Source organism: Nicotiana tomentosiformis, chromosome 11 (genome assembly GCF_000390325.3).
Source record: "Nicotiana tomentosiformis chromosome 11, ASM39032v3, whole genome shotgun sequence".
Lineage (NCBI taxonomy): Eukaryota > Viridiplantae > Streptophyta > Magnoliopsida > Solanales > Solanaceae > Nicotiana > Nicotiana tomentosiformis.
Window position 1 is genome coordinate 77,581,000 of NC_090822.1, and position 72,089 is coordinate 77,653,088.

The 72,089-nt window shown below is 39.0% G+C and overlaps 1 protein-coding gene, 1 long non-coding RNA gene and 1 other non-coding gene across 8 annotated transcripts; 2 read left to right on the forward strand and 1 right to left on the reverse strand.

Annotated features, from left to right (window-relative positions):
* Positions 1 to 12,632: 12,632 nt before the first annotated feature.
* Positions 12,633 to 14,342, reverse strand: LOC104096431 (uncharacterized). The gene is made up of 4 exons (XR_004507066.2): positions 14,174 to 14,342; positions 13,982 to 14,083; positions 12,903 to 12,959; positions 12,633 to 12,817 (listed from the first exon to the last, which is right to left on the reverse strand). It is a non-coding gene; the product is annotated as an uncharacterized lncRNA (long non-coding RNA).
* A 15,975-nt stretch (positions 14,343 to 30,317) lies between these two features.
* Positions 30,318 to 30,424, forward strand: LOC117276798 (small nucleolar RNA R71). Its single transcript, XR_004507068.1, has one exon. It is a non-coding gene; the product is annotated as a small nucleolar RNA R71 (small nucleolar RNA).
* A 4,404-nt stretch (positions 30,425 to 34,828) lies between these two features.
* LOC104096429 (uncharacterized) lies at positions 34,829 to 47,075 on the forward strand. 6 transcript variants are annotated; one of them, XM_070188687.1, is made up of 10 exons: positions 34,829 to 34,948; positions 38,214 to 40,805; positions 40,893 to 40,968; positions 42,916 to 43,231; positions 43,321 to 43,568; positions 44,795 to 45,001; positions 45,078 to 45,170; positions 45,251 to 45,349; positions 45,430 to 46,723; positions 46,775 to 47,075. In XM_070188687.1, exons 4-9 carry the CDS (start codon positions 43,204 to 43,206, stop codon positions 45,736 to 45,738), a joined length of 984 nt encoding a protein of 327 aa, XP_070044788.1. In that variant the 5' UTR covers positions 34,829 to 34,948; positions 38,214 to 40,805; positions 40,893 to 40,968; positions 42,916 to 43,203; the 3' UTR covers positions 45,739 to 46,723; positions 46,775 to 47,075. The 6 variants fall into 6 exon arrangements, with proteins under 6 accessions (XP_070044788.1, XP_070044790.1, XP_070044793.1 ...); XM_070188689.1 differs by having other exon boundaries at positions 38,214 to 40,788; positions 40,897 to 40,968; XM_070188692.1 differs by lacking the exon at positions 45,251 to 45,349.
* Positions 47,076 to 72,089: the final 25,014 nt, after the last annotated feature.

Genomic DNA, 72,089 nt, shown 5'->3' on the forward strand with positions numbered 1-72,089 from the left:
TGTATCGTGACTTTGGACAGCATTATTGGTGGAGGCGAATGAAAAAGGACACAATTGAGTATGTAGCTAGGTGTCTAAATTGACAGCAGGTTAAATATGAGCACCAAAGGCCAGGTGGCCTACTTCAGCAGATGACTATACCAAAGAGGAAATGGGAACGCATCACTATGGACTTTGTAGTTGGGTTGCCGCGTACCTTGCGGAAGTTTGATGCAGTTTGGGTCTTTGTCGACAGGTTGACCAAGTCGGCACACTTTATTCCTATTGTGACTACGTATACTTCAGAAAGGTTGGCCCAGATATATATTTAGGAGATAGTTCGGTTGCATGGTGTGCTAATTTCTATCATATCAGATAGAGACCCTCAGTTTACCTCATATTTTTGGAGAGCAGTACAGAGTGAATTGGGGACCCGTGTAGAGCTTAGCACAACCTTTCATCCGTAGACCGATGGGCAGTCAGAGCGGACAATTTAGATTTTAGAGGATATGCTAAGGGCATGTGTGATTGACTTTGGAGGTCAGTGGGATCGTTTTTTTGCCTTTGGCCGAGTTTGCTTATAATAACAGTTACTAATCCAGCATCGGGATGGCTCCATTTGAGGTTTTATATGGTCGGCGATGCCATTCGCCCATCGGATTGTTTGAGCTTGGTGAGTCCAGGTTATATGGTATTGATTTGGTGAAAGATGCCTTGGTGAACGTAAAGTTAATTTAAGAGCGACTTCGTACGGCGCAGTCCAAACAGAAACGTTACACAGATCAGAAAGCGCGTGATTTATCATTTATGATGGGTGAAAAAGTCCTCTTGAAGGATTCGCCGATGAAGGGAATCATGAGATTCGGGAAGAAGGGCAAGTTGAGCCCAAGGTTTATAGGCTCATTTGAGGTGTTGAGACGAGTTGGGGAGGTTGCTTATGAGCTTGCATTGCCTCCCACTCTATCGGGAATTCATCCGATTTTCCATGTATCTATGCTCCAAAAATATCATGCCGACTTATCACATATGTTAGATTTCAGCACAGTTCAGCTAGATTATAGCTTGGGTTATGAAGAGGATCCAGTTGCCATTGTTGATAAACAGGTTCGTCAGTTGAGGTCCAAGAGGATTTATGCAGTAAAAGTCAAGTTGAGGGGCCAACCAGTCTAGGAAGCGACTTGATAGGCCGAGGAGGACATGCGGAGAAAATATCCACACATATTTAGCACTCCAGGTATTAATCTAAACCCGTCCGAGGACGGATGTTTTTTTAAGAGGTGGAGAATGTAATCACCCAACCGGTCATTTTAACTTTTAGAACCCCATCCCCTAAAATAAAACTCCCCGAATGTGCTTTTATTGATTTATGACTTACGGGGATGGTTGGTTCGGGATTTGGAAGTGTTTGGGTTGAAATCGGAACACTTGATTCCTTAAGTTAGCCTTAAAAGGCCAAGTTTGACTTCGGTCAACATTTTGAGAAAACGACCTCGGAATCGGGATTTGACGGTTCTAATAGGTTCGTTTGAGATTTTTGGGCTTGGGCGTATGTTCGAATCAGGTTTTGGATAAACCGGGAGCGTTTTGGTGCTTAATAGTAAAATTCAACTATTTGAAGGTTTAAAGTTCTTTAAATTTGGTTTGGAATAGGTTTTGGAGTAATTGAGATCCATTTTGATTTTCGAGTTTGGGAATAGCTTCGTATAGTGATTTAATACTTGCACACAAAATTTGGTGTCATTCCGAGTAGTATAAGTATATTTCGGCGCATTCGTAGTAAGTTTGAAGAATTTAAAATTTCTAAGTTGAATCAGTTTGGTTTGAGGTGTGATTCTTAGTTTTGATGTTGTTTTACACATTCCGAGGGTTCGAGCGAGTCTGTTTCATGATTCCAAAGTTGTTGGTATGTGCAGGCGGGGTCTCGAGGGCCCCGAGTGTCAATCGAACGAGGCTCGGACCAAGTTGGAAATTGGGAGCCAAAACTGAAGCTCCCAGCTACTGTCAAAATCGCACCTGCTCTTGGCCAGCCATATGTGCGACACTCGCAGGTGCGACAGTAGCTCGCAGAAGCGGACAATTACCGCAGGTGTGAATGAGTGAGCACAGAAGCGGACGCGCAGGTGCGGTCCTTTGGACACAAGTGCAGAGCCAGTCTGAGAGGGGAATCTCGCACATGCGAGGATCTTTTCCGCAGATGCGGAACCACAGGTGCAGCTAAGCCTCCGCAGGTGCAGAAATAACTGTTGGGCAGAACTTTATAACGGACGAAGCTCAGTCCATTTTTACTCCATTTTTCTTCCATTGTTGGGCGATTTCAGAGCTTTTGAAAAGGGATTTTGTCACAACCCAAACTAACCTCTGTCGTGATGGCGCTTATCGTGGAACTAGGCAAGCCGAATCATTTCCAAAACAAACCAATATTTTCATTTTTAAGATAATTCCAAGGTTATTTAACATAAAACCTCCATTTAAAGAGTTCAAATCAAAGAAAAACAGAAGTGCGGAAAGGAAAAGCCCGACATCGGGGTGTCACTAGTCATGAGCATATACTACAATCTGTCTAACAATATCAAGGCTAACTTGGTCCGGAAAATAGCTAAATACAACTAGAGGAAGATAAGAGGGAGAAGAGTAGGAGTTGTGATCGCCAAACAACTACCTTGCTATCTCCAAGAAAATCTGCAACCAGAACACTCAATAACCGCTACTGTGTCCTGCTACACCTGAATCTGCACACAAGGTGCAGGGAGTAACGTGAGTACGCCAACTCAGTAAGTAACAACAATAAATAAAAACAGAGCAGTAGTGACGAGCAATAAAGCATATAACGTTCATATCAGGAAATCTCAGTAAAATACCACATGCTTTTAAAAATCAGGATTTGAATCAAATTATCTAGTTTAAACCCAGTTCCAGTAAAAATCATTTAAAGACATTTTTTTCCAACGGTTTTTCAAACAAAGGCTCAATGCAAAAGGTGAGAAAAAATGATGAAATCATAAACAACCCCTCGGGAAAAACATCACTCATATACAACCCCTCGGGAAAACCTCACAGTCACTCGTGCCACTCGGGCATACCTCACAATCACTCTTACCACTCGGGCATACCTCACAATCGCTCATGCCTCCCAGTCACTCAGCACTCGGCCCTCGCACTCAGTAGGTACCTGCGTTCATTGGGGGTGTGTACAGACTCCGGAGGGGCTCCTTCAGCCCAAGCGCTATAATCTGCACGGACAACTCACGTGCCAAAATAATAAAGTATGCTGCAGGCGGGCAGCCCCGATCCACACTCATCCTCACAAATCAGACCCTCGGCCTCACTCTGTCATAAATATGCTGCAAGCGGGCAGCCCCTATCCACATTCATCCTCACAAATCAGGCCCTCAGCCTCACGCAGTCATAAACCTCTCAAGCCACTCGGGCATTTCAGTAAAACAAGGCATTCGGCCCAAAACATTTATATGCATCAAAATAGAGTCATACAACTGAGTTATGCGCTAAACAAGTGTAAACATGACTGAGTATAGATTTTCAATCAAAAACAGTAAGAGGATGGTAAGAAACAGCCCTTAAGGGTCCAAACAGCTTTGGCGCAAGGCCCAAACATGGCATTCAACCCAATTTATAGAAATTCTTTCTAAAGCATATAAGTATCATATGGTTTCAACAAAGTATGCAACTTTACAGTTGTTACGGGACGGACCAAGTCACAAAACCCCAACAGTGCACGCCCACACGTCCGTCACCTAGCATGTGCGTCACTTCAAAATAGTAGAATGATACGAAATCCGGGGTTTCATACCCTCAGTACTAGATTTACAATCGTTACATACCTCAAACCGGTCAAATCTCTATCCCGCAATGATCTTGCCTCTGGACTCGGCCTCCAAATGCTCTGAATCTATTCACAATCAGTACAATATCATCAATACGCACTAATGGAATGAATTCCACAAGAAAAACTACAAAATTAGACCAAAACCCGAAATTGGTTCAAACATCGCCTATGGGGCCCACATCTCGGAACCCAACAAAAGTTACAAAATTTGAAAGCTCATTCAACCACGAGTCTACCCATACCAATTTTACCAAAATCCGACCTTAACTCAACCCTCAAATCTACAAATCTTATTTCCAAATTTCTAAGTTCCAATCTCCGATTTACATCTCAAAATAATGTAATCTAGTCCGATTATTCAATGATAATTAAATATTATGAAGTAGAAATGATCACAAGGGACTTACCTCAAGTTTTCCTTGAAAATATATCAAAAATCGCCTCTCCTCAAGCTCCAATTCAAGTCTAATTAACTTTGAAATTTCTAATTTCTACAAACAACTCCAGAATCTATCAAATCATATCCGATTGACCTTAAATTTTGCACACAAGTCATAAATGACATAACAGAGGTTTTCAAATTTTCAGAATCGGATTCCGACCCCGATATCAAAAAGTCAACCCCCAGTGAAATTTCTCAAAAATTAAACTTTCGGCATTTTAAGCGTAATTCCTCTACGGACCTCCAAATAATATTTCGGACACGCTCCTAAGCCCAAAATCACCATACAGAGCAATTGGAATTATCAGAATTCGAATCCAAGATCAAATGCTAAAGAGTCAAATTTTGGTTAACTCTTCCAATTTAAAGCTTCAACAATGAAATTCCTTCTTCCAATTCGATTCCGAAATACCTGCGACCCGAAACCAACGATTCACACAAGTCAAAGTACATCATACGGAGCTACTCATGCCCTCAAACAACCGAGCGAAGTACAAATGTTCAAAATGACCGGTCGAGTCTTTACATCCTCCCCCACTTAAACATACGTTCGTCTTTGAACGTGCCTAGAGTTTTTCCAAAAGCCATCAAATCGTTGTGTAGCTTTCATATGCACATACCCGAGGGTGATCCCACATCACCCTATCCCATATAGGTCCGATAGCATAGTATAACTGAAATTTCTCGATTCAACCTAGCCCACAAGCCTTCGAAACAAATTTCCAATATCCAAAATTTCCTATAAGATGAGAAGTTTACATCTACATACCGTATAAGTCTGAACAATCTGTACCAAAAGCTGTAACCATAACTCAAATACTCAAATTCAAATACCGCATAGCTCGAATGCTCGAAGCAATGATTTCAAATCACAGTATCGACTCAAATCAATCCAGTGCCAGTAATAAACCTCATATCAAACAAACCCTCATTCTAAAACCTTTATACAATGCCGATGATGAAAGAAACATACCGAATTCATAACAATTCATTAGACCATCAGGCCATGGAGCTCTCATTCCTTCTATAAGAACTGTAGCAAATTTCAAAGCAGACTTCCGATATTATCCTCCTAATTATACCACAATCAAATCTGATAGCATCCATTCTAGGCCTAATGACCTCGTCTCCTCCAACACGACCACTCTAGTGACATGACACATCAATACACTTTAAAGCCACAGCCCGTGCAATCCGTGCACCAGATAGCAACATTCCAAATGTACCCAATCGTAATAATGACCCAAAACAGGAGAACCATTCTGCAAGCTCGACGAGTACCACCCCGACGCAATGCTAAGAACCCATCACACACCGCAGAACCATAACATACGAATCTTACACAAGGGATCATATTTCCACATAACTCTGCTGTAATACGCGACCCTATCCAAATACTGGTCCATATGAAACACCTCAAGTCACCCTACTAAAATCAATAACCATGTGCAATTCGACATCCAGTACCCAAAGTGCATTACCATAACCACAGAGAAGCAAACGACACCATGCCACATAAAACCCGAAAGAACACGACCAAAACGTCATCAACCAAGCAATATCCAATACTATTCTAGCTCAAATTCCGCTATAAGGCCACAATAGAACCGCACCATATGTGCATATAACCACGAATCACAACTCCTCGTAGCATAGAAAAGTAACTCACCGATCATTTCAGAGCACGAATAAGCTTCACATCAACCGAATGGCACATCCTTCAACAATAGCAGTATGGAGCCAATCAATCCGGCTCGGTGTAGAATACACATCCTAATTGGGCCTACCAATGGCCCCCGAATCAACTATGGTCAGCCACCAATAGATAAACAAACTCCGAAAGTCCACAATGACGGAATCATAACACCTTCTATCATCTGGCTAGCTCCGGCCACAACTTCACATTCCACCACCATGAAACAATCTGCTCATGAGAACTCCCAATCTTCAATTCCATAGAACACATGAATCACCCTATTTGATTCCACCTCCACCGCCCGAATGCCTAACACCTCTCTCATACACAATCCTCCCACGAGAAATACTTTGAAACTTCTTCCGTTCCACCTGGAAAAAAATTGAATATCAACAGTCGATCAACCAGGAGAGTGTCGCAATACCAGCAAAGTACCCATAAATCAAAACACACTGCCCCTTCTGAAATGTACACTCTCATCAAGCTATACCAGTTAGTAATATGATTTACCTAGTCATCGAAAACCGTTCATGCTGCCTAAGAATTTATGTCCTTCCCTTCAAAACTGAACTGTGACTTGGTATATGTAAATCCTATTCCCGCACAACACACCACATCTATTATGCCATCATGTGACAAGCTTCGTACATACCTTATTAGTCAGAAACCTCTTTCTTGCTTCTTTCTAGGAGAAAATCATTACACACAACACGCTCCGTACATCGATAGAAATTATCGGGTTTAAACCATGGTAGAATCCATCATGAATACTTTGAAATCCATTTGCACATAATCAAGCTATCTGAACCGAATTTCTCTAACTTCACCAAGCCACACAGGTTGCCAAATCCGGAGGCATTGCCATGAAACACCTGTAGATACTAGCCACATCATAAGTACACAAATAACTGATCATACCCATTACTGTGCTACCCCAACCTACTTCCAAACTGTCCTATTTCCCCAACTCCTTTCCAAATTGCCTTCGAATTACTATTTTATTTCCTTATTAGAACACTACTATCCTTAACTAAAACTTGCCCCACGAACTCTAGCATAGAATCACACTGCCCTAAGCCTTATAAGCCGCTGAATACCCTTTTTATGTATTCCAAAGATTCCACAACCAAACATGCTTACTCCGAAGAGACTTTATAGGAACCTAAAACCGTTTCCTTCACCTTCTTGATATTGAAAAACATAATTCACAATGATATGAGATGCAACGAGTCTCAACACCATTCAATGCAACTCTCAGTTTTCTAGCCATATTTATAAATCTTGAATCCATTGTAACCATTCTCGAATTAACCGACCAAACGTACCGAAACGACATGTGCCCCATTAGAATCAACACCCAAGGGAATAAAGAGTAACCCTCACTCCTACGCAACCGAGAAAATTCCCGCTCCATGTTCACTACATTCTCTGTGAATAAACACTCAATTATTTTTATGGTCCTCCTATAACCATAGAGTGTAATACAACTTGTGTACAGAAATTCCTTTACCCGAGTCATCCTCGATCTCGACCTCTGCAAGTCATAACTGATTCACCGGCATACCCCAAGCCGAAACTAATACAACCCATAACTGTACAATCAACTCGTTGATAGCAGACTTCCCCACTTAGCCTTAAGCTGCAATTATATAAAATTAGAACCCGTAAGGATTTCTCCTTCTCAATTACCAAGGTCTCGCACCGTTAACTTGCCAGACTTCTCGAAGTCTGTTATTAAGCCTTTCATGAACATTCTGAATCTCCAGTCAAAATTACACACATGGCCTCCTACCAGGTAGCTAGTAATATTCCTCGCAAAACCTTCATCAACATCATGCCACCGCTAGCTGCACACACGAGATAACCTACGTGTGGAATTCCTTACCGACATCTCCTAATGACACTGCACTGAGTGAAACGACCACGAAATTAGTAAATTCTCCTGAGATCATGCTCGCCCACCATTTATATAAGTTTGCACTTTCCCTATTGACATCGATTGTACGTCAACAATACCTTCCGAACTCAAGTCATATTGCACCATTTGTTTTTGTTTTTTTTCAGATCTTCACAACTCAAGTCAAACACACTTTTTTTTGTACTCTAACCATCACTCCAAATAGAGTATGCATGCTAATTCACATATTAACACGATTCCAAACCATTCTACACTTTCTCAAGGCGTACGACTACCCTACTAGTGAATTCATATGCTAATCTGCCACTCTTACTTCGGTTAAATCATCTCCTATAAGATACATCTCAACCTCTACTTCTCCTACTTGACCTGCTAGTACTTCAACCACCGCGAAACACTTTCCGCCATGTATTCCCTCATACTTTGCTACCCAACTGCTGCATCAAATCGAAATATATTTCTGTCGCACCTGAACCAATTAAATGTTACCAACTCTAAGTCTCATCAAAGATTATCTTTCCCGAGCCATCAACATCAAAATACCCATTCGCAACCACCATTACTACACAACCACTTACTCTTCTTGAGTTTAAACTCATTGACAGACATGAGAATTTAATTTGCCCCAAAATTTAACAACGTGAAAGATCCTTCAAAACGTTCACACTCGAGACGGTACGTCGCATCAAAATGAAAATCAAGCACCCAATGGCCTTCCTATACATTTCAAGAAAACACTTCTCGTCACATTCACATAGTCTTAACACTTCCCGCAGTTACGCCATACTCACCACAAAGCCATTCCACTGCTCATCGAGCCATAATTCTACTCGTAGAGACATTATCGGGCATATGAGTACAAATGTATAGGTTACGACTGAAGCTACCGAGCCAAAACTATGGTTTAAACCTGGCCTCAAGTCCTCCAGACTAGCCCATTTCCAAAACACATAATACACATCTCGAACCTCGTTCATAGAATCATAAACCGGTGATGCACAATAAATACCGAGCGCTCATATGCGCATACGAGATGCGTGGAAGGAATTCAAAGAGTTATGTCTCAAGCTAAATCATTTTCGCATGATAGAATACAAGAAAGTAAAATTTTCCTAAGGGTTCTGCAGCCTCCTGAAGATAAGTACAGACGTCTCTGTACCGATCCACAAGACTCTACTAAACCTATGTAACCTAGGTTCTGATACCAATCTGCAGGGAGTAACGTGAGTACGCCAACTCAGTAAGTAACAACAATAAATAAAAACTGAGCAGTAGTGACGTGCCATAAAGCATATAATGTTCATATCAGGAAATCTCAATAAAATACCACATGCTTTTAAAAGTCAGGATTTGAATCAAATTATCTAGTTTAAAGCCAATTCCAGTAAAAATAATTTAAAGACATTTTTTCCAACAGTTTTTCAAACAAAGGCTCAATGCAAAGGTGAGAAAAAATGATGAAATCATAAACAGCCCCTCGGGCAAACCTCACAGTCACTCGTTCCACTCGGGCATACCTCACAATCACTCTTGCCACTCGGGCATACCTCACAATAGCTCATGCATCCCAGTCACTCAGCACTCGGCACTCGCACTTAGTAGGTACCTGCGCTCACTGGGGGTGTACAGACTCCGGAGGGGCTCCTTCAGCCCAAGCGCTATAAGCTGCACGGACAACTCACGTGCCAAAATAATAAAGTATGTTGCAGGCGGGCAGCCGCGATCCACACTCATCCTCACAAATCAGGCCCTCGGCCTCACTCAGTCATAAACCTCTCAAGCCACTTGGGCATTTAAGTAAAATAAGGCATTCGGCCCAAAATATTTATATGCATCAAAATAGAGTCATACAACTGAGTTATGCGGTAAACAAGTATAAACATGACTGAGTATAGATTTTCAATCAAAAACAGTAAGAGGATGGTAAGAAACAGCCCTTAAGGGTCCAAACAGCTTTGGCGCAAAGCCCAAACATGGCATTCAACCCAATTTACAGAAATTCTTTCTAAAGCATATAAGTATCATATGGTTTCAACAAAGTATTCAACTTTACAGTTGCTACGGGACGGACCAAGTCACAAAACCCCAACAGTGCACGCCCACACGCCCGTCACCTAGCATGTGCGTCACTTCAAAATAGTAGAATGATACGAAATCCGGGGTTTCATACCCTCAGTACTAGATTTACAATCGTTACATACCTCAAACCGGTCAAATCTCTATCCCGCAATGATCTTGCCTCTGGACTCGGCCTTCAAATGCTCTGAATCTATTCACAATCAGTACAATACCATCAATACGCACTAATGGAATGAATTCCACAAGAAAAACTACAAAATTAGACCAAAACCCGAAATTGGTTCAAAAATCGCATGTGGGGCCCACGTCTCGGAACCCAACAAAAATTACAAAATCTGAAAGCCCATTCAACCACGAGTCTACCCATACCAATTTTACCAAAATCCAACCTCAACTCAACCCTCAAATCTACAAATTTTATTTCCAAATTTCTAAGTTCCAATCTCCGATTTACACCTCAAAATCATGTAATCTAGTCGGATTATTCGATGATAATTCAATATTATGGAGTAGAAATGATCACAAGGGACTTACCTCAAGTTTTCCTAGAAAATATATCAAAAATCGCCTCTCTTCAAGCTCCAATTCAAGCCTAATAAACTTTGGAATTTCTAATCTCTACAAACAACTCCGGAACCTATCAAATCACGTCCGATTGACCTCAAATTTTTCACACAAGTCATAAATGACATAATAGAGGTATTCAAATTTTCAGAATCGGATTCCGACCCCGATATTAAAATGTCAACCCCCCGGTCAAACTTCTCAAAAATTAAACTTTCGGTATTTCAAGCCTAATTCGTCTACGGACCTCCAAATAATATTCCGGACACGCTCCTAAGCGCAAAGTCACCATACGAAGCTATTGGAATTATCAGAATTTGAATCCGAGATCTAATTCTAAAGAGTCAAATTTTGGTCAACTATCCCAATTTAAAGCTTCAACAATAAAATTTCTTCTTCCAATTCGATTCCGAAATACCTGCGACCCGAAACCAACGATTCACACAAGTCAAAGTACATCATACGGAGCTACTCATTCCGTCAAACAATCGAGCGAAGTACAAATGTTCAAAACGACCGGTCGAGTCCTTACAGATTTCAACTAGCAATTTGGAGGTAAGTTAATTCTACACACCTTGAGTTAAATACATAGATTATGGGTAGATTATAACTAGTAAATCTTAGAAATTAAAGGTTTAGATGAAAAACCTAGTTTTTATTTTATTTTATAAAAATGAGTTTTTAACCACAAAAATGGTTATGGAATTTGATAGAAATTATATATTTGAGTTCTAGAGATTATGGGTAACGTTTTCATCCGAATATTTCCAGAATCCGGGCACGTGGACATGGGGTGAATTTTAAGAATTTTACTATTTTGGTTAAGGTAAATTATTTAATAGCCAAAATTCGGATTTTTCGGCATCAAATTGAGGTTTTTACGCGATTTTTTGATCGGAAAGTGGACTTCGAGACAAAGTAAGTCTCTTGTCTAATCTTGTGAGGGAAAAATTACCCCATAGGTAATTAAAGTAATAATTATTGCTAATTGTGGGGGCTACGTACGCAGGAGGTGACGAGAGTCCGTGCGTAGATATATATATATATATGGTGAATTATTAGGAAATAATATTAAAGATGAAAATCTCATATGCTTAATTTTCTGTTTAAATTAATTAATTTTTAAAAGAAATTATTCATCCTCTCGAATTGATCTTATAATAAATATACTCTCCTTCCGGAGGTACATAAGAAAATGTCCTCCTTTCTTGTGGAGCGGGCCGAATGCCTCGGCAGGATAGATGCATCTATGGATCACGCCGCACGTCCCTCGGCATTGTACATAACACTCTGGATCGTGTCGTACGATCTCAACAGAAATCGTACTTAATAATAATAATTCTACGATACTTTGATAGTTTATTGCCGCTTGCGAAGCTAATTGATAAATTAGAAATCTTTGAAATTTAAAGAATTATTATTCCTGCTTGTTAAGGAACTATTGTTATTCTTGTAAATGAGACTAATTGATAAATTAAAAATTTATTGGAATTGAAAGAATTTAATTAATATATTGAGAATTGTTGCATTTGAAGGAATTTAATTATTTCTGCTGGTTATATAAATTATTGTAAATTCTGTGAATCATGTTGATTTAGATATTCTAGTTTTATTTGAATTATTATTATTGACCCATAGTGAGTGTCAAAGTCGGCAATCTCGCCTCTACCACTTCGAGATTAGTCTTGATACTTACTGATTACTCGTTGTTTACGTACTCATACTACACTTGCTGCAATTTTTGTGCAGGACCTGAGGCAGGTACTAATGGGGGACCTATCGTCTTACACCCACATTATCCAGGGGTATAGTGGTGAATTGTCATTCTAAGCCGTTCTGCAGCTACTAGTGTCTCCCTTGTATTTTTTATTCTGTCTATTTTTATTTCAGACAATATTTCAGGTTTTGCATAATCTACTAGATGTTCATACACTTGTGACACCAGGTCTTGGCACACATACATTGGTAGAATTGGGAGTTGATTATTTATCTTGGATTTAAATTAATCGGTATATTTTATATATTCTTTAATATTGCTAATAAAATAATAAAAATTACCTAGAAAATTATTCTGAAAATAATTAATGTTTGTTTAAATTACTAAGTTGGCTTGCCTAGCTGTAGTATTGGGCGCCATCACGACCTATAGGTGAAATTGGGTCGTGACAAACTAAATCATAAAAGATAAAGTAATTTTAACTTCTAGAATAAATTCTGCAACAAGGCTTTATGGATCCATCTTTTCACTAGTCAAGCATTCCTTTCCAATAATTGATCTTATATTCTTTAGAAGCTCTGCAAAACAATCACATAAAATAGAATCACAACTATGTAAAAAAGCTGAAAATATTGAAGTATCTTGCATGTTTTTCAAACTTACCCAGTTCTTTTTTTTGGTCCCAAATTCATTAGTTTGGGTCGTCTTAATTTTGTTAACCTGAGAAAAAATATTAGAAAGGTTACTTTGATAGTTTCTAGAATTCAAAACTGAGTGTAGAGTACAAGATACAATCAACAAGACAAAGCTTATGTATCCCCAAAATGCAGCAACTTCTACAAAGAACTTGGGTAATATTTCACCTTCAGGAAACACAACTTTTAGCAACTCTAGCAACATGGAAAATGAATTTTTACTCTACCCATTGAGACACTTTAGATGCAATAGACGAACAAGAAAAGAAAGCATTGAATATTTGCTTCTAGGGTATAATTCACACTCAGCTTCTTTTAGTAAGTTAAAAAATGTTTCAGTCTTCTTATCAAACCCCTTCCTATGTTAATTTGACCCACCAATTCCATCACCACTAGAGTCCATATCAACAAAGTCACTAGTAGGAGGAACTCCAAAAGCATCATGTACCAAGGCTTGTATTTCATCACCTTTATCTGTCTGATTAGCAGACATTGACGAATATGATATCTCACCATGAAAAATTCAAGTAGTGTAACTAGTTAGAAACCCATCAACCACTATGTGTTCGACAATCAAATCGTTTGACACAAATTTCATATTACGACACTTTCGACATGGACACAAGATTTCAGATGCATTAGGCCTATCCAATGACGCAAACTGAATAAACTCTTTGGCTCCGATCTCATATAAAGGATCGTTCCTATTCAATATGTTTATCCAACTCTTATCCATTAAGAATATAATCTATACATATAGCAACAAAGAATCAACTTCAGTAATTCTCCTTTAACTTAATCTAGTGTGAATATGTTTTACACCATCAGTAGATACACTTAGAACTTCAGATAAGATTTACGACAGTGTAAAGAGTTTTTACAGAAAGTTCAAATACACTCTGCAAATAAACTTAAAAGAGTCTAAATAACTAGAAAAGTAGAAAATCTAGTACCCACTTCAAAACACAAAAATACTTTCTTTTAACTATCACAGTACAAAGAATATGATTTACATAGTATTAAATTAAACAGAAGATAGATAAGAACCTGCAAAAGCCTCACCAAGAGTCTGAACCCTATATCAATATTCTTCCAATAGCTTGCCTTTCTTTCCCCGTTTTCTTAAATCTCCAATTAAATTGCCAAAGCCTAATGCAAAATAAGGTTGTCTGAAGAATTCTAACTAATAAAGGAAACTGTAATTTTAGAATTAGGAGGAGGGAAGCCAAAAATTCTTACCGCCAAAATCTTTTCCTTCTAAATCTCCCATACTCTCCGTACATAGCTTTTTTCGGAGCCACAATTTGTAGAGGAGGAATATATTACCGAGATAGAAATCAAATTTGATTAAAATTAGAATGGGTTTGCTAAAATATTGAGCCAATTTGAGAATCCCCAACATCTTAGGTCTTTGACCGTTTGGGGGTCTTACCAATTTGCTGACTTTTGGTCTCCGTTTATAGATTGTTTTAATTTTGTTTACTTTATTTTTAAATTCAACTTTTAACAAGTACTTGTAATATTATTGACTAAATGTAATATTTTAATTTTTTAATTTACAAAATAGTATAATAATAAGAACAATAGAAAGGACATTAAAAGCTTAAAAGTTTAAAAAGATAAAAAAAAAACTCATAGAAAATAAAATATCTAACATGTTTTTGCAAGTATAAATAATGCAATGGTGTTAAAATTATTGTGAGATACAAATAAAATATAATATCTTAACTTTTAAATAAATAATAAATATTTTAAGAATATTATCAACTATACACAATTACCTTTCTAAAAGTAAATAATAATCAATAAATTATATTATAGTAATTTAAAATTTTACTCCTTCATAAATAAATACATAATTAGTTTCAAATTATAAAATAATAAAAGTTTAATATTTTTAGAGATACAAAACTAAGAAATTGAGACAAATTGTAAGTGAAGATATATATTTCCTATATATGTATATTTTCAGAAGAAATGTTAAAATAATATTCACTATGATGTTCTCACTTAGAAAATATGGAATACTCATGACTTTGTTATTTGAGTTAATCTCAATCTTCATCTTGTTAAAAAATATCAATAGAACTTTATCATTCATTTGTTAAAGTATTCTTGAGGGTCAATAATACTAATAATTAAGAAATTTAATGCATAATTTGCATAGGAACTATTTGGTCATCCAAGCATTGAACAATAGGGTACAATTAGTCACTTGGAGCGTAAGTCTCACAAAATTAAATTATACACATGAATCTCATGCCATTTTACAAGTGTCGCGCCCAAAGGCCGGCAAGTACCGAAAAGCCTTTTAAAATATTGATTAACAATAAGAGAACTCATCTATTCCGTGGGTACTTATCACAATACTAAAAAACATATAGTATTAAATAAAAATAATAATTATTTTTGCTTCTAGACAAAGAATGATTTACAACTAGAAAATATAGGGAAATTTCCAACATTAATGTAAATGTTGGCAATTAACGACTAATAAAATGACATTTAAAATAAAAGTCACAATCTTTTTGATATTTTGTATCAAATGTTATTGTTTTTATGACATTTGATACAAAATGTCATTGTTTTTACGACATTTTGTATCAAATGTCACTATGTTTACAACACTTTGATTTAAATGTCGTACTTTTACTACATTTTGTTACAAATGTCATTATTTTTACTATATTTTGTCAAAAATGTCGTTATTTTTACTACATTTTATCATAAATGCCGGAAAATTCAATTTTTTCGACATTTATTTTAAAGTCACTAAATAAATATCGTCGTATCATTACTTTCTTGTAGTGGGTAGACTAGCAAAAATGAAGAAAGTTTTGCCAATTGAAATTTTTGGCTAAATATTTTTACGACATTATAAATAGTCATGAAACTTTAATTTTTGTGACTACTGTTAGGTACTAGCCATAACTTTTATGTTGGTAGCTAATAATCCATAGTTGTATATACATAATATTGTAGTGACTCATTGGTGCTCACAAAGTCTTATATATGAGAGATAAAATTCCTTCCTAATAACTAGAACTGTTGCGGAAGCCGAATATATAAATATTTATTAAATCACAACTACTATATTTAAAGGTAGCTAATAAATAGTAAGTAAGACAATAATAAAAAGAACACCAGAAGTTTACGAGGTTCGGCAAATTTTAATTTTTGCCTAGTCCTCGGACACAATCAACTCAAACTTTATTTCACTCCAAAACTACAAGTGAAATAATGCAAGAGAGAAAGAAGATTCAAAATGCCTTAGGAGATAAGAAGGCAAGTGAGTGATGTTTACAATGAACAAAACTCTTGTTATTTATATTAGAGAAATGACCTTAATAATGTCATGGATGACATCACATTAAGTGTAATCATGCAATGTAAAGGCATGAAAAAATGCATCTACCAATTTCCTCCTAAAAGGAGGCTTCCAAATGTTCACACTAGATTCGCATTAATCTTGTCAAATTCAACAAATCTCCACCTTGGCAAGATTCCACTCTTTCAATTTTCTCTCTCTGATAAATTTTGATTGTCTTCAACTTCAATCTTCAAAGTTCAACAATGTTGATCAAGTTCAAACAATATTAAAATATGATCGCAGTCACTACTTTTGTTAGCATATCGGCAGGGTAGTCTGTAGTCCGAATTTTCTGTACCGTGACTCCACCTTCTTCTATAATATCTCGTATAAAGTAATATCGAACATCAATGTGCTTCGTCCTTGCATGATAAAATTGGTTCTTTGCTAATTGAACAGAACCTTGACTATCACAAAATAGTGTGATGGTTTCTTGACCAATACCAAGTTCTCTAAGCAACCCTTGAAGCCAAATTGCCTCCTTTATAGACTCCGTAATTTTTATGTACTCTGCCTCAGTAGTAGACAAAGCAACCGTTGACTGCAAAGTAGACTTCTAACTAATCGGTGCATTTGCAAAAGTGAAAACATAACCAGTAGTTGATCTACGCTTGTCCAAATCATCCGTATAATCTGAGTCACAATATCCAACTAGATACTGAGTATCTTCCTACTCAAAAATCAATCCAACATCTACAGTATTATGAATATACCGTAGAATCCATTTCCCAGCTTACCAATGCTCATTTCCTGGATCATGCATATACCTGCTTACAACTCCGATAGCATGTGAAATATCAGGTCTTGTGCAAACCATTGCATACATCAAGCTACCAACGGCATTCACATATGGTACTCTTGACATATACTCTCGTTCAGCTTCATTTTTCGGTGATATAGCAGCACTAAGCTTAAAGTGAAGAGCAAGCGGAGTGCTAACCGACTTTGTGTTCTCATTCATGCCAAATCGATCTATTACTCTTTTCAAGTATTCTTTCTGAGATAGATAGAGTTTGTTTGAATGCCTATCTCTTTTTATCACCATGCCAAGAATTTTCTTCGCATCACTCAAATCCTTCATCTTAAACTCCTTTCTTAGTTAAATCTTCAACTTCTCAATTTCCTCTTGATTTTTGGAAGCTATCAACATATCATCAACCTATAGGAGAAGATATATGAAGGACCCGTTTTCAATCTTGTGCAAATACACACAATTATCGTATTTGTTTCTTTTGTACTTTTGCCGCAACATAAACTTGTCAAATCGTTTGTGCCATTGTCTAGAAGGTTGTTTCAATCTGTACAACTATTGTTCAAGTTTGCACACCATATTTTATTTTCCATCAGCTTTGAATCCTTCTAGCTGAGTCATATAGATTTCTTCTTCAAAGTCTCCATGTAAAAATACAGTTTTTACATCTAACTGAACTATTTCCAAATTCAACTGTGCTACCAAAGCCAACAAAACGCTAATAGAGGACTGTTTCTCGACTGGAGAAAATACTTCATTGTAATCAATTCCCTCCTTTTGAGCATACCCTTTGGCCACCAATCTTGCTTTGTAGCGAACATCTTCTTGGTTAAGAAATCCTTCATTCTTTGTAAATACCCATTTGCACCCAATTGCTTTCTTGACTGATCAAGCCCAACTATGCCTTGTAAAAAGGACTTAGCGGTCGTTGCAAATATATTTCGATTAATAAGTCCGGAGTTGAATCCCATAGGGAATTAACCTATTAAACACAGCTACTAGACTCGCACAAATTCACGTAATCAATCTTCAAAAATATTTAAATAACAAATTTGATGTTTACTAACTAAATATCACGTAATGAAAATGCAATAATTAATAACTAACAACAAACAGGTTGTAGACAAGAATTGGAATGATCTATGGTTATGATTTCCCTTATTGTCGGAATCCTTTCGGCTATGTTTTCTATAAATTTGCCTAAGTCTTCTCTACCGATCATGAACGCTCTGAGTGTTCTAATTCTCTCCCGAGTAACTACCATAATTTACTAGACATATTCTCCCGAACTATGCTAGCTGGCATTAAGTACGGCTCTCTCGGATCGCACCAAGGTTTTGTTATCCCTAATCCCACCTTCAAACCCTCTCTATTGATCCCTCATGTACATTAGGATTGATGTTGTTCAACAATTACTTAAATATGCACTCTCTCCGGAGTAATACACACTAAATAGGTACAGTCGATTGAGGACCCTTCAATCAACAACAATAATAATATAGTTGAACAAATAGAGAAAATACTACAACAAATCTATATTAACGTAACAGAAAAATCATCCTCCAATAGGTTCCATAAAACCCCTAGATTAGGAGTTTAGCTACTCATACTCAAAGTAACAATATCCCAGATGTTTTGCATAATTAAATTACAAAGTAAAGATGAAAGGATGTAGAAATCAATGATTCTAACTCAAAACGGTTGTTTCACGAGCTATCCTTGTCTCCCGTTGCAAAACTCCTTCAAAAGTGGCATTTTATGGCTATTTATATTTGTAGGAAAAGACCTAAACTACATAGGCCAAGTCCTAGTCAAACTAGTAGACGAAATAAGCCTTCAAAGTTCGAAGTGTGCGCGCCTCAAACCTCGCCTCGTGAGGCTTCACGCGAGCAGGACCTCGCCCCAGACCTGGTGTCGCCAGCCTTAACGCGAGGTGGAACTCGCCTAGCCTGCTCCCACGCGAGCTAAAAGGCTCGACCAACCAGCTTTCTCATTTATCCGCTGCTCACTTCTTTCTTTCTTCTTTTCAACTGTTTTCGAGCACGCTTTAGACTGTAATTATTCCTTTTGCTCTACTTTCATCTTCAATTAACCTACACATAAAATAGATTCCATTACGCGTAAATAAAGTGTAGTTTATCATTAAAGCATACAAAATGCAAGGCAAATAATGTACTAAAATATGGAATTATAGCCACACATCAATACCACACACTAAAACATTGCTCGTCCTCGAGCAATCAAACTACACTTATAGACACAACCTTTTTACGCAATTCCCTTAACCCATCACACCAAGAATCTTTACAATAGTCTAAGCACAATGGTGTAACATCCTCACCTCATGATTTGACTCATAAATACCATGCCTTATTCACAATTCACTTACATACTCTAACATGGAGGTCAATGGCATTTCCTTTTCTTTATGAATCATGTGCCCTCACCCAACAAAGTTCTTAGTTCCACACACAATGAATTTTAAGAACGTAGGAACTCAATATAGGAAAAATTCACTCACTCTCAAAAATAACATTCATATGCCACAAATAATGCATCATAGGCTTTCCCGTAGTATAATACTCTACTAATCGAAATCATTCAGTCTAGGATCAAGTAGGACTTCAATTGGTTGTATTGAAGGCTGCGGGTCGGGTAGGATACATTTGGATATGAGTGACTACACCTCCCTTAAGCACTTTAATACATATACTTTAATACTACAACCCATACTTATATTAAACCATAATTTCGCCTTCACTTCAATTTATATTACCCCATACTTCTTTAAGCACAAATATATCACTAGCCACCACCATCAAGAAATATTTTTCATACAATATAACTAATTTTGTTTTCTTCCTCTTCTTCTTCTTCTTTTTTTTCTTTCAATCCAAGTGACTTTTATTGACATATTTTCTCTTTATTTCAAATGGTGCACATTTCTCCTTATTTCATTTGTTCCACTTATAAGCTAAACCATCACCCCACACTTTAACTTTTACATAATTTATCACAATTCAAGTGCTCATGAGAGGTGACAAGGTTCAAATATATGGTCGATTCAAACAAAGGGGTACAACTTATAATGTGGTTACCAAAGAAACAGTATTATAGGCTCAAAGGGGTTAAATATGTTATATGACATTCAGGCAGGTAAACTCTATATATCTGGCTCAACAAAGAAACGCCTATATCACTTTCCAGACGGAAAAAGACTACTATTTTGCTTTGCACACACACGGGGTAAGTTCTAGACATCAAATGCAATGCACTAAATACATATAAACCTCACACAGACATGGCACATAACTCACTCAGGATTGGTTTTATCACGACACTTCAGTCAAAGCGGTCAAGCAAATGTAAGAATCTACGATTTAAAGTACTTATACTAGAGTTAAAAACTGAGTATAAGCGTCACAACCAGAGTACTAACTATTCTCAAGACATAACAAAGTTAAGAGATATCACTGCAATTCAATTCATAGCCCAGTGATTTCTACTCCTAAAAATTAAAACTAACTACACCCGGTTCAAATAAAACCCTTGGAAAAGAACCGCAGACCAAAAAAAATTAAGGGGGAATTACTACACTACCTACAAGAAAATCTTTTTGGTTTTTTTTCTTTAGACTTAATTCCCTCAAGAAAACAAGAAGAAAAAAAATGAGTAGGTGTAGGAAAAACTCCCCGATCAAGCTGCGCCCTCGCCCTCATCCTCTAAGTCTACCCACTCCTCGTCTTGTGCTTCCTCCTCATCATCATTATCATCCTCATCATCTGACTGTTCTGGCTCGGCCTCAGACTGCTCAAGTGTGTTAACATCCTCATCCTCAGCGAATCTGTATCCATCACCTATCCCAACCAGTTTTCGGGCATGAGCATTGAGCGGGTACCGCTGATCTAATATGGCCCTCTACTCTGTAGTGTCCGGTAGTCCCCCTATCTGAAGCTGCAAGTCGATTATCCCATATAAATGGGCCATGAAGCTGTCATCGCGTGCATTGCGCTCAGCCCCTATCAGTGAAGTTGTGGTGTTCTCCTCCTTAACCCGGACATTTGTGAGGTCCGTTGGTCTTATGGGTGGAGCAATGATGTGATCTAACTCCTTCTCCTCCTCCACTTCTTCTTGCCGCAAGTACTAAGTTAGCATGTTTGCAAAGGGCATTCGGTCAATTTTCTTGTAGTTCACACTTGGGTCATCTGATAACGGATCAAGTGGCCCATATTCACCTTCGGCCCGTCATTAAGAAATACAACACACAAGTCCTCTCACAGCAAATGAGAGTGTCATGGCTGCACAGTAGGAGCCGTGAATTGATCAACTTCAACCATACTTGCGCTTCTGCCTTCATATTCTTCTTTGGGAACTTCCTATGGCGGTTGGTTTTCTTATCCCGCACCCAAGACGCCACAGAGTTGACACCACAAAGAGTGTGTATTAGCTCTCAATAAGTAGGACAGACTATGAAGTGGTCCAAGGGTTCCCCAGGAACATCCGGAGCACCTAAGAACTTGCATATTGCCGAGGCTGAAAAATCTATCAACCTTCCAAGAATCGGAACCAGCTGTTCAGGATACTCTGGATCAAACCCAGCATAAAATTCCATCACAAGATTGACGTTGATCTCTCCAGAGTTTCGGAACACATAGCTCAACACCAACTCATTGATGCCTCTCCAAATAGCGTGGTACTTGGCTTTCAAGTGACGCTCATGAGTAGCAGCTTCCGGATGTATATGTTTTGGCCTACAATGCTTGTACCAATCCTTAACATATGGGGTATGCTTTTGATTCCAAATTCCCGTTGGACCTGAGGTTGTGGACGGGTGGCTGCAATAGCTGCAATTGCTCTCATTCCTTAACCTTGACTGGAAGTAGCTTCCCCCCCCCTTTCTATTCTTCTGGGGAGGTGCGAAAGTAGCTTTAGCCTTAGATGGAGCAGTGGATGTGGCTTTGCCTTTACCGTTGTCTTTTCTTGGAGGCATATTTGTACCTACAAAAGTGAGCATAAATCAGTTTAAGAGGTATTGCAACCTCTCAAAACATGGTCTTTCCATCCACACTTAGAGTTTAACACATGATTAACAACAGTTTCCTAGGTTACTCAGACTCCACCTCACCGTTTCTTAGCATGAGAATCAAGCAATGACACATGGGTGCTTCTTCCACATTCGAAGCATCGGGCTACCAGTGAGCCACCCCACAATTAAGATTTTAAAGTGGTGCACAACTACATAGCACTAGTCTTATAATCCCAAAGACTCGGGCTCTAATGGGGACAAAGAATTCCTTTCAGGCATTATAACAAACACTTAGCATACACCAGTGCCATAGGAGTGCTTGTAGGGGTGAGGGATTGCCTCATCCTCCCAAATCGGCTTGGGAGTTCCATACCACCACTTGTTCACACAATAGCAACACAATTCTTATGGGGTTCATGGGGTTGGGATACACAAACACATGGTTACAATGAAGAACAACCGCAAAAATTTGTGTCCGATGTCATGCATTCACCCAACTCAAAATTGCCAAAGAATGGAGATAGAAACCATACCTTAGATGTTTAAGAGAAGGGATTTGCCTTTGAATTGTTGTTGCAAGTAAAGGAAATAGCAAAAGATTTCTTGTCTTCAATGGAGTTATGAGGGGAAGGGTTTGGCAGTGTTTTGCGTGAGTGTGTGAGGGTGTGTTTTGTGAGCAGTGGGGTTTGTGTGGGAGGAGAAGAGGAAAATTGGGGTGTGCAGTGTGTTTTCTTTTAGGCGTGGGTGTTTTAAGTTGGGGTTTTTTAAGAGTGGGAATTAAAGGAAAAAAAAAAAGACAATAAAAGCAAAAAAACTAACTTGGCGACGTGAGCTCTCAGGCGAGCGACATACCTGGCGAGGCAAGCTCAGAGGCGAGCTCATAGGCAGGCAATGCAAGGGATTCCGCGAGATATGTCTCGCTATAACCCATGCGAGGCGAGCTCCTTAGCGAGCTCAATACCTTGCGCCGCATGGCTTAACGCCTAGACCAGCTCGCTGGAGACCAAGCAGCATGAGATACTACGTACAACTTGCCGAAATCACTTGCAAATATGTTAGTTCCAAAAAACGAAAAGAAAAATTCTAACTACACAAAAAATCAACTACGAATTGGGTTGCCTCCCAACGAGCACCTTAGTTAACGTCATGGCATGACGAATACAATATTACAATGGGTTGCCTCCCATGAAGTGCCTGATTTAATGTCGCAACATGACGCAGGTAATCGCACTTAAGGCTCGCTCAACATTAGTGGCTCGAGCAAATGAGTCACCTATACTACTTTCGCGCAATCCATGCCCAACTAGTGTTTTAACTTGTGCCCATTGACTCTGAACATGCGAGAGTCATTTTCTGCAGCAATCTCTACGGCTCCGGTGAGGTGAATCTCTACCACACAAAATGGTCCTGACCATCTTGACTTCAATTTGCTCGGAAACAACCTCAATCTCGAATTGAATAATAATATCCTGTCTCCCGGTTAAAATATTTCTCAAGAATATTTTTGTCGTGCACCAGTTTCATTCTTTCCTTGTATAACCTTGTACTCTCAAAAGCATGGTACCGAAACTCGTCAAGTTCATGCAGCTCTGTGACTCTACTAGTTCCAGCGGCCTCCACATCTAGATTTAATTGTTGTAACGCCCAGAAGGCTTTATGCTCTAACTCCACCGGCAAGTGACATGCATTTCCACACACCAATTTATACGGCGACATTCCAATCGAAGTTTTGAATACAGTGCGGTAAGCCCATAGCACATCATCCAATTTTCTTGCCCAATCAACCCGAGTAGCATTTACAGTTTTGGTCAAAACACTCTTGATTTCTTTGTTTGACACCTCGACTTGCCCACTCATTTGTGGGTGACATAGGGTGGAAACTTTGTGGAAACATAGTCCACCGCTACAAATATGTACTTGTTATTGTATGAGCTAACAAATGGTCCCATAAAGTCAATTTCCCACACATCAAACACCTCTACCTCTTGGATCGGGATCATGGGCATCTCATGTCGACGGGAAATATTCCCCGTCCGTTGGCACTCATCACAATTTTTCACCCAAAAGTGTGCATCTTTAAACATCGCCGGCCAATAAAAACCTAACTCCAACACTTTAGCCGTTGTCCTTACACCCCCAAAATGTCCTCCATACGGTAAAGCATAATATGCTTGCAAAACAAAAGATTGATCTATCTCGGGAATGCATCTTCGGATCATGTTATCAAGACAAATCCTAAACAAATATGGTTCATCCCATAAATACATGCGACAATCACGAAAAAACTTTTTCTTTTGCACAGAAGATAAGTCATAAGGAACAATACCGCTTGCCAGGTAATTTGCAATATCTGCATACCATGGTGTAGCATCGAGGCTCGTTGCTAAGAGTTTTTCATCTGGGAAAGTCTCCACAATCTCTTCCACCTCAACCTTCTTCTCGGCTCCTTCCAGCCTAGACAAGTGATCAGCCACTTGGTTTTTCTTTCCCTTTCGGTCACGGATTTCCATGTCAAATTCTTGCAACAGTAGCACCCATCAAATTAGGCGCGACTTTGACTTCTTCTTCTCAATTAGGTACTTGAGAGCAGCATGGTCAGTATAAACAATTACCTTCAAGTTTATCTGGTATGACCTGAATTTGTCAAATGCGAACACTACTGCTAGCATCTCCTTCTCGGTCACTGTGTAATTTAGTTGGGCACCACTCAAAGTTCTACTTGCGTAGTATATTGGATGCATGACTTTATCTTTTCGCTGCCCAAGAACTTCTCCCACAACATAGTCGCTCACATCACACATCAGCTCAAATAGTTTCCCCCAATCGGGTGCAACTATGATAGGTGCTATCACCAGCCTCTTCTTCAATTCCTCAAAAGCTACCCTGCAGTCATCAGAAAATACAAAAGGGTGATTGTTTCAAGCAATTTACATAAGGGGTTAGCAATTTTGGAGAAGTTTTTTATAAACCGTTTATAGAAACAGGTGTGGCCAAGGAAACTTCTAATTGCTTTGACAGAAGTGGGTGGTGGAAGCTTTTCTATCACATCAAACTTTGCACGATCTACCTCAATGCCCTTACTCGACACTAGGTGCCCCAAGACTATACCTTCCTGTACCATGAAATGACTCTTTTCCCAATTGAGCACAAGATTAGTCTCCACACATCTTTTCAGTACTCTTTTCAAATTCTTTAGGCAATCATCGAATGAGTCTCCCACCACTAAGAAGTAATCCATAAAGACCTCTATTATGTCCTATACCATATCTGTGATGATGACCATTATGAACTGTTACATCTCGCGTTTCGTGCATTAAAGTTTCGTCTTCAGTTAATCGACGTAGACTCAGGTATAAGATTATCTTAAGGTTAACGTATTTATGCTATTTATAACAAGCGATAAGTAAGTGCATGAAGGATATAGGATACACGAATTAAAGAAAATGAGTTTCGTTGAAGGTTGTCGATTTGGGATAAAATACGGTCCGAGCTATAATACCCGATATTTATGGACTAGTACCATACAAGGTACCATATGACCACGATAGTATGATGTGTAAATTATATTAAAAATGAGTAGTATTTTTAAGTAGTTTGAGATCATTCTTAATTATGTGGGTAATTAGTTAATTATCGGTTAACGGGACAATTACCTAGTTAATTAATAAAAATCATAAGATAAGATTAACCCCTCCAAAAAAAAATGTGGCAGCAAGCCACATATTAAAAGAATGACTCTTAGTCATTTTTGGATTAGGTGGCACCTAATTAATAACTAGAAGACACTTCATTCTCACTTTTTGAATAACAAGTCTTGTAAAAGTATTTTGGATACAACACTTCATAACAAGAACGTTAACACTTCCTACAATCAAAACATTAGCCATTCCTACAAACAAAACATTAGACATTCTTACAGTCAAAAACGTTAGCCAGTACTTGATAATTAAAGAACATTATAATCAGAATCCACACCACAGGATTGTCCAAACCTAGATAATCAAATCATTGCATTTTATCTTTTGTAAGATACACTGTAAAAAGGGAGTAGTACTCTTTTACTTAATTTTATGCAAAAGTTTTGGTGACGCTAACTGTACATAGGAGTCATCCTCCTTAATTATAACGTGACATTTCTGCTTCAACGAGAATTCGAGCAAGAATATCATACGAATTTTTTCCTACTCCAGGTATGTTAAGGCTTAGCACTCCTTTCTTTTGGCATGATCCATACGATATAAACGAAACGAGCAAATGCACAACTTCCATAAATGACTCTATTCATAGGAGTATTAGAGGTGCCTATGTTCTTGAATTCCAATGTATCTTATTATCACATCTTCTGTTCATGGGTCCCAGAAAAATACGTAGTTGATAAAGTTTATCCTAACGGTATATTGAGTTTAGTAACATATTTTTTTGCACTTCATTCATTTATACATGTACATTGACTCATGATCAGATGGCGTTATATACGCGTATATATATATATATATATATATATATATATATATATATATATATGTATGTGTGTGTGTGTGTATGTGTGTGTGTGTGTGTGTGTGTGTATGTGTGTGTGTGTGTGTGTGTGTGTGTATAGGATATGGGAAAAGGTTACGATGTGTGTGTGTATATATATATATATATATATATATATATATATATATATATATATATATGTGTGTGTGTGTGTGTGTGTGTATGTGTGTGTGTGTGTGTATGTGTGTGTGTGTGTGTGTATGTGTGTGTGTGTGTGTGTACTTATATGTATATGGGATATGGGAAAAGGTTACAGTGTTATATACGTACCACCACCTGATCAATTGGTATATGTTGATGATGTTGCCCACAGTGGCTGAGACGATATGACGGGATGCCCTCAGAGGCTTGATGATATTATGTACACCTATACCTATGCATGGCACAATATTTATATGCACGTGCATGATATTATAAATGTTTCAGAATTCACAAAGTTATTCAGACTTACAAATGGATTTCTTTACTCCATGTTTCATCTATGTCTTTCATGTACTGATTTTCATGCCTTACATACTCAGTACATTATTTGTACTGACGTCCTATTTCTCGGGGCCGCGTTTTATGCCCACAGGTGCAGGTAGGCAAGCTGACGGTCCCCCTTCTTAGGATCCTTGATCAGCTAGAGTTGGCGTGCTCCACTTGATCCGTAGCTGCTTTTGATTTTGGTGAGATATGCTTGTATACATATTTGGGTATGATGTGGTTCAGTCCCGTCTTTGTACAGTTGTATTTCTATTAGAGGTATGTAGACAGTTATGTATAGTTGGATAGTATGTAGCCTTGTCGACTTTCATTTTTGGGTATATAGTTGTCTATAGTAGCCTTGCCGGCTTGCCCACTGTATTCCGCACGTATATGTATATATGTATTTTGGACAGGTTTTTCTCACGCATGTTATTCTCGTAATTCAGTGGATATTATTCATGTTTATATCTTAGTCGCATGCTTAAGGGTGTTCGACAGGTAGTACTCGGGCACTCGTCATGGCCCATCGGTTTGGGTCGTGACATGAACCTTTGAAATGTGGCGGGTGCATTGCATAGGCCAAACGACATTCTACGGAAAGCGTAGACGCCATATGAACAGGTGAATGACATTTTCTCTCTATCTTCTGGAGCAATAGAGATCTGATTATACCCCAAGTATCCATCCAGAAAGCAAAAGTGGGACCTCCTGGCCAGTCTATCTAGCATTTAATCAATGAACGGCAAGGGAAAGTGGTCTTTTCGGGTGGCCTTGTTCAATCTTCTGTAGTCCATACGAATTCGTCATCTCGTGACTGTTTTTGTTGATATCAACATCATTTTGCACTACAGTCATCCCACCTTTCTTTGTCACACATTGTATTGGGATGATCCAGTTGCTATCGGAGATGGAAAAAATGATCCCCGCATCTAAACACTTTATCACCTCCTTTTTCATAACTTCGTTCATGTTGGGGTTCAACCTTCTTTGATGTTCTCTGGAAAGTTTTTGGCCATCTTCCAGTAGAATCTTATACATACAGAAGGCCGAGCTGATATCCTTAATGTCTGCAATGGTCCAACCAATTGCAGTTTTGCACTCAATCAATACCTGCAAAAGTTATTCTTTCTGCACATCTAACAAACCAGATGAGATAATAACATGTAAAGTTGAGTTAGGTCCCAAGAAAGCATACCTTAGATGAGGTGGTAGTGGCTTCAGTTCCAACTTTAGTGGCTCTTCTATCGATGGCTTAGCTGGAGAAGTTTTCCTTTCTTCTAAGTGCAAAGACTCAAATTCGAGCTCTCTTTTCCAAAACCCTTGGCCTTCAAGAGCCAGTACCCACTCCGCCAAGTCCTCTCCATTTGCTTCATCTAAGTTCATGAGACATTCTACTAGAGGGTCTTTAGCATTCAAGGTCTCATCTTCCTCTTCCAAAATTACATCCACAGCTTCTATTATAGAGCAGTTAGAAAATTCACTTGGTCACCGCATAGATTTATGCACATTGAATGTTATCTCTTCATCATTTAGTCTCATTTTTAGTTCTCCAGTTTCACAATCAATTAAAGCTCTCCCTTTGGATAAGAATGGTCTTCCCAAAATTATGGGAATCTCCTCTTCAACCCGGCAATCTAGAATGACAAAATCTGTTGGGAACACAAACTTCCCAACCTGTACTAATACATCATCAAGGATTCCTGATGGCCTCTTCACTGTCCGGTCGGCTAGCTGTAGTAGCATGGATGTGGGTCTTGCTCTTCCAATGCCTAACCTTTTGTAGATAGCCAAGGGCATCAAGTTTATGCTTGCCCCCAAATCACACAATGCTTTAGCAAAAGCATAGCTGCCTATCATGCATGGGATTGTGAAACTCCTTGGGTATGATAACTTCTCAGCTATGGGTCTCGTCACGATTGCACTACATGTCTGGGTCAATGTAATAGTGGACAGATCTTGGAAGTTGAATTTGCGAGACATTAAATCTTTCATCATTTTAGCATACCCAAGCATCTCCCGCAAAGCATCAATCAGTGGAATGTTAACCTGGAGTTGTTTCAACATCTCCATGAATTTTTTATACTGCTCATCTTTCAGATATTTGGCCAATCTCTTTGGGAATGGTGTTGGAGGTCACTTCCGTCCTGTGATTTGAGTTTTATCTTACTCAGGCACTACTTCTACTGTCGTTTCTTGTGCTACCTCAGTCTCCTTCGCAACCTCTTTTTCTTTGCTTGTGCTCATTTGTGCATGTTGTACCGTCACCTCAGTTAACCCTGTTGAATCATCTATCTCAATGGGTACTGGCACAAGTATTTCTGTAGGTCAGCTTTCGCGAGCAATTTCTTGCTCCAGATCTAGGTCTCTACCATTTCTTAGACTCACAGCCATAAGCTATTTCGGGCCCTGCTCTTTTGGATTGACTTGTGTGTCTACAGTTAACGTTCCTTGGGGACGATTATTTAGAGCCATCGAAATCTATCCTAATTGAATCTCAATGCCCTTTATCGCTGATTCATGTGAGTCTACTCTCTCTTGCATTTTTTCATTGGACCCAATCAGTTGTTGCAGCATTCCTTTAAGTTCAGCAAACCCATCATCTTGTCTCACTATCTGTTGTTGTTGAGGCTGTTGATATGCTAGTTGCTGATTTTGCTGGTTGTAACCCTGTTGCCTTTGGTAAGGCACAACTTGACCCTGTGGTTGCATAGCTCCAGGATTATTGTTGTTATTGTATAGCTATTGTGCTGGCCTATATTGTTGATTCTGCTGCCCCTAATTCTGACCACCTTGCCTCTGTCCCCCATAGTTGGCCACATAGTTCATATCTTCCTGATAGTTCTAGTTTTCACCTTCCGCACTCCACGAGCATACATATGGTTTGTTAATACATGGTGTACATAAGTCCCCATTAGTTGCGTCAACTATGTGTACCTGTTGCTTCTAGCATGATTTATCAATCTTTTTGGTGAGGATACTCATTTGCGTCATTAGAGTGGCCATATTTTCAACTATGAAGTTGTTTGGGTCCAAAGCCACTGAATGAACTACATGAGTGATCGTAGAGTCTCTTTTCATCCATCCTGAGTTTTGGGCCATTTTGTCAAGTAGGATCTTGCATTCTCTGAATGTTTTGCTCAAAAATGCTCCACATGCTGAAGCATCAACATTGGCCTTTAAGCAGTCTGCCAGGCCCATGTAAAACCTCTGCCCCAACATCTGATCTGGAATGCCATGATGTGGACATTTAACCAACATACCCTTGAACCTCTCCCACATTTCTTGTAGTGTTTCTGTTGGTCTCTGCCTGAAGCTCAATATATCATCAATTTGTTTGGCAGTCTTATTGGGTGGGTAGAACTTGTTCAAAAATTGCTTGACTAATTCCTCCCAAGTAGTGATGGAGTTTATGGGGAGTGAATTAAGCCAAGTCTGATCTTCTCCTGTCACCGAGAATGGAAATAATAACATCTTTATTGCTTCCGGTGTCACATTAGGCTGCCTTTGCGTGACACATATCGACAGGAAATTCTTCAGATGCTGCTGAGGATCTTCAATGTATGACCCTGAGAACAGTCCCTTGTTCTGCAACAGATGTAGCATGTTGTTTGTGATTTAAAATGATTCAACTTGTAGCTGAGGGACTGCAATTGCGGTTGCCAGATGTTCGGCGGTGGGTTGTGCCCATTCATACAATGCTGCTTCTGGCACAAGAGGCACCACACCCTGATTGTTGTGGTCATTCTCATTATTTCTGTTGTTTGGATTTTCTACTCCGTCATCCATGTCTGGTTCGATTTGTTCAGTTGAGTTCTGTTGTTGTTTGCCCTTCTTGTTTGTACGATTCAGTGCCTTGAAAACTTTCTCAGGATCTGATAATGCTTCGAACAATTCACCAGTTCTTGAGCAGTTTCTAGGCATGCACCTGCAGCACCCAAGACTACAAATGTTAGAATTTCAATGTATTTGGTTTAAAATGAAGAAAATTGACTACACTAAGAATTCTAGCAATTCTTTTAGCTGCAATTAATAATACCATTAAATTCCCCGGCAACGGCGCCAAAATTTGATCATGCCCAACTATGCCTTGTAAAAGGGACTTAGTGATCGTTGAAAATATATTCCGGTTAATAAATCTGGAGTTGAATCCTACGAGGAATTAACCTATTAAACACAGCTACTAGACTCGCACAAATTGGAATGATCTAAGGTTATGATTTCCCCTATTGTCGGAATCTTTTCCGCTACGTTTTATATAAATTTGCCTAAGTCTTCTCTACTGATCATGAACGCTCTGAGTATTGTAATTCTCTCCCGAGTAACTACCACAATTTACTAGATATATTCTCCCGAATTATGCTAGCTGTCATTAAGTACGGCTCACTCGGATTGCATCAAAGTTTCGTTATCCCAAATCTCACCTTTAAACCCTCCGTATTGATCCCTCATATATGTTAGGAGTGATGTTGTTCAATAATTACCTAAATATGCACTCTCTTCCGAGTAATATACACTAAATAGGCACAGTCGATTGGCGGCCCTTCAATCAACAATAATAATAATATAGTTGAACAAATAGAGAAACTACTACGGCAAATCTATATTAACGTAACAGGAAAATCATCCTCCAATAAGTTCCATCAAAACTCTAGATAAGGAGTTTAGCTACTCATACTCATTGTAACAATATCCCAGATGTTTTGCATAATTAAATTACAAAGTAAATATGAAAGGATGTAGAAATCAATGATTCTACACTACAAGAACATTGACTTTTAACGACCAAATTCTAACGAAGAGATTTTAATCTGGTCGTTATAAGTGTATCTATGACGAACAATTTTCTTTCCGGTCATCAAAATCAATTTTAGGAGTAATATTAATGAAAGGATAATTTTCGGTCCTTAAAAATAATAAAATCCAGATGTTAAATATAACAAAAATGAGCGCTATTTTTTCCCTCTTTTTTTTGCCCAACCCACAATTGGCCCACGCACCCCTCAACTCACTTCCCCTCCTCGCCTCCCCCCTTTCCCCCAAAAGAACGTACTGTATGTTTTATATAACTTTTTTTTTTGATAATGGTAACATATATATTAATAAATAAAACAGCACTAGAGCAGTGCCAAACAATATTTACATGAAAACAGAAAGCAGCTATGACAACCTAAGATTACAGTGCACCTATCAGGTCTACTAAAGATTCGGCCTTCTCTACCCAGTTTTCTTTACACCAGAAATAAAACAAAAGTAAACACTTCATCTTGATGTTCTGTAAAGAATTGCTTCTGCCTTCAAAAGTTCTTAAATTTCTCTCCTTCCAGACTGTCCACCATATACATGCAGGAACCAACCGCCACCATTTCTTCTGTCTCACTATACCCCCATTGTAATTCCAACACTTCAATAGATCACAAGTATTAGCTGGCATGCTCCATTTAAGGCCCACAATATTAAGAAATAGTTGCCACAGTTGGTTAGTAAAAGGACAGTGAAGAAACAAATGGCTATTAGTTTCTATAGCTGTACCACATAATAGGCATTTAGAGCATAGCTGAAAACCTCTTCTTCTCAAGTTCTCTTGGGTTAGACAAGCCTTTCTTGTAACTAGCCATGAAAAACATACGACCTTGAAAGGTGCCTTTACTTTTCAAATATTCCTCCAAGGTCATTGTTCTAACTGTTGGTTTGAAGCAGTGAGTAAAGTATACGTGGATCTGACCGTAAAATTCCCACTCTGGCAAAGATTCCAGCATAGTTTATCTTCAGTTTCTCCCGGACTTTGGAATTGTTCCAAGATATTAAAGAAATTTACAAGCTTTTCTAATTCCCAGTCATTCAAGGCCCTTCTAAAAGTAACATTCCATCCTTGCTGACCCCAGGCAGTGTCTAAAGTGGATGTAGGTGATGTTGCAATGCTGAAAAAATCAGGAAAAAGTTCTTTGAGAGGACCATGTCCTAACCAGTTATCACTCCAGAAAAGTATTTTCCTTCCATTACCAACCTTTATGGTTGTATTATCAGCCATAGTATTCCAGTGAAGTCTGATTGACTTCCATACCCCAACCCCATGTGAACTATTAACAGAGTTAGAGCACCATAGTCCATTTTGTCCATACTTGTCACCAATGACCTTTCTCCATAGAGCATTAGCCTCCAAATTGTACCTCCAGAGCCACTTCAAGAGTAAACTCTGATTGTGGGCTTTAAGGTTCCTAATGCCCAAACCCCCTTTGTCTTTGCTTGTGATAAGGGAATTCCAGTTAACCAAATGAACAGCTTCCTTCTCTCTGTTTCCTTGCCATATAAAGCTCCTTCTTAGTGCATCGATTCTTTTTCTCACCTTGCTTGGTAAGGGAAACAAAGACATTATATATGTAGGAAGTGCATCCAAGACACTATTAACCAATACCACCCTTCTACCAAAGGATAAATACTGACTCTTCCAGGTTGACAACCTTTTTTCACATCTTTCAAGAACCCCATTCCATATTTCTTGAGCTTTGTTCTTGGAGTCTAGAGATAAACCCAAATATATAGTTGGTAGAGAATCCACCTCACATCCCAGTATAGCTGCTAGGGCCTGGATATCATTCACTTCTTTAACTGGGAACAACATGCTCTTCCTCCAATTTACATGGAGCCCTGAGACTGCTTCAAATATAACAAGAATGGCTCTTAGATACTTTAGTTGATCTGCCTTTGCCTCACAAAAGACTAAAGAGTCATCAGCATATAGAAGATGGGTGATCTCCATACTATCACCCTCCCTGTTTGAAGCTTTAAAACCTTTCAGTCAACCATTGTTGTTTGCATTTCTTAACATTTGGTTCAATCCTTCCATAGCAAAGAGGAAAAGAAAAGGTGATAAGGGATCCCCTTGTCTCAAACCTCTCTCAGAAGGAAAAAATCCCTCTGGAGAACCATTCACCAAAATGAAAAATCTGACTGTTCTAATGCAGAAAGATATCCAGTTGATCCACTTCCTATCAAAACCCATATCCTGGAGGACTTTGAGTAAAAAGTTCCAATTAACATGATCATAGGCTTTCTCAATATCAAGCTTACAGAGAATTTCGGGAACCTGCCCTTTAAGTCTGGAATCCACACATTCATTTGCAATCAAGGAAGCATCCGTGATTTGCCTGCCTCTTCTGAAGGCCATTTGGTGCCCATTCACTAGTTTGTGCACCACTTTCTTGAGCCTCTCTGTCAACAGTTTGGAAATGATCTTGTAAATACTTCCTATAAGACTAATTGGTCTGAAGTCCTTGAGTTCCTTAGCACCATTCTTTTTTGGAATAAGTGCTATGTGAGTAGCATTGAAACTCTTCTCAAAATATTCATTGTTGTGGAAGTTTCTGATGGTATGCATGATGTCTTCTTTCACAATCTCCCAGCAATTATGGAAAAACCCCATAGAGAAACCATCAGGGCCCGGTGCCTTGTCAACTGCACATAGCTTCAAGGTCTCAAACACTTCTTGTTCTTCAAATTCTCCTTGTAGCAATTCATTATCTCCCTCTGTAATGCTGCATTCACCTTGGAAGTTAAAATCTGGTCTCCAAATTTCTATTTCTGCATATAGTTTCTGATAAAAAGACACTATCTCAGTTTTAATTCCATGTGGCTCAGTAATTTCTTCCCCTTGAACCTCCAGCTTATCTATATGATTGGCTCTTCTATTATAGTTGGCAATTTTCTGGAAGAACTTGGTGTTTTTGTCACCTTGTTTCAGCCATACAATAACTTACAGTTACATAGAAAATAATAGCTAACATCTCACAAATTGAACTCTACAAAGAATCACAATTTGGATTCCTCTCTGCAACCTAGGGTTTCATTCTCCTTCTCATCAAGGTAAGCTCTAAACTTGTAGTAAATTATTTTGAAATTGGGCACTTTTTTTATGTTATCAGTTCTCTCTCTGTTTTTCAAATAATGAGTTTCTTCTTATAATTACATATGCTTCAAATTTATAATTACAGGTAGGTTTTATGAATATTGACGTTGAATGTGCAGAAGTTGTTTCTTTATTTCCATTGAATTTTGCTCGTTACATAATAGCTATGTGTATTCATCTTTAGAGCAAATTATTTTTTCGAATTGGGTTTGATTGCATATTGTTATTGGAAAAAAAGCTTCTCGATATCTGGTCATGATTGTATTGTAAACTTTCTCTAGTGAAATTAGGGGTGGACACAAAAAACAAGAAACCCAAAAACGTGCTAGAAGGGGGAATGTAGGAACTAGGATAGCAGTCAAGTTCTCAAGTCATAATGGAGGCTAGCAAGAATGGGCACCAAAATCTCCACTTCGGGTCCTTCTGAAACTAACTTCGCCATACTTGCTTCATTTTAGGCACAAATATATGAATCAGATAAATTATTGGCTTGATATAAACTGCCTAAAGTCTATTTCTTGTAATTACCGGTTGTCCTTGAAAATCTGCTTTATTATGCAGCTAGAATAGGGTGAACTAATGTCTATGAACAAACAGGTAGTAAGAAAGTAGCCAATTCTACCCGCAAAACAGGTCTACGTCGGAACCGAATTAATTTGGTTCTTCGGTACAGGTTCTTCGGTTTTCGGTACGGTCTTCGGTATTGAGATATCAATATTTCGGTTCTTCGGTTGGGTATTCGGTATTAAGGTTTCGAAATTTCGGTATACCGAAATACCGAACTTTTTTAATATGCATATTAAGTAGCTTAATTTAATCAAATCTGAGTCCAACCCATAAACCAATCCAAGTCTCATTTTTCCTTTTAGCTTATCAGAATACATTGAAATTACTATTTCAGTGAAGTAATAAAATTAAGCTTGAGGAAATTTGGTTTATTTGCTGCTACTACCTCAATTCAATGCCATATTCGGTTTATTGCATAAACTTTTACTGATCTTTATAAATAGAAAACATTTTTTTGTCTATCATTAACTAAGAATATTGATCTTCAATAGCTACTAAAAGATGTGTACTCACTGCATCTAATAAATTAGCAAGAATAATATGTGATTATCTCATAATATAACAGAACATTCAATTTTAAGTAATCTAGACTCAAAATACATAGAATAACTTCTGCTTCGAACCCCTTAAACAATAAGTAGAATTCTAGAATTTCGCAAGGTCAATAGCGCTACTGGGAGTGGATTTTTCTGCATTTCCATTTTGTGAGTTTGTATAATCCGTTGGTTTACCATATGACATCTTATTTGTTACCTTGCTTTCATTTTACTATATGAATTTGGTGGGATTGTTGTATGAAAACGGACAGTTGCTGCTGCATTTTTATGGAAATTTGTCATGCAAATTTGTTATGTAAATTGATAAATTAAAACCGTACTGAAATCGTTCCGAACCAAATAAAAAATACCGAACCTTACCGAATTACTTTGGTACGGTATTTGGTATTCACAATTAATAAACCGAATACCGAAATACCGAACCGAAGTACCGAACTCTCACCCTTAAGTTAGATAAGAATTCGCTAACTTTCTCCCTAATTATATTAACTGGAGACAGAAGAAATAATTTTTTGGATCTGGTCGTGATTGTATTTTAAAACAGGTCTTAGGTTTGTTCTCCTCTATCGTCAAAGCTAAGTTTCTGCATTGATTTTGAATCCTCCTGTTGTGTTACTTTTTTTCTTCTTGTTCTTTATCTGTCGATGAACATGGTGTTATCTCTATGACTTTTATATAAGATATGGACAGAACGACAATCCAAGAAATATTTTGCTCACGAATTTGATGTGCAAGAATCAGCTTTATAGTTTTTCAAATAGAAAATCTAGTTTATTTTCTCCAACTATTGTCTCCTATGTCTATGTACTATAACAAAGTGCCGAAGATAACTCGAAGCACTACTTCTCGTATATGTTGGGAACATAAAGACTTAACTCATTATGTCAATCTAGTTAGCTACTCAAATTTAAAAGAAGAAAAAGAAAAAGGAAACTGGGGACAACGTGAATAATTAAGATTATAATTGTGTTATTAATTTTGGATCTTTTATCTAAAGTAAATGTAATTGTGACACTAGCAGTTGTTCTTTTTTATGTTCATGTTCCTGCTAATGTGGTAATTGTGGTAATTGCATTGTAGAAGAATTCTTTGGTTATTTCTCTTTGATGCTCTTTGGTTTTGGCTGCTTGGCATTAGTTTTGGATATTTTCCATTCTCACAATCTACTTATTTATGATCGACCAATTTGAAATCTGTGAAAAATATAATTTTGTCTTGCTGTAAAAAAAATCTTTTTGTTCTATCAAGTAAAATGGTTTGGGTTGTGCTATGCACTTGGATGTTAGAGATATCATTGTGCTGATTTAGAAAAGACTGCTCTGCATATTTGTATAATTTCTGCACTTATTGGCAATACCTAAAAGTTTTTGAAATAGAAAAAATCAGGAATAACACACTGTACCCTATAGCTGCAATTTTATCGACTAGCTTCCTGGATAACCCAAATAAACAAGTAGAATACTAAAGTATCATGAAGCTTTATGGTAGTAAAATATGTCTTTACTATTAAAGGTTCCCACTTGATAGATAATAAAGATCTTTAAAAATAAAGTATTACATAATAGGCATCAAATCTCATTGAGGGAACTCTGTGTTTATCTCAAAAGTGGAGCTTCATATTTTGCAAAACCAATTAAACAGATAAGAATTACTAGCTGATAAACCAACAAGTTACCATCTTTATTTTGAAATAGAAACTTGTGAAAGTACTTAGTTTTATGTTCTTGATGACAAAAAGCAAGACTTTCTAACTAGGGAAAAAGAAAAGTTAACTTTGTTACTATAGTATTTAACCATGGCAAGAACACAATCGATTATGCCGGAACTGGAGCTAGAAAAATCAGAAATATGGTTAATCAAGCCAATATTTGTATAAACTCCAAAGAGTGCAAGTCATGTTAGATTACATTGATACAAGATAATTGACAATATGATGTATTCATAAATTCTTAATTAATCTGTTAAATTATTTATGCAACTATATGAATATTCATAGATTCTTAATCTATGTAAATGAATTTTATTCCATTTACTTCTTGCTCCTTTTGCATTATTTTGTTAATATAATTTTATTGTATACATATTATGCATGTACTAGATTATGGCACCTGACAAACAATGGATGCAACTTATTCATGATCGACTTGATGATGCTTATAAACTTGGGGTGGAGAAATTCTTGAATTATGCTTTTACAAGACTAGGAGAAATACACACAATACGTTGTCCATGCGTCAAATGTGGTAATGCATATTCAGGAACACGTGAGCAGGTTAAGTCACATTTAATAGTATATGGAATAATCTAAAATTATACTTTGTGGTATCACCATGGGGAGAGGTTAGGTGAGCCACATTCAGATTCTGAGCTTGCAGATGCTAATGACGTTGAAGATAGTGATGGTGAAGATGAAATACATGGAATTTTAAGAGATTTATACCCCAATTTCGATAGAGGCAATATAAAAACGGGCGGTGATGATTTTGTTAAGGAGGAACCAAATCCGGAAGCAAAAATATTCTATAGGCTCTTAAAGGATTTTGATCAACCACTGTACCAAGGTTCAAAAATTTCTAAACTTTCTACTGTGATTAAATTGCTTCACATTAAAAGTATTGGTCGTTGGAGTAATGAGTCATTTATAATGTTGTTGAAAATGTTGAAGGAAGATTTGTTGCCTGATGAATCAAACTTGAACGCTTCATATTATGAAGCAAAGAAGATAATTTGGGACCTTGGGCTTTCTTACATGAGGATTGATGCATGTAAGAATGATTGCATGCTATATCGGAAGGATGATGAGCTTCTTGAATTTTGCAAAGTTTGTGGTGCATCTAGGTGGAAAGAGGATAAACGTAGCGGGGAAATAAAATTTTCTAAGTGGAAAAAAGATACCATACAAGATTTTACGTTATTTTCCTCTAAAGCCAAGACTTTAAAAATTGTTTATGTCCTCAAAGACATCTTCTTTGATGACATGGCATCATGACAAAAGAGTGATGATGGTATAATGAGGCATCCAGCTGATTCAATAGCATGAAAAACGTTTGATGAACTTCACCAATCTTTTACCGTTGAGCCTCGTAATGTTTGACTTGGACTTGCTACAGATGGTTTTCAACCATTTGGAAATTCCAAAACTCCATATAGCATTTGGCCTGTGGTACTTATTCCTTATAATTTACCACCTTGGCTATGTATGAAGAAAGAGAATTTTATTTTGTCGATGCTTATCCCTGGTCCTGAAAGTCCGGGAGATGCAATTGATGTTTATCTCCAACCTTTGATTGAAGAATTAAAGGAATTATGGGAAACTGGAGTGGAGTCCTTTGATGCGCCGGCTAGAAAGAACTCTATGTTACATGCAGCTTTGCTATGGACCATTAATGATTTTCCAGCATATGCGAATTTGTCCGGATGGAGTACAAAAGGTAAATTGGCTTGCCCTTGTTGCAATAAAGAAACTTTCTCAATTAGGTTAGAAAATGGTAAAAAGCAATGTTATATGGGCCATAGACGCCTTCTTCCTCTTGATCATAAATGGAGGAATGATAAAGAGTCATTTGATGGCACTAAGGAGCAACGATTACCACCAAAAATATTATCCGCGCGAAGATATACTTGGTCAAGTTGCTGATTTAGATGGGTTGCAACTAACAAAGGATCCAAAGAAGAAGATTAAAATATCACACGAGAGAAGGGGTGATAATTGGAATAAGAAGAGTATTTTTTTTTATCTTCCATATTGGAAAACTCTATTGTTGCATCATAATTTAGATGTGATGTACCTTGAGAAGAACATATGTGATAATATTTTGGGGACACTCTTGAATATCAAAGGAAAAACCAAAGACACCATAAAAACTCAGCTAGATTTGCAAGCGATGAATATAAGGAAAGAATTGTATCCAATAAAAAATGGGGATAAATATGACTTACCAACAACATGTTACACATTATCTCCAGAAGAGAAGTACAAATTTTGCGATTTCTTAAAACATCTGAAGGTCCCGGATGGATTTTCATCAAATATTTCTTAGTGTGTCAACCTTAAGGATCATAAAATTTCAGGCTTAAAAAGTCATGATTTCCATATTATTCTACAATATGTACTCCCACTTGCGATACGTGGAATGCTTTACAAATCTGTGAGTAAACCACTTATTGAGTTGTCTTTATTTTTCATCATTCTTGGAGCGAAATGTTTAAGCATGGAAGAATTAGAACAAATTGATGGCCAAATTTCAAAAACCAAGTGCAAGTTAGAAAAGGTATTCCCTCCTACTTTTTTTGATGTCATGGAGCACTTGCCGATTCATTTAGCTAATGAAGCTAAGATTGCTGGACCTACTCAATATCGGCATATGTATCCAATGGAGCGATACATATACTTTATGAAGTCTTTAGTTGGTAATAGGGCTTGCCCAGAAAGTTCTATTGCAGAGGGGTATTTAGCAACTGAATGTTTGACCTTATGTTCAAGGTATTTGCATACAATGGAAATAAAATTTAATCGCTTTGAACGGAATTGTGATGGTGGTGTTGTAGAATGTGATGGAGGTTTAACAATTTTATGTGAACCTGGAAGAGCTTTAAGAGGTGGCAAACCATACAGATTTGATTCATATGAATTTGAGCAAGCACATATTTATATTTTAAAGAACTGTGATGAAGTTCAACCATTTCTCGAGTAAGCAATGATTTAATCCAATAATTTACTTATACATTCTCTAACTTTTTTTACTTAAAATGACATATTATTCTTCAACTTTTGTAGAGAGATTTCACAAACTCCAGCTAATAACTCTCAAGAAACTTCGGATCGGCAATTCATTAGTTGGTTAAAAGAAAAGGTGAGTACTAATAAGAAATTATTAGTTTTCAAACCAAGTATGAAAATAGTATTTGTTAAATTATGTACTTGTTCATGATAGGTTGCAGGTCTGCACAAACACGATGATAGTTAGAAAATGACAGATTTGTTCTCTTTCACGTGGTCCTACGCCATATGTAACAAGTTTCCATGGCTACGTTGTTAATGGATATAGGTTTCATGTGCAAGACTATGATAAAGGTTTAAGAAATCAGAATTGTGGGGTGGTTGTAGTTGGTGAGACAGATGAAGAGAATAAAAATATTGATTACTATGGAGAACTAACCGAAATTCTTGAGTTACAATTTGTTGGAAACAGAAGAGTGGTTTTGTTTCGATGTAAGTGGTTTGATATAAATGACCAAGAAAAGGGAGTTAAAGTAGATGAATATGGGATTGTAAGTGTTAACCGCCAGCGCTTTCTGAAAACAAATAAGCCTTTTTGTATTAGCCAACCAAGCATCACAAGTATTTTATGCTGATGATTTTTCCAATAAAGGGTGGCATGTTGTACGAAAAGTTCAACCTCGTGATTTTTTTGACATTATGAAGAAGGAGGATGGTGATTTAGAATTAAGGTTTGGAACTTTATCATGTTTGCTTTTAATTTGTTAAATTCTTTACGATGTTCATACTGGACTTATATGATTAGCATGTTTAGTTGCATGAGAGGGAAAGGTCTCTTAAAATCGGTCAGTTAAGTGGTTGCTTATTAACTGATTAAATATTTATATATGATAAAATTGGCTTGCTAAATATTTATATTTCTATGTTTTTATGTGTTAATTGTTTCTGCCAATTTTCGCCAACCATGTTTTCTATTGCCTGCCAACCTTCTAGCATGTTTTCAAGTCATTCACATAAAGATGATTCATCTGAAGGAGCATCTTCCAAGATCGACGTTCCTTGAAATATAAAACTTGTCTGCATATTGGCATTCAAATAGACGCATATATTTTTTCTCTATCAAGCTTTAACCTTTAAAAGTCTTTAGTTGCCTAGATGTCCCCTCATTAGCAGTGTGATCTTTGTTTTTTGATTAGGTAAGGTTTTTATTACATAAGTACCAAGAAGGTGCAAAATCAGTACAGGACTAATCAACCACCCAAACAACAACTAAGCTATATATCTTATAAAAAAACAACTAAGCTATATGTTCCCTCCCATCAAATACAAAAAACTCAGATATTTATCTATAGTCTCTAATGTACTATTTTTACACCAAAAATACAAGTAAGTGGAGCTGGGTTTATGGGTTTAAACTGAGTACGACCAAAGTCGTGGGTACTTCAACCAAAAAAAGGGCAACCCCCTTTTCAGATCAAAAGAAGTACCTTTCCTCATGAAGAACTTGTTGGAGCTGGGCTCGGAACTATGAGAGTTTGCTTTTTATCTTATATATTCCTTTTCTTTCCTTCAAAGTAAGCATTATGTCTTTCCAGCCATGTGGTCCAGAATATACAAATGGGAATGGTTTTCCATATCTTCATGCTTCGTGAGACTTTTTTGCTTCTTTAGTGTTGTGACCTTTATGAGAGTCTGAAATTTCATGTTATTTTTTTTATGATTCTAAGGATCAATAAAACAATAAAGAAAGAAGATTTTAAAACCATAAAGGATTACCGAAATCAACCTTCTTTTAAGCTCAGTGTCAGAACTCTAGCCTATAAAAGCAGAAAGTTGACTGGACATTAGATAATTTGAGTTTCCATGTTTCAGCTGTTGGAAACAATTGTGAAGAATTGTAGGGACATTGTCCATATTCCAAATTTTATTTCTTGTTAATACATTTAGGTTGTAATGCACTCTCATGCCTCAAAAAGAGTCAAAGTGCTAGTTGGCATCCCTTTTCTTATTGACAAATTGCTGAACTATTTTTTCTTATCGAGTTAGCTTAACAACATTCAGCTTTCTTTTGTTGTATTAGGTTGAGATGAATCCATCAAAATCTGAGAAGTTTGAAATGGAATCAACTTCAAAGACTATTAAGCATTCATTTGTTGCAACTGGCGCCTTAGCAAGGGGACGAGGGCAAAGCTTCAAAACTTTGGGTTCGGTATGAGTAAATGCTGAAAAGAGACTCCCGATTGGCAAAAGTAAAAATCGTAATGCAGCAGCTTCTTATCTGAACGAACTAGCTCAGAATAAGAGTCTTGCACCTCCTAGTTTTGATCCACTAGAAGATGATGTTTCCCTCCCGCAAGAAGTTGAAGTGATGCAAGACACTCAGAGAAACGAAATAAGTATTTCACTTTTTCAAGTTGTAATATATTTTTTTGTTGTTATTACACTGCCACTTTTTTATTGTTTGACTTAAATTTAAAATTATCAGGTCCATGTGAATCTGAAAAGGCAAAAAAAGTGAGAGGAAAGAACAGGTGTAAAAATGTTCAAGGACTGAAAGTTGGAAAAACGTTGAGCGTCACTTTCTACCACAATCGAGTTGTTGGGAAGAATTCAACCTCATTTGTGAAACATTTAGGTATATTAGTTCGTGACCGTAATAAGTGCCCACTGCGCGTACACTCATGGGCGGACATCGAAGAATATAAGCTGGACCATATGTGGAAAGCTGTTACTGTAAGAATTTAAAGTATTATCTTGTTGTTTTGCCTTCTCCTTTTCTTCGTTCACAAATGAAAATAAAATACTAGTGACTTTACATCATTACATCTGTCGAGTTCTTTTTTTTTTGCGGATTGTAAGAATTCAAAAGGAAAATTAAATGAGTAGAAACATATAGTTTATTGTGCTTTCCTACAGAACCCCAATATCCTATTTCTTCTGCATCATAAACTGAGAAAAATATCTATTTCTTAGCAGTAACTTTTCCTATGATCTTTATTGCATTTTTTCATCATCAAAGGTAGTAAGAAATGTTTCCCCCTAGAAAGACAATAACATCCTTTTTTCAGTACACAAAAATCGTCAAATCCTATCATTCCTTATGTTAATGAGTACTGATACACTTTTAGAAGAAAAATATCTATGTAATAGGAACTAGAAACCTTTTTTTTTGAAATGGTAAGGTATTATAGATATAAAAAAATCAGCAGTACGAGAGTGTTGTGGTTACATCCCATTAGGTGAATCAGTCTTCTTTGGTTGCTTGTTGACTCAGATGTTCGACACATGAATACTTCTGAGGCCCGGCAACATCACCCAAATACCCAAGGATTGAATTCGTTGAAGCAACAAGGATCAGTTTACTTAGCCTGTGTATCCTACTCATTAGAGCTGCCTTGGCTTCCTCCTCCTCTTCCAGTCTTGATTGCCTTTTCACTTGCCCTTCTTCCAACTGCAAAAAGACCATGAACAAGTTATACAGCACTAGAAACCAACTACAGCCATATATTAATCCCCAAAAGCTAATAAAGCACAGATGTCTTTAAGCATGTAGTTAGCTGAACATAACATATTTGACCTTTAGCTGTAGACGGACTTTACCAAATAGTTCAACTTAAGAAGTTGATGTTTCAAAGTCAAAAGTAAGTGTTCAATTTGCAAAACAAGATGACATGACCTGTTGAGGCTTATAGTAGAGCATTTTGTTTGCTGAATGTAGATTATGAATCATATCAATGTATCTGCTCTTCTCTCATGTTGTTTTTGGAATGTTCATATAAGATCAAATTATGCTGTCGAGCGTGTTTTCGCATTTAATAATTACGCCATCTTAAGAGATAATTTAATTTGTCACTAGTAACTCTCAAATATTTAATTTCATATTGTTGGTTCAATTTTTCTTTTTAGTTTATCTAAAACTTTTGAGTTTCATGTTTGATGATATTTTTAAAATATTATAGGACAAATTTGATAGTGCTGACATAAATTGTCAAAGAGATAATGTCTTGAAACATATGAGAAGGTTATGGAACAATTGGAGAGGATCGCTTCACTTGATTGTGAAGTCTAAGTCATTGCGCGACGTTCTAAAGGATGTGCCAGAGGGGGTCGACAAGAGTGATTGGGAATGGTTGGTCAAGGAGCACTTTTTATCTGAAAAGTTTAAGGTATGGCTTCATAAATATTTATAGCATCTTAATTTTTTAAGCGGCATACCACACCTTCTATTTTCTGTTGTTATAGGAAAGAAGTATGAGAAACTCAGTGAATAAGTCTAAGTTGATTATGCCTCATTGTACGGGCAACAAGCCTATCAGAGAGATTATTTACGAGCTGGTAAGTAAATTGTGCTATTGTATTAAGAAACCCCCTCTTTGTTTAAAAGAATTGTTTGACTTGTTTATTTAAATGCAAAGGGAGGCAATGATGGTAATCCACCAGATATGGCGACTATTTTCTTTGAGACTCATAAGAAGGACGATAAGCTTGTCAAACCTGAAACCAATGAAAAATATGTATGTTGATTGATAAATTTCATTTTACACCCTTCCTTTTATCAAAGTATTACATTATTTCAAAGATCATTATTTTTTAGGCCGAAATTCAAGAACTGATACAATCCGAGCCGTCTCTTATAAATATTGAGGTTGTAGAAAGATGTTTTGGACCTCAATGCAAGAGCAATGTGGTTGGATTTAGGGGTGAAACAACCGCTAAGGAGTTAAAAGGTGGTAATTCCTCTAAGGCTACACTGTTGGATGAGTTGAATGCAACTCGAAAAGAAAATCTTTCACTAAAAAGACTCCTGGATAACTTGGAGAATACAGTTGCACAACTTGCAAGCATATACTCTTGTCAGCCTTCATCAACACCATCTTCAACTGAACCAGATACATGCATCTGAAAAGGTTAGTAAACTTTTACTAACTTTTACAATTATCACATGTCATATTCATTTATTTAGCCACCTTGTCACTTTCTATTGTCATGTCTTTTTTTATGCAAATTATAGTTCCACTATGATATGATGAGTATTTCTTAATCAAATGAATAAATAGAACGTTTTTCTATTTTTCATGCCAACAACTGAGGTTCCTTGCTCTTTTTTGTTGAAGGATGAAATAAATAAATAATTGTTGTGCATGAACTCTGTTGATCACCATCCTGCTTCACTATGAAAGGCTTCTATATTTTTCAATCTCTTATTTTTCGATCACTTATAGAACCCATTTTTCCTTAGCTAAACTTTTCCCTTTTCTTTTATGATAAATCGACAAGATAATATAATCTTTTATCTAATTTTGGTACTTTTCTACATTCAAGAATGTGCTATAAAACTTTCACAATTTTTTATGAATAGACAATGAACTTATTTCAAGTATTTAGAGAATTCTATTTCACTGGCATATTACTGGATAGCAGTCAACTAATCAGATACCTCTGCTGATTTCTACAGAGATATCTATTTTGTTCTTTGAAGTGCAACTTTCATTTATGCTTTAGCACATAGTTTTTTTTAGTAATATACAAAAAGTAGTAGCAAGTATTTGTAGGTAAAAAAAGAAATGGTAGTGTCTCTACCATATGGAGTTGCAACCTTTTTCATTTTTCTTTTCAACTCTTTATTGATATTGAGCAGCATTAGATAGTGTCATTCAAGATCCAAACAAACACAATAGTAGTAGGAAAAAGATGACATAAATTTCATGAATTAGCTTGTTTGATATTTTTATCTCAATGTAATTATGTGTGTTGATACCAAAAAAGATTCTTGATCAAAGGAAAGTCCCTGGATTAACTAGAGAAAATGTCGCCAGCCATTTGCAGGTTTACTTCTGAATACATATATTTAACTATAATTGGTATCATGGCTTTCACATATTAAATAGGTGAAGTTATGTTTGATTTCTGTATTACTTGGTTTGAACTAGTCCATGTAGGTGAAGCAATGTTTGACTCCTGTATTACTTGGTTTGAACTAGTGCATAATTTCATAAAATAGGAGAACACAGATTTCCGTATTTTGTCTTACTTCAATTATTAAGATATTCATGACTATCTATATGGATATCAACCGTCCATCAGCTTTGATCATTAGAACCTCACTTTGTTTGATTCTTATATTATGACAATGTAACCTCTTTTACACCAGTCACACCAACCGCTTCTTATTACGGTACATTACCTTTTTTTGTTCAGTTACCATCAGTTAATTTTAAAGTTGGAAAACTTTTTACAGTATATTAGCTCTTATCATTTGTAAAGTTCACTCGCAATAGTGATTATTAGTCTATGTTGCTCATGTGATGATATGAATGCCGTTAATGTTATAATACTATACGAACTCTTATGAATAAGAAGATGATAAACATTAGTAAAAAATATGAAAACAAGAGTAGGTCCTCACCCGAAATTAACTTGATGGTGAACAGATTTGCATCAATGAACGAAAGTGAGAAACTCAGCCTCTTATTTGGTTAGTATATCTTTTTCGCTTTCTTGGGTTATCTCTCTGTCTAAAGGTTAACAATAAAGACAGAAATGTGAATTTGATGAAGATATGCAGTCGATAGTAACGGAAGAGCTCTTTCAAGATTTTGGGAGAAGTGACAGGAGAATATGTCACGATCCAAAATTTCCCACCGAGGGGACCGTGATGGCGCCTAACATTTCACTTGCCAGGCAAGCCAACGTTAGAAAATCATTAAACCAATTCCTTATTTCCATTCAGTAAATAACAATAAGTAACTAAAATAAAATATAATAAGTGCGGAATATCATAAAACTGTATTAATTACTACCACCCGGATCTGGAGTCACAATTCACGAGCATTCTAGAATTTACTACAAGTAATAGTATGAAAGAAATACAACTATCTAAATGAAAGAAACCAGTAGGACATAAAAAGATAGACGAGGATTTCAAGGTCTGTGAACACCGACAGATCTACCTTGAGTCTCCGGACAGCGGACCAATAGCAAATCTCGATCAACCTGAGCCGGTATCAAAATCTGCACAAAAGTACAGAGTGCAACATCAGTACAACCGATCACATGTACTGGTAAGTGTCGAGCCTAACCTCGACGAAGTAGTGACGAGGCTAAAACAAGGCACCTACAATCAACCTGTACAATTTAACAGTGTGTACGCAAATAACAGGAATGAAGAACTAAACAGAAAATGTCGGGAGGGGAGACATACTGAGGGGAATACAAGATAAAGAACTACAACAGAATGATCACCGAAGCAGTCAATATACCATGAATCAACAGGGATAGTGAATACAGTAAAGAAAAATGCACGACATCCCCCTTCGTACTTTTACTCTCAACCTCACCATAAAATTAATAGAAACGGCACGACATCACCCTTCGTGCTTTTACTCTCATATCATGGAACGACATCACCTTTCGTGCATTAACACTCACAATATGGCACGACATCACCCTTCATGCATTAACACTCACAATATGGCACGACATCACCCTTCGTGCATTAATACTCACAATATGGCACGGCATCACCCTTCGTGCCTTAACACTCTCCCTTACCATAATGCAATGCATAAATAACAACGGGGAGATAGAATAACAAGTACAAACCTTACTTCAACATTTAGTTCCATAATATCAATCTCAACTTGAAATAAAAACTTAATTATCACCAGAAAATTCCGTAAACATGATAAGAACGATAATTTGAACAACACTAGTATAACACGTGAGACAATATCAGAAAAATAGAGAAACATGAAAAACAGGTAAATTGGCGGCGCATAGGTACTCGTCACCTCACATATACTCCGCTCACATGAATTTCACTTCGCAAATAATCTAAGGTTCCTAATTCCCTCAAGTTAGGGTTAGACACAACACTTACCTCGCTTCGAATGCCACTTAATTCTCAATCATAGATTTTCCTTTTTAATACACCTCCAAACCACTCGTATCTATTCAAAAATGACTCAATAATATCAAATATTACTAATGGAATCAATTATATTGCATAAATTAAATTTCTCAAATTTTCCTTCAAAAAGTCAAAAAATTGACTCCGGGCCCGCTTGGTCAAAACCCAAGGTTCGGACCAAAATCCTTTTATCTATTCACCCCCGAGCTTGAATATGTAATTAGTTTTGGAATCCGACCTCAAATTGAGGTCTAAATCCCCAAATTCCCGAAATCCCTATTTTTTACCCTAACCCTTAATTCTACCATGAAAACTCTAGATTTTAGGTTGAAAATTCAAGAAATGTAATGGGTAATTGAAAGAAGATGGTTTAGAATCACTTAACAACAATTTGGGTAAGGAATGACTCTTGAAAAATCACCCATCACCGTTTGGTTTTTGAGAAAAATATGTTTTTTGGCAAAAATCCCGTTTTGGGTTCTGTTAAGTGCTGGGCGATCGCGTTCGCGAGAGCACTGTCGCATTCGCGAAGGGTACTGGATGCCAAGCCTTCGCGTTCGCAAGACCCAGCTCGCATTCGCGATGATCACTCCCCTCTGGCCTTCGCGTTCACGAGGAATGGCTCGCGTTCGCGCTGAAGGAACGACTAATACCCCCCCTCCCAGGTCCCCACATGCTTCGCGTTCGCGTTGAGCCGGTCGCGTTCGCGTAGGGTAAATACCCCATCACTTCGCGTTCGCGAAGAAGAAGTCTCAGCCTCATCAGATTACTCTTCATGTTCGCGAAAAAGGATATGACAGACACTAGAATCTGCACAAACTAGATTTTTCCCAAGTCCAAAACATCCCGTGGCCTATCTGAAACTCACCCGAGCCCTCGGGGCTCCAAACAAAACATGTAAACAAGTCCAAAAACATCATACGAACTTGCTCGCTCGATCAAATTGCCAAAATAACACCTAGAACTCTAACCAAATCAAATGAAATTCTCAAGAACACTTTAAAACTTCTAATTTCTCAACTGGACGTCCGAATCACGTCAAATCAACTCCATTTCTCACCAAATTTCACAGACATGTCTTAAATATTATAATGAACCTGTACCGGGATCCGAAACCAAAATACAGACCCGATACTAACAATGCCAAATATCAATCAATTCTTAAAAACAAATAATTTCCAAACTTTTAATTTTTATCAAAAATTCATAACTCAAGCTAGGGACCTCCAAATTCGATTCCGGGCATACGCCCAGGTCCCATAATTCGATATGGACCTACCGAGACCGTCAAAGTACAGATACGGGCATGTTTACCAAAAATGTTGACCGAAGTCAACTAAAATCAACTTTTAAGGCAAAAATTCTTGTTTTCATTAGTTTTCAATATAAAAGCTTTCCGGAAACCTGCCCGGACTGCGCATGCAAATTGAGGAGGGTAAAAATGAGATTTTTAAGGTTTAAGAGCGTAGATTCGAGTTCTAAAACATAAGATAATCTTTTGGGTCATCACATTCTCCACCTTTAAAACAACCGTTCGTCCTCGAACGTACATAGAAAAATACCTGGGCTGGTGAAAAGGTGGGATATCTACTCCACATATCGGACTCGGACTCCCAAGTATCTGCCTCAATAGGCTGACCTCTCCACTGCACTCGAACTGAAGGGTAACTCTTTGACCTCAACTGACGAACCTGTCGGTCTAAAATGGCCACCGACTCCTCCTCGTAAGTCAAATCCTTATCCAACTGGACAGAGCTGAAATCTAACACGTGGGATGGGTCACCATGATATTTTTGGAGTATAGACACATGGAATACCAGATGAACTGAGGATAACCCTGGAGGGATCGCAAGTCGATAAGCTACCTCCCCCACTCTCTCGAGGATCTCAAATGGCCCGATATACCTAGGGCTCAACTTGCCCTTCTTCACAAATCTCATAAAACCCTTCATGGGCGATACCCGAAGCAATATTCTTTCTCCAACCATGAATGCAATATCATGAGCTTTATGGTCAGCATAACTCTTTTTCCTGGACTTAGCTGTACGAAGTCGATCTTGTATAATCTTGACCTTGTCCAAGGCCTCCTGAACAAAATCTATACCCAATAACCGAGCCTCCCTGGCTCGAACCACCCAACTGGCAGCCTACACCGTCTACCATATAATACCTCATAGGGAGACATCTGAATGCTCGACTGGTAGCTGTTATTGTAGGCAAACTCCTCTAACGGCAAAAATTGATCCCAAGAGCCTCCAAAGTCAATAACACAGGCACGAAGCATATCCTCCAAGATCTGAATAGTGCGCTCGGACTGCCCATCCGTCTGAGGATGAAATGTTGTGCTCAACTCAAACCGCGTACCCAACTCACGCTGAACTGCCCTCCAAAAGTGTGAGGTAAACTGCGTACCTCGATCAGAAATGATAGACACGGGGACACCATGAAGACAGACGATCTCACGAGTATAAATCTCTGCCAATCACTCCAAGGAATAGGTAACTGCCACATGAATGAAATGCGCTGACTTAGTCAGCCTGTCCACAGTGACCAAAACTGCATCGAACTTCCTCTGAGTCCGTGGGAGTCCAACAACAAAGTCCATAGTGATACGCTTTCACTTTCATTCAGGAATATCTAACCTCTGAAGTAAACCACCAGGTCTCTGATGCTCACACTTTACCTGCTGGCAATTTAGGCACCGAGCTATATAGGAAACTATGTCCTTCTTCATTCGCCTCCACCAATAATGCTGCCTCAAGTCCTGATACATCTTGGCGGCGCACGGATGAATAGAATACCGGGAACTGTGGGACTCCTCAAGGATCAACTCACAAAGTCCATCCACATTAGGCACACAAATACGACCCTGCATCCTCAAAACTTCGTAATCTCCAACAGTAACCTGCTTGGCACCACCGTGTCGCACTGTGTCTCTAAGGACAAGTAAATGCGGATCGTCATCCTACCGATCTCTGATGTGCTCAAACAAGGAAGACCGAGCGACTGTACAAGCTAGAACACGGCTGGGCTCAAAAAAATCTAACCTCACAAACTAGTTGGCCAAGGCCTGAACATCCAATGCAAGCGGTCTTTCACCAACTGGAATATTTGCAAGGCTACCCATACTGACTAACTTTCTACTCAAAGCATCGGCCACCACATTGGCCTTCCCGGGATGATACAATATGGTGATATAATAGTCTTTCAATAGCTCTAGCCACCTCCTCTACCTCAAATTGAGTTCCTTCAGCTTGAACAAATACTTCAAGCTCCGATGATCAATGAATACCTCACATGGCACGCCGTAAAAATAGTGCCTCCAAATCTTCAGCACGTGAACAATGGCTGCCAACTCTAGATCATGAGCAGGGTAATCCTTCTCGTGAACCTTGCTACCGTGAAACATATGCAATAACCTTGCCACTCTACATCAATACCGCACCCAAACCAATACGAGATGCGTCACAATATACTGTATAAGATCTTGAACCTGTGGGTAACACCAATACCGGTGCCATAGTCAAAGCTGTCTTAAGCTTCTGAAAGCTCGCTTCACATTCGTCTTACCACCTGAACGGGGCACCCTTCTGGGTCAATCTAGTCAACGGGGCTACTATGGATGAAAACCCCTCCACAAATCAACGGTAATAGCCCGCCAAACCCAGGAAACTACAGATCTCTGTAACTGATGTGGGTATAGGCCAATTCTGGACTTCCTCAATCTTCTTAGGATCTACCTGAATACGCTCTGCTGATACAACGTGACCCAAGAAAGCAACGGAACTCAAACAAAACTCGCATTTTGAGAACTTTGCATATAATTGGTTGTCTTTCAAAGTCTGAAGAACGATCCGAAGGGGCTGCTCATGCTCCTCTCGACTGTGGGAGTAGATCAAGATATCATCAGTAAACACAATCAAAAAGGAATCCAGGTAGGGTTTGAACACCGAGTTCATCAAATCCATGAATGCTGCTGGGGCATTTGTCAGCCCAAATGACATCACTAGAAACTCATAATGCCCATACCGAGTCCGAAAATCTATCTTAGGAACATCGGATGCCCTAATCCTCAACTGATGTTAGTTAGATCTCAAATAAATCTTTGAAAACACCTTAACACCCTGAAGCTGATCAAATAAATCATCAATCCTCGACAATGGATATTTGTTCGCAAATTGTGACTTTGTTTAACTGCCGATAATCTATACACATCCTCATCGATCCATCTTTCTTCTTCACAAACAACACAGGTGCACCCCAGGGAGATACACTAGGTCTAATGAAGCCATTATCCAACAAATCTTGCAACTGCTCCTTCAATTCTTTCAACTCTGGCGGGCCCATGCGATATGGCAGAATGGAAATATGCTGAGTGCCCAGAGCCAAATCAATGCAAAAATTAATATCCCTGTCGGGTGGCATCCCCGGCAGGTCCGCATGAAACACCTCTGGAAACTCACGAACAACCGGCACCGAATCTTTGGAAGGAACCTCCGCACTAGAATCGCGGACATAAGCCAAATAAGCTAGACACCCCTTCTCGACCATATGCCGAGCCTTCACATAAAAGATAACCCTGTTGGCAGAATGGACAAGATTCCCTCTCCACTCTAATAGAGGCAACCCTTGCAAGGCTAAGGTCACCGTCTTGGCATGACAATCTAATATAGCATGATAAGGTGACAGCCAATCCATACCCAGTATGACATCAAAATCAATCATGTCAAGAAGTAGAAGATCTACACGAGTCTCAAGACTCCGAATGGTGACCACACACGAGCAATAAACACGATCTACAACAATAGCATCTCCCACTGGTGTGGACACATACATAGGAGCACTCAAAGAATCACGGGGCATAACCAAATAGGAAGCAAAATAAGATGGCACATAAGAGTAAGTAGATCCCGGATCAAATAGAACTGAAGCATCTCTACTATAAACTGAAACAATACCTGTGATAACAGCGTCAGATGACTCAGCCTCAGGCCTGGCTGGGAAAGCATAACACTGGGGCTGCGCCCCACCACCCTATACTACATCCATGGGACGACCTCTAGCTGGCTTGTCTCCACCTCTAACGGCCTGACCTCCACCTCTAACTGTATGGCCCCTAACTCTGGCTGCCTGACCCCTGCCTCTGGCTGGCTGAGCAGGTAGTGCAGCAGCTGGTGCCGGAACCATGGCACGAGAACTTTGATGCTGTGAGTTACCCGTTGCCTGAGGGGAAAATCAAGCAATGTGCCTCGGATCCTCATAATTATAACATAACCTCAGCTGTTGTGACTGCTGACCCTGAAACTGACCCTGTTGACATGAATAACCACCCTGATAACTCTGGAGTAGAGATGCACTAATAGGAGCTGGTGGTGCATTGTAGGCTAGCTGGTCGGAATAATGCATCTGAGGGCCACGACCACCTGAGGCACCGTGGGATGCCTGGAACGCTGAATGAAATAGCCTGGGAGGATGGCCTCTACCAAAAGTACTCTTGCCTCTAGATGAGGAACTGCTGAACTCACCGAATGAAGAGGCCTCTTGTTAGACCCCTGCCCTCCCTGAGTAAGAACCATCTCGACTCGTCTGACGACATTAGCAGCCGCCTGAAAAGAAATCTCACTCTCAGTCTCCTTAGCCATCTGCAATCTGATAGGCTGAGCAAGTCCATCAATAAACCTCCTCATCCTCTCTCTCTCGGTGGGAAGAAAAAGAATAGCATGACGGGCCAAATCCACAAAACGGGTCTCATACTGAGTAATCGTCATACTGCCCTATTGGAGACGCTCAAACTGACGACGACGCTCCTCTCTCAATGTGATAGGCAGAAACTTCTCTATAAAGAGCTGAGAGAACTGGTCCCAAGTAAGAGCAGGCGACCCAACTGGTTTGGTCAACAAGTAATTTCTCCACCATTTCTTGGCGGAAACAGTCATCTGAAATGCAACAAAATTGACCCCATTGGGTCTCCACTATACCCATGTTCCGTAGAACCTCATGATAGCTGCCAAGATACTCATAGGGGTCCTCTGAATGGGCACCACTGAAGTAAACAGGAAAGAGCTTGGTAAACCTGTCCAATCTTTATAAAGCCTCAGAAGACATAGCCGGCCCATCTCCGACCTGTACCGCGATAACCGACTGAACTAATCCGATTGGCTGAGCTTCTGGAGCTTGATACTGGGGAGCTATCTGCTCCGGAGCGGGAGTGGTAGCAGTATGGGCTCCTCCTCCAGCCTGAGAGACTGCTGGTGCCATGGGAATTGCGCTAGTCTGGGCCACACTCTCCATAAGGCCTACCAAACGGACCAAAGCGTCCTGAAGTACTGGGGTAGCAATGAACCCCTCCAGAACCTGAGGTGGTCCGACAGGAACAGTCTAGGCTGGAACCTCCTCGTCAATCTCTATCTGAGGCTCCACTGCTGGGGCTGCTGCTCGGGCCCTAGGCTGAGCCTTGCCCCTGCCTCGACCTCTGCCCCGCGTAAGAGGTATCACTGGAGGCTCTGGCTGCTGCTCAGCTGAGGAAGCGGTACGTGTTCTCGCCATCTGCGAGAGAATAAGAGTAGAAGAGTTCAATCAGTGTTGAGAAAGCAAAATCGCACGACAAAGAAGAATAGAAGTGAAACTTGTTCCTAAAATTCATAGCCTCTGGAAGATAAGCACATACGTCTCCGTACTGATCCTCCAGACAATACTAAGCTTGCTCGTGAATTGTGAGACTTATCTAACCTAGTGCTCTGATACCAACTGTCACGACCCGAAATTTTCCACCTACGGGACCGTGATGGCGCCTAACATTTCACTTGCCATGCAAGCCAACGTTAGAAAATCATTAAACCAATTCCTTATTTCCATTCAGTAAACTTGCCACCCTGCATCAATACCGCACCCAGACCAATACGAGATGCATCACAATATAATGTATAAGATCTTGAACCTGTGGGTAACACCAATACCGGTGCCATAGTCAAAGCTGTCTTGAGCTTCTGAAAGCTCGCTTCATACTCGTCTGACCACTTGAACGGGGCACCCTTCTGGGTCAATCTAGTCAATGGGGCTACTGTGGTTGAAAACCCCTCCACAAATCGACAGTAATAGCCCGCCAAACCTAGGAAACTATGGATCTCTGTAGCTGATGTGGGTATAGGCCAATTCTGGACTTCCTAAATCTTCTTAGGATCTACCTGAATACGCTCTGCTGATACAACGTGACCCAAGAAAGCAACTGAACTCAACCAAAACTCGCATTTTGAGAACTTAGCATATAACTGGCTGTCTTTCAGAGTCTAAAGAATGATCGGAAGGTTCTGCTCATGCTCCTCTAGACTGTGGGTGTAGATCAAGATATCATCAATAAACACAACCATAAAGGAATCCAAGTAGGGTTTGAACACCCGGTTCATCAAATCCATAAATGCTGCTGGGGCATATGTCAGCCCAAATGACATCACTAGAAACACATAATTCCCATACCGAGTCTGAAAAGCTGTCTTATGAACATCGGATGCTCTAATCCTCTACTGATGGAAGCCAGATCTCAAATCAATCTTTGAAAATACCTTGGCACCCTGAAACTGATCAAATAAATCATCAATCCTCAGCAATGGATACTTGTTCTTGATGGTGACTTTGTTCAACTGCTGATAATCTATACACATCCTCATCGATCCATCTTTCTTCTTCACAAACAACACGGGTACACCCAAGTGGGAGACACTAGGTCTAATGAAGCCCTTATCAAGCAAATCTTGCAACTGCTCCTTCAATTCTTTCAACTCTGGCAGAGCCATGCGATATGGCGGAATGGAAATAGGATGAGTGCCCGGAGCCAAATCAATGCAGCAATCAATATCCCTGTCGGGTGGCATCCCCGGCAGGTCTGCAGGAAACACCTCTGGAAACCCACAAACAACCGGCACCGAATCCATGGAAGGAACCTCCGCACTAGAATCGCGGACATAAGCCAAATAAGCTAGACACCCCTTCTCAACCATATGCCGAGCCTTCATATAAGAGATAACCCTACTAGCATAATGGCCAAGATTCCCTCTCCACTTTAATCGAGGCAACCCCTGCAAGGCTAAGGTCACCGTCTTGGCGTGACGATCTAATATAGCATGATAAGGTGATAGTCAATCCATACCTAGTATGACATCAAAATCAACCATATCGAGTAATAGAAGATCTACATGAGTCTCAAGACTCCCAATGGTGACCACACACAAACAATAAATACGATCTACAACAATAGCATCTCCCATTGGTGTGGACACATGCACAGGAGCACTTAAAGAATCATGGGGCACAACCAAATAGGAAGCAAAATAGGATGACACATAGAGTAAGTAGATCCCGGATCAAATAGAACTGAAGCATCTCTACTGCAAACTGAAACAGTACTTGTGATAACAACGTCAGATGACTCAGACTCAGGCCTTGTTGGGAAAGCATAACATCGGGGTTGGGGCCCACCACTCTGAACTACATCCCTGGGACAGCCTCTAACTGGCTGGTCTCCACCTCTAACGGCATGACCTTCACCTCTAACAGTCTGGCCTCTCCCTTTGGCTGCCTGACCCCTGCCTCTAGCTGGCTGAGTAGGTGGTGTAGCAACTGGTGCCAGAAACATGGCACGAGAACTCTAATGCTGTGAGATGCCCGTTGCTCGAGGGCAAAATCTAGCAATGTGCCTCGGATCACCACAAGTATAACATAACTTCGGTTGTTGTGACTGTTGACCCTGAAACTGATCCTGTCGACCTGAATAACCACCCTGAAAACTTTGGAGTTGAGGTGCACTAATAGGAGCTGGTGGTGCACTGTAGGCTAGTCGGTCGGAATAATGCATCTGAGGGCCACGGCCACCTGAGGCACCATGGGATGCCTGGAGCGCTGAATGAAACGGCCTGGGAGGATGGCCTCTACCAAAGGCCCTTGGATCCAAAAGAATTGAGGGCCCTTCGTACGAAGGCAGCCCAGTTCAGCTTGTCCGAAGACGGAACCTTGTTCAGCAGAACATTCGATGGCCCACTCGCGATATGTCTAGGACCAGGAGATACCGACTATGTTATGAGGGAAATTCACGAAGGCATCTATAGAAATCATTCAGGTACCGAATCATTTGTCCGAAAGATAATCAGAGCCGGTTACTACTGGATTGACATGGAAAAGGACGCGAAGGAGTTCGTACGAAAATGTGATGAATGTCAAAGACATGCTCCAGTGATTCATCAACCCGAGGAGCTGCTTCGTTCGGTTTTGTCACCATGGCCATTCATGAAATGGGGAATGGACATCGTTAGCCCCCTTTCATGGGCACACAGTAAGACTGAATTTATATTATTTATGACTGATTATTTTTCTAAGTGGGTGGAAGCCCAAGCATATGAGAAAGTCAGAGAGAAAGAAGTCATCGATTTCATTTGGGACCACATCATATGTCGGTTCAGAATGCCGTTCAAGATCGTGTGCGACAACAGGAAACAAGTCACCGGCAGCAAAGTAAGCAAGTTTCTCGAAGACCATAAGATCAAAAGGATCCTATAAATGCCCTACCACCCTAGTGGGAACGGAAAAACAGAATAGACCAACAAATCCATACTCCAAAACCTCAAAAAAAGGTTAACCACGCGAAGTCCTATGTGCATACCGCAGGACTTCAAAGTCCAGTACTGGGGCCACCCCATTCTCACTAGTTTATGGCGCCGAAGATCTAATATCGGTCGAAGATAGAGAACCAAGTCTAAGGTTCCAATATGCAGCTAAAGAATTAAACGATGAGGCCATGAACACGAGCCTGAAGCTATTAGATGAAAGGCGCGAAGCCGCCCTTGTCCGATTGGCCGCCTAAAAATAGCGGATCGAGAGGTATTACAATCGAAGGGCCAACCTTCGACACTTCAATGTTTGGGACTTAGTGTTAAGAAAGGTCACACTAAGCACCCAAAACCCAAACGAAGGGAAGCTGGGGCCGAACTGGGAATGTCCATATTAAATTATCGAGATCAATGGAAAAGGACAGTACAAACCCGGAAAAATAAACGGGGAACGACTACCAAACAACTAGAACGTACTCACTTAAAGCGATACTAATGCTAAGGCATGACTCCATTTATTCCTTTTACTTATTTACATTTCGAACTAACACTTGCACGCAACCGTCAAAGAAAGATACAATTCTTAGGCCTGAAAGCACGGGTTGCACTTTTTTTCCCTTGGACCGGTTTTGTTCCAAATTGGTTTTCCGGCAAGGTTTTTAACGAGGCAACAGTAAATCGTGCTAACTTAGAATTGAAGGCCGATTACGAATTGGTGTTGAAGAACACAATATCAGTATTCGTGGTTTCTCTATGACCGGCCTCCAACACTAGGGGGGCATCACGCCCAGACAAGGGCTTTAGTAAGGAAAGAAACTTTGTGACTGAGTAGTCTCGGCTCGATTGATAGGATTTACTGTAAGGTCCAAACGGTCAAATTAACTATGCCCACATAGACTACTCAAGCCCTGACATAAAGCTTGTACACATGTGTAACCATATATATTACATACAAAAATAAAAAAAGTCTCTACCTTGCGGATAAATATCTTGTCCCTTAAAAAATTTCTTTTATTTCTTTTCTCTAAAAGCATTTCATTCATTCGATCCCCCAAAGGTATCGAGCCCAAGGGTCGCCTTTATCTAGGTTCAAAGGATCGCTCTCACTCGAGGACAGTTGTCCAAAGACAAATTCGGACAGCCTGGGCTATCAGAGCCCGGGGCACATGACCTATTAGGCATCACCCGAACTTTAAAGGCTACGACCATCCCCACTCGAGGACTGTCATCTTAGGCAAGACTGAATAACTTGGGGCCAAATTCCATTGGGAAACACCCGAACTAAAAAGGCTACGGCCATACTAAAATGGCTTGGAGATGTTCGAGACCCGTAACAAAAAATAAGGCCTTCAAAATTTCTAAACTAGTTCTAAAGGCTACCCTCGGCAAAATATGATCTAAAAAATTATAAGTACTTTGGGGAAACGTTTTCGGTCATACCAAATCCCCACGATTCCTTAAACAAAATAATGTCGAAGGCAAGGCCCGTTCGAACCTCCGAACATGACCTAACTATTTCATGCTAAGGCATTTCAATCTTTGCAAACATAAAGAATAAAGCAAAGGAAAACGAACTTAGAAATTGTTGAAGGGAAAAAAGAAGCCTTGTATTATATATACATATAGTCTTTACAAATACCAAACAACCTTGACAAAAAGTACAAAAGTACAAAAACACAATAAACAAAGGAAAATGTACAAGGAACTTAAATGACATGTTCTTCACCGGAACCCTCCTCGTCGCCAGGGTCTTTGGAGTCTCCTCCACCCTCGAATCCGCTCGAACCCTAGGAGTCTTCTTCATCCTCGGGATACACCAACTTCTTAGCCTCAACTTCGAGCACCTTGGAGCGCTCAATTTCAGCCGCTAAGTCAAAATCTCGAGCATGAATTTCCTCGAGGGCCTCCCTTCGGGATTGCCGCTTCGCGTGCTCGACGATATCCTTCAGTCGATCCTGACCGCCACGACGTCAGCCTTATATTAGGCCACCATCTCGTTGGCATCGGCTTTGACCACCACAACCACTGACCTGGCCGTTTGGAGCTCCTTGGCGAGAGTTTCTCGATCAACGACGATCCGGCTTAGCTGAGACTGAAACTCCTCAAGCTTTTGGGTTCGCACCTCGATTTTCTCCTTTGCCGCTCAAAGATGGACCTATGCCAAACCCAGCTGCACCCAAGAAGTCTCCTTTTCCGAGGCCAGGCGGTCCATCCCGCCTCTCAATTCTTCGGCTTCGGCCTTGACTACATTCAGTTCAGCTCGTAGTTGGTCGATCTAATCGATCTTCTGATTGACCTGCGAATTTTGACCATTAATTATCAAATCTAGCTCATCGTCACTAACTTCAAATATTTTTACCTGTTTGACCAGGTCAGCATGCTCCTTCCGGGCCACTTCCAGCTCAGCTCGGAGGCTTTTAGCCTGCCTTTCACGTTGCTCGCTAAGAAGTTTGTAAATGTCTCTCTTCTTAGTGAGCCCTCGGACCTCGGCCTCAAGCTGGTTCAACTCGTCCCGATAACGAAGAAAAGTTTCAAGATGAAGCACCGTGGCCTACAGACACAAAGAAAAATGTTAGGGATATCTACGAATTAATCTAAGTACAAGTTAAAGTCATCAAGAAATATCTGAAATTACCTAGTTTAGCGCATGTTGTGCTTCGTTGAACAGGCAGGGCACATCTACCTCATTCATATTGTCGTGGTCTTCCTCGGTCACAGACACCGAAGATAGCTGGCCACCTCTACGAGGGAGGAGAGGACTCAGGCATCCTCCGAAATGGAGATGACAATGGATCGCTTCCTGTTTGGATCCGCGCTCGGAGCTGAAAATCAGTTGATCAATTTCGGGCATGAGGAAAGCCCGCTTGTTCCCGAAGATGGACTCTTCTTCGGCACCTCTAAGTCACCCAATCCGGTGACGTCCTCTGTGAAGGTAGAATACACGCCATCAAAAAAGCCACAGAAGGGGTCGTCTGCTCCATGGGCCCCCTCATTGGGACGTTCTTTCACTGTCTAAACCTTGTTATACATGGACTCTGTGAACGAGGGTGACTCAGTGATGTGTATCACACCAAGTAAGAACTTAATAACACAAGAGGAACCCAAAAATTACTTGTTACGGAATGGAATCTCACCATGAGAACGGACCTGCCAACAGCCCTTCAAAAGCTCGCACCATGAGCACTAGGAATAGGGCATTTGTGATACGATGCTCTCGACCTACTCATTGAATCGAGGGACTGCATTCGGGACCCGAGCAACAGCTGCACCACCACAAAAGCACCGATAAGAAGGAAGGAATAAAAGCATAAAATCAAATTTGAAAGCAAAATTGTACTTACATAGTGTATTCCACTTCTCGGGACACAACATATGCTCAACTGGGATCAAATCTGAAGTCCACACTTGGACGAAACAGCCTTGCCAACCTCGATCCCGGTCTTCATCAATACTTAATAACGGGGCTTTGCTGGCCCGACGCACAAGCTTTATCAGTCTCCCCAAAAGATTCAGGGACTGTATAAGCGCATAAGGTGGTCGACGGTGAACGGGAATCCATCAATCTTGCTCACAAAGAATCGGAGAAGGATCACGATCCTCTAGAGTGAAGGGTGAATTTGATCGATACATACCTTGTATCTTTTGCAAAAGTCAATGATGACCGGATACAATGGCCCAGTGTAAAGGTATGGGTGTAGACACTTAACTATCCCTCGACGTGGGTGGTGATGGCTTCATCAGGGTCGGGAACCACTACTTTCTTGTCAACCCAATTGCAATCCTTTTTTACCGTGGGGAGAACATCCTAAGTGATCGAGCAGAGGTACCTCGAGACCTCCTCGCACCGTCCTTGTACGAAGGAAATCTTTTCAACCTTAAAATCAACATTGACCGGACACCCCCTGGGGATGAACATTGTCAGAGGAGGTTTCGGTACTGGTTCCTCAACGGCAGTACGCGAAGCAGTCCCTTCGGCCTAGGTGTCCGATCGCGAGAAGAAATGAGTTTCTTTTTGGGAAACGGTTTTTGAAGTCTTCGCCATTCCTTTGAAAAATGGAGGAAAATGGGGAAAAAGAGGAAGTTAAAGGAATCCACTTGATGGCTTGAGATGAAGACGAACAAGAGTTCTTACAAAAGATATCAAATAACCGGGATATAAGTGCCAGAAAATATTGAGATTTCTAAGGTACGAGGGTAGAAGACTTGGATGTAAAGTTTAAATGAATAAAGAAAGAGGTATTTATAGTTTTTCGGAGGCGGTTCGCATCTTGGAATGGCCGACGACGACTGACAAGCATTTAATACCATTAAGACTTGATTGACGAGACGTTTCTTTTGTTTTGTTATTTCTGTCACGGGATATCGAAGTAAGAATCAGAAGCTCATATCATTTTTCGCCGTCTACTCTCCAAAAAACGAGGGGACTATCTGTATACGACCAAAATCGAGCTCACCTGCGACATGGTAGATCAGGCTCGGAACTTGGCAATAAAGGGTTAAATATCGACCCCAAGTCCCACTCGGTTAGAACCCGGGGTGCAAAATGCCTGCCTTCGAAGAATATCGAACGTGATCCCGGAATCGGTTCTAGCCTCGAATAAGCTCGGAGAAATATTGTTAGCATAGCCAACAGAAGGAAGAAATATCCGTGACCGGTCGAATAGTACGGCGAAAATCACGGCACATATCGATAAGGGATCGTTGATCAGTAAATCAAGAGATTTATTTACCGTTTATAAAATTGTACCTAAAGTAGGACTCATCTACTATATAAAGGGGGTCTGATAATTCATAGAACACATTGTAACACGCACTAAAAAGCAATATATTATTATTTCTCTCTTTAAGCTCTTATTCATTTGTATCTCAAGACCGATCAAAGTACATCCGGTTCGAGGGTGACTAGTCTTCCAAGACTGAAATCGTCAAATTCGTGTGGTTTGAATTTACTTTATCGTTATTTATTTCAAATGCAACTCATTTTATCATTTTGTATCAAGTCAATCCGTATATCCTTAAAACCACTTACAAATTCAATTGTTATTCGATTTTGCGGGTAAACAGAATCCAAGAAAAAAATCATGTGTATTGTGTGGTAAATGTTGTTGACGAATTTTCAAAATAGCAAAGTTCGTTAATATACTCTTCGTTGTCGCCCTTCTAACTTTTATATCAAGTATATTCTGTCTCTTCTCTTCCAACATTGGGACAATTATATCAAGCTACAAAAAAACCATTAATATTTTTACTTTACAACAATAATATTTTTTTGTTAATGTAGAAGAGGGAATTATTGGTAAAGTTGAAGGGAAAGAATGTTCAGTTGACGTTGGCTTTAACATTTGCACCACTGCTCACAATCTCTATAATTTCTCGAATCTTAGAGTATGTATCTTTGATTCTTCTATTCAACTGTTGGATCAAGCGCTTGATATTTGATTTTTTTTTGTTTCCCACTTGATTTTCGATATCTGCATTTGAACATGACTAATTCTGTTGAGCGTGCGAATAAAAGTCTCACATTGGTGACTGAAAATATTTGGAGCATATAAGGTGTATAGATCTCTTAATAGTAGTTTTGAAAAAAAACTTTCACAATCCTAAATACCAACCATGTCGTGATAACGCATAACATCCACTTGCTAGTCAAGCCAACATTAGCTAAAGAATTAACAAATTTTAATAATTTTAAAACAGAGTAATAATAATTAACTACTGATAAACTCTGAAATACGTGTAATAAATACAAAGTAACGCAATATATACATATCCCAGAAATTCAGAGTCACAAGTATATGGGCGACTAGAATACTACAAATATGGTTAGAAATGAAGTATAACTGTCTAAAACTAGATAAATAGTAAAAACAGGATAGTTAGGGACTTCAAGGACTGCAAACATTGTGCAACTCTACCTCAAGTCTCTAGAATTAGTCGGATCCGAGCAATCTCCTCTATGCACCACAAGGACCAATACCGGGATCCGCACAAAAGGTGCACAAGTGTAGTATAAGTACAATCAACCTCATGTACTCTGTAAGTGTCGATCCTAACCTCGACGAAGTAATGACGAGGCTAGGACAAACCACTCACGATAAACTTGTACGAATAATAATAAAAGACGACAAAAATATAGAGAAAACAAGTAAACTCATAAGAACGAGACCCAAAAGTCAACTGGCAGAGGGCCCCAGAATAACATCTTCTCATAAACTCGTATCACAGTACAAAAATAAAGCACTATGGCTACAAAATGTTACAACACATCATACTCCATTGCAGTGCGCAACCCGATCCCAGCATCAATTTGATGTCTGTTGTAGCGCACAATCCGGTCCCATTATTAATTCATTTCAATACTATTGCGTCGTGCAACCTGATCCCAATATTAACTCATTAATATGAACAACTCAACACAACCAAACTACGTAATCTCAACAAGTAAGGAACTAATGTTTATAGAACATCAAAGAACTACCAATACAAATAGAGAATAACCAAGACCTCATATTTACAAACCTTGATAATTCATTAATACAAGATTAGCTAAAGGACTAATATAATCGGATATAACACAATAAAGCGCAACAAATAATATAAAGACAATAAAGGCAAGTAAAGATACGAGACAATGAAGATATACAATTAATACAGTTAGGAACATATAGTAGGTAAGCAGATATTAAGCGATAAATAAATAAATCGAAAAAGGTAACAATTACATGACAGATGACAAGTAAGGTATTAATAACAAGTAAGGACGTGTAGCAATCAAAGTATGGAACGAGATATAACAGGGAATAAATGATGACATAAATAGTCCAACCCGCATGCTTTAATTCATGACAACGCATATACACTCGTCACCTCACATATGCGCCCTTCCCACATATAATTAACGTAGCAAATAGACCAAAAAGTACTAGTTTTCTCAACAAAAAGTTAAACACAATACTTACCTCTTTCTGCAATCAAATAAATAATCAACCCCGACTTTGCGTTTCGAACAAGCCTCCAAACCAAACAAATATAGCCAATTATCTATCAAACAATCCAAAATAAACTTTAGAAGTTACCCACGAATGAAAAAGATTCAATCTTTAGCTAAACTAAAAAGTTAACAAACCTCAACCCCGTGCCCACTTGGTCGAAGTTCGAGATTTGGACCAAATTTCGATTATCCATTCACCCCGAGCCATGTTATGTAATTTTTTTCTAAATACGGCCTCAATTTGAAGCCTAAAACTTAATTTTACAAATTCTTAAATTTTACCCAAAATTCCTATTTTCTAACATGTAATTCATAGATTTAATGTTAAGAATGCATGAAAAGTATTGGGGAATTGATGAAAAACCAATTATCCATTGACCGTAGGTTGACATTATTGCTACCGGGTTTGGATTTTGATTCCGGAACTTGGTATAATTTTATTTTGCTATTTAAAACTTGTCTGCAAATTTTGGTGCAAAACAAAGTTGGTTTGATAGGATTTGGACGCTCAGTTGTGAATTTGGAAGTTCTTGAGTTTCTTTGAAACTTTCATCCATTTTTATCTCCGATTCATAGTTCTAGTTGTTATTTTGATATTTTGATAATGTGAGTGTGTTCGTATGATGTTATGTGCATATTTGGTTTGGAGCTCGCGAGGCTCGGATGAGTTTCAGATAGGCTACGAGTCATTTTGGACTTAGAATTGCAGGTTTTAGCTATTTGCTGGTGTCTGATGCTATGTGTTTTGCGATCGTGTAGGGGAAACTGGGTGTCACAACCCAATTTTCACTATAGGTCGTGATGGCGCCCAACGTCGCCATCAGACAAGCCAACGATGAACTACCAACTTAATAATTCCTTTTATTATTTTCAAAATCGTTAACTTTATTAAATAAAAGAATTTAGCGTATTTAAAATCATGAATACTTACAATTTAAATAGAATAAGTGATAAAAGTGTGTCAATGCTAAGCAATGCCACAAACCAATTCTAGAACATCCCAAAACCCGGTATCACAAGTGCATGAGCATTTGCTAAAGTAGGCAATAATAATACAATATTTGTCTGGAATATAAAATAGACAGGGTATAGTAAATAAATAAGATGGTGGCTCTAAGGGCTGCGGTGCGTAGCATAGAGAGCGTCTCACCATAAAGTCTCCTCAGTAGCTGCGCCCATGCTCCATGATGACCATCGAATGAACCTGTCAGATCCTGCACATTTAGTGTAGAAGTGTAGCATGATTACGTAAATCAATACATACCCAGTAAGTATCTAGCCTAACCTCGGATAAGCAGTGACGATGAGTCGATATCGACACTTACTAGTGGTCCAATAAATAAAATACAGGGAATATAATTAGGCATGGAATACAACATGAACAATAGAATAAGGAACAATAGATAACTAAATAGGCATGGAATACAACAGGAATAATAGAATAAGGAACAATAGATAACGAAGTCCTTTAACAAATATTATTAGTTAAAAATGCCCCCAAAGGGTGCTATCTCAATTAATAGGAATCATCAATTAAATATCTAATCTCGGGTCTTAGAAGAATATCATAAAAGTCCCAAGTTCAATCAAGTGGGTAGTTTCGTGGGTATTCAGACTTTTAACGATTTTACGCACGAATTATGCCGAGATCATCCGGCCCGATCCATATAGTCGTGTATATACACTGCCAAGGTCGTTCGGCCCGATCCACGGACTTGGAAAGGCGGGCTAGTGGCCTAGTCGTTCTGATTATGGGGGGTTCATGGTGAGTTGTTGATTTGAGTACAGCCGGTGGGTTATCTCCTGCATGATGAGTTTGGATCGTGTGTTTCGTATGAGGTTTCCATTCGCTGGGATGCATATATTATTATTTCAGAGCATTTGGGGAAGTTATTTGACTAATGGGTAAGCGCTTGGCAGAGTCTTCAGTATTGCATGAGTTTTTGAAGTATTCAGATAAATAGCCGTGCGAGATCGGGTCATGCTATGAAGATATGGTACTTTGGATTACCGACGGTGTGTTATATGGTTTCGGGCTAAGTGAGGGAGTTTGCTAATGACGATCAGATTGTAGGATCATACGTTGTGTCGGTTTCTGGGCTGAGGGATTGTTTGGTTGTTTCTTCGCATAGTCACGTGATGGTGAAGCGCGGGTTGCTCGATGCATATTTGATGTATATTGAAGATCACAGTAAGGTGAGTGGTTATCGAGAAGGTTTTGACAAGTTCTAGGTCTTATGTAGCATTTAAGGACTTCTGAATTTGTCTACGGGTAGGATACACAAATTTAACCTGACTCCTCCGCGTGTATTACTTTTCCACATTTGGTATAATTTAATCTCCTTTGGAAAAGATTTTGTGTTTATTAGACACATTTGCTTCAGTATAGTGAAATCTCGATTCATGTGGACCTTACGAGTTGCATTAAGTCAAAGGAGGAAGACTAGTATTGCCCCTTGTAGTAGCCACATTTAAACACTGACTCCTCCGCGTGTATTACTTTTCCACATTGACTTGGTCAACTTAATTATCATCATCTGTGTAATCTAATTTTTTTAATCTACCGTAGGGTATAGAAGTATGTATGCTTCATTCTTAACAAGAGGTTTCGGGTTTAAACCTCAAAATAAAAAAACTCGCGATTGGGCGTGATTCCTCTTTTTATAGGCCCTATAAAATGCGAATCTGGATTAATCAGACTAGCTAGTAGCCGCAGATAATAGATGGTAATATATAAAATATATATATATATATATATATATATATATGTGTGTGTGTGTGTGTGTGTGTGTGTATACTAGTACGTTTGCATCTACTGTATATGGTAAGTTTAATTTCAAAGAAGTTTACTTATTTTTCATGTAGTGTTATATCCATTAATTCAACCTTTTACTAGTTGGATTAGGAATTGGTCCTTTAGATACAACGCTTTGTGAGCATTAATGAGTCTGAGCAAGGAGTTTTCTCTTATTACGAAAATTGTCTCCGAAGATAGATTATTGATTCCATTGATTTGAATATATATAGTTGTTAGGGTTAGACTAGGATAATTCAACAATGTTGCAAAATGAAAGGTGGTCACATGATTTCAAACCAAAATATGTTCTGCTTAGGAGGGAGGATTATTTAACCATAACTGAAGTGGCCGCTAATGATCAGAATCAATCAGTTTAATTACTAGCTCTATTAACATGGACAGAATTTCCTCCTAGCTTCTGAGATGATTTCACGACCTCATTCACGATCGACAAGTATAATTCTGATTTTGCAATAAAACTGTATTACTCTGAATTCTGATCTGCTGGGAATATTGGTGTCTTGAGTTATGGCATTTGTTTTTTAGATTAATTATAATTTTGAACTAAGAAAGCGAATTCTAAGTGAGAGCTTTTAACAATAAGAATACTCGTGCGACTAAGATAAGTGGGATTCCTCTACTATATAAAGGGGTTCTAACCATTTGTACGATACAGTTGACAGGTATAAAAACCAATATAATTCTCTTTCTCATTTATACTATTGTTCATTAGCTTGTTATACTTTAATTGTTCTAGCATCAACCAGTTCGAGGGTATCCAAACTCGAGGGTTGAGTTCTATTCTAACACTAGTTTTCTTTGCTTTATTGTTTATTTCTATTACCCATCCTCACATTTTTCAATTGGTATTAGGTGAAATCACGTGTCCTTAGAATCATATTATAAGTTTAATTATTATCCAATTTTATGGGTAAACAGTTTGGCGCCCACCGTGGGGCTAATGATAATAGTGATTGCTTAATAATGTTTTCGATAACACACACTACTTTACACTTGTTCTCGTAAGAATCTTTGTTTTCACAATAAATATGTCAAACTCACAAGCATTGCCTGCACATGGTGAAAACAACCTCAGATTTCACGGGGAGAATGACAATATAGCGGCCCCAGGGATCGAGGTGCCTCAGGCTGAGATCGAGGGAGCACCAATTGCAAATCCCATCGATGTCATTTCACATGTCGCCTTAAATGAAAATTTGGGTGTTGATCTCGAAAGTAGCGTATGCAGGGAAGTTCGATCAAGTGGTCGAGGTACGCAGGGCATAGAAGATGGTAGAGTTAGAGTATAACTGCTATTCGAAATGTTACAGGCCAAACAAGCCATTATAGCGCAACTACCAAATCAGTACCCGAACACTGAGTAGGATAGAACCAGAAGTCGTCCACAGTACCGATCCTGAGCCGGAAAGGTTGAATGCCAACGAATCGGGGACTGACCCCGCCAGTATGAAAATGCTCGAGGAGCTCACTAAACGGATTCAGTCGGGAGACAAGAACATCGAGGCAAATGACAAGAAAGTAGAGACATACAAATCTCGGGTTGACCAAATACCGGGGGCTACACCGATTCTAAAGGGTATGGATTCAAAGAAATTCGTACAAAAGCCTTTCCCTCCAAGTGCGGCTCCGAAACACATTCTGAAGAAATTCCGAATACTAGAAAATCCTAAGTACAATGGGACCACCGACCCTAATGAGCATGCCACTTCTTATACATGCGCAATAAAAGGGAAAGACTTGGAAGACGACGAGATTGAATCTATCCTACTAAAGAAATTTGGAGAAACCTTGTCGAAAGGAGAAATGATATAGTACCACAATTTGCCGCCTAATTCCATCGATATGCTTGCAGACTCCTTCAGAAAGGCACATACCGGAGCAATAAAGGTTGCGACTAGGAAATCGGACATCTTCAAGGTGAAACAAAAAGGCAACAAAATGTTGAGGGAATTCATATCTCAGTTATAGATGGAACGCATGGAACTATTACCGGTCACAGACGATTGGGTTGTTCAAGCCTTTACTCAAGGTTTGAACGAACAAAGTTCGGTGGCATCATGACAGCTAAAGCAGAGTTTAATTGAATATCCAGCGGTAATCTGGGCCGATGTACATAATCAGTACTAGTCAAAGATCAGGTTCGAGGAATGATCAATTGGGGACCCCTTCCGGTTTCGCTTATCCAAACAGGCCCATCGGCAGAACTCAAAGGGATATCGACAGAGAACCCCGGTCGAGTAGAGATTGGTATCAACCATACAATGATGATCGTGGAAACAACGCGCAATCCCATCCGAAATGATCGAATGAACGATCGAACACAAAGCTCTAGAGTGCTCATGAGCAAAAGTGGCTTCGATAAACACGCCAATTCCATAGAAGCACCACGATTATCAGAATACAACTTCAGCATCGACGCATCACGTAATGTGTTAGTCATTGGGAGAATCAAAAATACTAGATGGCCCAGACCCCTATAAACCTATCCATTCCAAAGGAACCACAATCAAATATGCAAATACTATAGTACACATGGTCATAAAACCGATGACTGCAGACAACTAAGGGAGGAGGTGGCCCGTCTATTCAACGAGGGTCACCTTCGAGAATTCTTGAGCGACCAAGCTAAAAACCATTTCAGATACATGGATGCCAATAGGAAAAACGAGCAGGCAGAACCACATGAGGTGATTCACATGATCGTCGGTGGGGTCGATATTCCACAAAGGCCCGTGTTCAAACACACTAAAGTATCAATCACAAGGGAAAAACGAACTCGATACTATGTGCCAGAAGGCACTTTATCATTCAATGATGAGGAAGCAGAAGGGATCTCACAACCCCACAACGATGCTTTGGTAATCTCTATCCTTATGAATAAAATATTGGTTAAACGTGTTTTAATTGATCCAGGAAGTTCAGCCATTATTATTAGATCGAGGGTCGTGGAGCAGCTCGGCCTACAAGATCAGAACGTACCCACCGCTCGGGTTCTCAATTGATTCAATATGGCGAGTGAAACAACTAAAGGTTAAATCATCCTACCAATAAATGTAGCCGAAACTATTCAAGAAACAAAGTTTTATGTGATCGAGGGCGATATGCGAATCAACACACTGCTCGGAAGACCCTGGATTCATAACATGAGGGTGGTCCCCTCAACCCTTCACCAAATGCTGAAGCTCCAGACACCGGAAGGAGTACAAACGGTGCATGGGGAACAACATTCTGCCAAATAGATGTTCACGGTCGACGAAGTAATACCGGTATCGGCGCTTTCGTCAACAAAGGGATCGGAGTCCAAAGGAAAACATGAAGCTAAATAGCAACCACCGCCACCAGCTTCGACTCAGTCGGGGAAGCAGGGAATAGACGAGGAAGATGACTACTGGATCCCTCGATCCTTTATAATCCACGAGGATTCCGACTCCACCAAATCGACAGTCAAGGAGTTGGAGCAAGTCATACTGATCGAGCATCTACCCAATCGAAAGGTATACCTGGGTACGGGGTTAACCCCCGAGCTCAGAGAACAACTCGTTAAATTTCTTATCAATAATATGGATTGTTTTTCTTGGTCCCACCTAGATATGACAGGGATCCCGCCCGAAATCGCTACACATTGACTGAGCTTGGACCCGAAGTTCCGCCCAGTAAATAAAAGAGAAGGCCCCAGTTTGAGGTAAAACATGCATTCATCAAGGATGAGGTAACCAAATTTCTCAAAATAGGATCAATTCGGGAGGTAAAATATCCCGAATGGTTAGCAAACGTAGTCGTAGTCCCTAAAAAGGGAAATAAACTTAGAATGTGTGTAGACTATAAAGATTCAGACAAAGCATGTCCTAAAGACTCTATTTCTTTGTCGAATATCGATCGCATGATCGATGCCACGGTCGGCCACGAGATTCTTAGTTTTCTCGATGCCTACTCTGGGCAC

Excerpts from the sequence above, each read along its gene's own strand:
- LOC104096429 (XM_070188687.1), top strand. The coding sequence starts at position 43,204 with ATGCAAGACACTCAGAGAAACGAAATAA. Across the intron at positions 45,002-45,077 it reads TTTTATCTGAAAAGTTTAAG|GAAAGAAGTATGAGAAACTC; the intron begins GTATGGCTTCAT and ends CTGTTGTTATAG. Across the intron at positions 45,171-45,250 it reads GAGAGATTATTTACGAGCTG|GGAGGCAATGATGGTAATCC; the intron begins GTAAGTAAATTG and ends TTAAATGCAAAG.